Here is a 62,314-nt window from a genome sequence, read left to right as displayed (position 1 = left end):
TCTAAAATTTGGCATTTCTGCCATTTGAATTTTGCAAAGCTCAGCCAAGGTAATATTTTTTTAAAGGCAAATAGATAATTATAAGGTCTTTGGCTTGTTGTAGTCAGCAATCTCGTTTTGGCTCTCATTATAATTTGAGTTATCATCTCTATAATTGTAAAAACTGTTTTTGGAGACTGCCATTGTGCAGAGCCCAGTGGAAGGAGGGGATGATGTGTGGGACTAAAAGAGAGGTCCCATCTCTGGGTGCAGCCCTGTGTGTGTTTTCTGTGGATATCCCACTCCCTTGCTCACATCTCCACGCCAGCTGTCACCAAACTCTGCCTCTGCAGGAATCCCATCCCTGTACCTCAATGGGCATCCTGCTTCCCACAGCAACCACAGACTCTGGGAACATCCCACGGTCTCTGCATGGAATTCTGCAGAGTTTGTGCTGCCACAGGAGGCCTTGACACAGCCCCAGAGGGACAGAGACTGTGAAAGCTCAGGGGCAATCTCCAGTCTGTCCCACGCCTCTCTGCATCTCATTTTTAATTCACAGCAAGAATCTCTCCCAGTTTGACCAGGGCTGTGGCTGCAGCTGCTGGTGTTCAAATACCCATTTGCAGGCTGCAAAACAGATAAACAACCAGAGCAAGGGCACATCTCAGCTTCAAAGCCAGTAAAGACATCCAAAAAAAAGCCAAAATGCATAAAAAATAAGCCAGTATAATAACATCACATCACCCACCCACCCAAGTGCAAGAGCCTTCTTCAGCTTGCTGGTTTAATTAAAGTCATTTATTATCTTACAGTGGCAAGATGAAAATCCCTAGGATGGTAAGAATCCAAACCTGGTGGTGGGAATGAGGTGTTTGCAACCAGCAGGGCTGTGGCAGGAGTGTCCTGTGCCTGCATCCAGGGAAGAAAGATTTGCTGCCAGTGGTTTCCTGATCCAAATTGTTTTTCACAGAGCCATAAATTTGAGCTCTGAGTCCTTGCAACAGGCAGTTTCCAGGGAATGAAAGGCTCTCCAAGGAGTAACAGAGCTCCTCTCCACCATCACCATTCTGTAGTCTCTGGGTTATGGAGTTCCTGCTGTATTTGTACATCTGCAGAGCCATTATTTGCCCCCACACACCCAGGGACTCAGGAGATGAGCTGCTGAGACACAGACAGCAGGGAAATCAAGGGCACAGCTAAGCAAATCTCCCTTCTCCTCCATTCTGATGGACTCACACCCATTTTTGCATCCCTTCCCCTGAGAGGACATCTCCCGAGAATCCTTGTCCTCCCAGCAGCCACAAATAGACACAGAGCAAAATGTGGCAACAAAAACTGCCTGCCAAGGGCAAAATAATTTTTTAAAGGAGCTATGAATAGTAGGATGAGGGGTTTTTTTCCTTCATGTTCCCTTCACGTGCTTTCCTATTATATTTCCAAGTGGGAATATCCCAGGGTTTATGTGCTTGGTCATGCTCATGTGACTCTCAGTGCTGGAACACAACCCTGGAAAATAATCCACAGAAGGATGGCAGGTGTTGCTATCCATGGAGGAGCATCAGCCACTTCTCACAGAACCATTGAAGTCTGGAAAGACCTCCAAGGGCATTGAGTCCAACCATCATCCATCACTGCCAAGTCCAGCACTGAACCATATCCCCCATATCTATGCCTTTTCTGGAGCATTTTTACCATTTTTAAACTTCATTTTTTAGTTTTTTGGACCGCTGCTCAGTCTTCATTGCCACCAAAAAAGAAATTTTTGCCAGCAGGGAAGGAGAGGTGAGGGCAACAATGAGGCAGTCAGGGACCTCACCAAGCAGGTTTGTTCCATTTTCAGTCTTATGAGAAGGGTGAGACAATACAGGTGTTGTAATTCACACCATCACAATCAGAAGCCAATTATTTCTTAATTACAATACACTATAAGCGTTTCTTGGCCTATCAGCTTTAGGGTCTCCAAGGAGTAATATATTAGAGTAATATATTATTATATTAGAGCATTATATAATTATATATTAATATGTATAATTATATATTAATATGAATAATTAATGTATTAATATATAATAATACATAAATATATATAATATACTTTTATATAGAAATAATATGTATTATTTTATACTAATGTATAATAATATATAATATATTATATATTATACATAATATATAATACTTTTATCCCCCTTGAGGCTTTTATAATAAAAATATATATAATATATAACATATAACATAAAATATACAATATACAATATATAATATATAATATAAAATATATAATATAATAATATATTAGCACTCTAATTATATTGCTATTTTTACCATGCTGTAAATGCCTTAAAGCCAATCACCTAAAATTACCCTTTGTAAGTCCTACTACAATGCATCTTTCATAGCTCTATTTCTCCAAAGTATCCAGTCTTATTTACAAAACCATCATTTAAAACTTGTTTCTAGTTCCATTTCTCTCTTAACAATGTCTGTGCTATTCCCTGGCATTTCTAAATCAGCATTTTTTTATCTCAAGGTTTGCATTCAGATGCACACTATGTGAGCATTCTCTCAAGAATTTTCTACAAATCTACATTGGCTGCAGACCCCAGCACTGCCCTTGGCACCCCAGCAGCAGCAGAAAGCTTGAAAATCACCCCTCATTCTTCCTCAGCTCCCGAGGCACAAGGGCACAAATGCTTGAGTGCAGCTGGAGTGGATTGGCAGCCTTGGCATTCAGCAGCCTGCCCAGGGCAGGAGGAGCACATCACTCATCAGCTGTGAGTGCTGGCACCTCGTTCAGGCAAAGGCCTTGCAGGGGGAGCTGCAGAGGATGGCATCCAGCTGCTCCCTCCCTGCTGCCTGCCCCGGGGCTGGCAGAGCTCTGCAGGACACGGGAGAGGCGTTTGGCGTGTTTGGAATGGCTCAGTGCATCCCCTCTGCTGCTGAGCTCCCTCCAAAAACATACCCAGATAACATCTTACAGCAGGCCTTTCTTTAAAATGAGAAGTAAATCATGAATTTACACACATGCAGCTGAGCTCCCTCCAAAAACATACCCAGATAACATTTTAGAGTCTCCCTTCACAGCCTTTCTTTAAAAAGGGAAGTTAAACACGGATGTACATGCATGCAGCTCAACTGCCTCCAAAAACATATCCAGATAACATTTTATTGCCTTCCTTCATGGCCCTTCTGTAAAATGAGAAATAAATAATGAATTTACACACATGCAGCTGAGCTTCCTCAGAAAAACATATCCAGGTAACATTTTAGAGCATTCCTTAATGGCCTTTCTCTAAAAAGAGAAGTAAATCATGGATGTACACACATGTAGCTGAGCTCCCTCCAAAACCATATCCAAAAAACATTTTACAGTGTTCCTTCACAGCCTTTCTTTATAAAGAGAAAAAATCACAGATGTACACACATGCAGCCTGCTGTCACACGTGTGTATCCATGGAAAATGAAAAGCTCAGAATTCCTACACTGAAATATCTGCACATCCACCAGCCTAAACCCTTGTCCTAGTGCACTCCTGCGTCCCCATCCATGCCCTAAGAGCACCCCAAAGCTGCCTGGTCCCTCTGGAGCAGGAATCCTCTGGCTGCATGAGCCATTGAGCAGCTGCTGGGAATGCTCCAGCTCCCAGGGCATGGGGAAACAGCTTTTTTTTTTTTTCAATTTCTTTTTTCCACCAAATAAATCCACCCCTCCCCATCCTGGCTCATGGAAAGCTGGCCCAGGAGCAAGTTCACGTTCACAGCCTGGGGCAGGGCAGTGCCAGCCCCATGGTGGAGCACAAATCCCCTCAGCTGCTTCCAAATTTTCAGCCTCCTCCCTGGGAAACTTCAGCCTGGCTTTTTTTGAGTGACCACAGCTGCATGAGGGAAGCTTTGGCTCCTCTGTCTCAAATGTGGTTTTGTGGGTTGGGATTTTTTTTTTTTATCCCCCCATGAGGCTTTAAGGTTTTGTTGTATGACCACTGGGTTTTGGCAGCAGGCATAGCTGGAGGCAAGGCTGGCTTTTAGTGACTGGGTTTTCTCTTTGGGAAGCATCTCAGAGGAAACTGGGCTACAAATGGGATTGTGCAGAATCAGCTGTGAGGTCTGAGAGCTGCCGAGGCTGAGGCTCAGCTTTGGCCATACATGATGCAGCAAAAATGGACACAGCCTCACATATCCTTCTAAAAAACCTCAAAAAGGTTTTAATTCTATATTTTTATCGCTTCTTTTTTTAATTTAAATTTAAATTTAAATTTTCTTTTTTAATAATTTAATTTTAATTAAATAATTTTTTTAATTTTTATTTTTAAATAATTTATTTTTAATTTATTTTCTTATTTTCTTGGTTTTATTTTTAAATAATATAACTTTAAAACTATTTTCTTATTTTATTATTTTTATTTTTACATAATTTCTTTTTAATTAATTTTATTGACTTTTAAATGGAGAATCAGTTTTAAATTAACTTCAAGGTGTGCAAGACAAAGTATTCATATTTTTCATTCAGAGGCTGTAGTTAAAAGAAAAAGGCCACAACAACATTATTTTTTGATTCTGGCTGCTTCTAGTCTGCTTTACTGCTCTCTTTCCTGACAAGTCATTTAAATATTTCCTGGCTACTTTCCAGCTCATTTCTTCCCTTTGACATGGACAAAGATCAGACAGAGATGCAAACTGCTATAATCCTAAATCACCTGGCTTGTAAGGCCATGCTTAATTTAAAAGGAAATGAGAGGTGAGGGGAAGCTGCTACCCTCTGGATGGGTGGGGATGGAGCAGAGTCCACGTGTTTTACAGTGCCTGCTGATCCTTGGCCCCTGCATGGCTGTCACAGGGCTCAGGAGCTTCTGCTGCATTTGACTGGCAAGGAGTGGCTTGTGCTTGTGAAAAATGCATATTTTATTACTTTTTGCAAATATTCAAATTAATATTATATGTGTTGTGTTAGAAAGTGATGCTGTATTAATTCTCCTAAGTAGTGTGTTAAATATAGTTTTAGGGTATAACATAAGGTTAAAATAGAAACTGTGATATGGAAGATTTTTTTAAAGAAAGGACTTGCAGTGAGATAGCAGCCACAGGACACCTGAATCTGTCAGAGAAAGGGAATTTATTGCTCCACTATCAGAAATGAACTTCTTCCTGCCTCCTCAGCCTGAAGACAGCGTCAGGATTCAGAGGAAGAAGCTGACACTGCCCAGACAGAATCCTGTGTTTGAATGGAATTTATGCATCATGGATGAGGTGTATGAATATGCTACAGGCTGTTGCTTTTAAGGGTTAATCCTCTGTTAATGTGGGTCCTTTTTTTGGGCTTATTTTGCCCAGAAAAAGGTACCCGGACTGTCTGTAACTCTTTTTTTCTGTTGTCTCATATTGTCCTAATCCAAATTGTCCAAATTATTATTACTCTAATTATATTGCTATTTTTACAACCATTTTATTACTATTAAACTTTTAAAATTTTAAAAACAAGTGATTGGCATTTTCCACATGCTCCTAGTGACACCTTGGAACATGCACATTCTGAGTTATTCCCTGGGATTCCAGCTCCTCCTCACCAGCCCTCTCACACTCTGCTGACGCAGGCCAGTTAATTTTGGCTTCCAGAACATGCAATAAATAGAAAGAAGGCAACTGAAATAAAACCATATTTTTGCTGGGTTTTTATTCCAAGCACTTCTTCGAGCTGCACTGGGCTGCTCCTCTCCAGTCCTGGGTGCTTCCATGGAAAGCTCTTTCCATGCAAACTTCCCCTCCCCTCCCAGAGCATTTGAGGGGACTGCTCAGACCTCACTCTGCACAAGAATAAGATATCTTTTTAACCCCTCTGATACCAGAGAGTTCCCCCCTTGTCAATGGATTCAATCATCAGGTGTGTTACTGACAAAAATCAAGTATTTTTTATGTCAGTGACCCAAAAGCAGGGTTTTTTCCCAGCATCCTCTCAATTTTATGACATTTGTGTTTTTACTAATACTGAGCAGATATTGGGAACTGCAGTCCTGTAAAGGGCTCAGAAATGATGAGCAATATAAGCAGCACTGAATACCCTGGCAGTTCATATATTCAAAGCTTCACTTCTGCTTTCATGCTTTCTATGAATCACTCAGGTTTCTTTGATAAACCAAATGCCACAAAGCTTTATGCCTCAAAAGTCTTCCCCCCTCCTCTTCTGCCCCTGACACTGTCACTTTTAAAGTGACTGGAAATGCCCCCTGAGTCACCCAACACAAGCAGCTTTGCAAAGTATCCAGAATTAGAATGTAAAATTTAATTGAAAGTCCACAACCAGAAAAATAAAGACCCAGCCCAAGTTGTCAGGATATTTTGCTGTTTACATTTTATTTCATTTCATTTTATTTTATTTTATTTTGTAATGACAACGTTACGTCAGCAATGAGAACAGACCATTGTGCATCGCTCACTTCAGTTACACAGCAAAGATGGTTCCAGTTGTAAAAATAAATAATAAATAAGAAAGCAGCTGATATCTCCCTGTAAACACAGCCAGGACAACAGCCAGAGGCTCAGAGATGGGACCAGGATGGGGGTGGTGGAAGAGGACTCAAGAGTAACATCCCCAAACTGGTCTTTGGTCCCTTGCTCTGTTCAAGCAGCTGTGAAAAGCCCAAAGGATGCTGTGCTGAGACGGGGGGCAAAAGAGAGTTCCCTTGGCAAGGAGTGAGTACCAGTGGGATAACGATCTCCAGGTTTGGTCTTTGGGGATAAACAGAGCCCTGGAAAGCAGCTCTCAGCAGGGAGCAGTGCTGCTGGCACATTCCCCAGGACCCAGCACAGGCTCCACATCACCCACCATTGCTGCCAAGTGGGACCCTCACCTCTCCAGGACCCCAAAATTCTTGCTGAGAGGGACTTTCTGAAGAGCTGCCCCCAGGTCTGGGCTGGTGATGTGTCCTGCCACCCCCTGAGTCACTGAATTCACAGGATGGTTTCGCTCACTCCATGGGTTTCTGGTAAAGTGCTGTGGCTGCAGACTGGTTTCACCATCCAAGGGAACACCAAGCCCAATTATAAACCCAGGCAAAGCCCTGGTTTTTCTCTCCCATGTGTGAAAATCAAGTTTCCCATAGAGATGCTCACCAAAGTGCCTGTTTGACCTCTCTGTTCCCTGCCTGGGACAAGCTGCTGAGATGCCGTCCACACCTTTAAGGGGAGAGAGGGAACAGCATGGCCTGCAAAGCATCCTTGCACTGCCATCCAAACTCTCTAGCAGCTCTCCCTGCTGCTACTGGTGTACCTTGCTCCAAAATTGTGCTACAAATCTGTCTGGTCCTCTCAAATTATTATACAGAAAAGGTGGGAGGCATGCTAAGTGCTACAACAGCTAAAATAATTTCATTTACAAGCTCCTCAGAGCAAGGTATACACATGTGTGCTTTCAGCAGTGCTGCTCTAATAAATATAGCTATAATAATAATAACAATAATGATGAAATAAATAACAATAACAGGGATAAAATGTCACGCACATGACTTAAGATTAGGTGCAATCTGAAGGTCGTGGAGCTCAAGCGAGGGACGAAAATGTCACTGCACTGGAAGGAGGTGGAAACTTCAATGCAGAGCATGCATAGCACACAGCTGGAGGATCTTGGGGTTAGGAGAAGGCAGGCTCAGGATTCCTCCAGTGGAAATTGCCACAAAGTCTCAGGGTTTTTATCCAGGCCATTCCCTGTGAGCAGGAGTGGCAGGTCCTGTGCTGCTTGTGGTGGTCAGAGAGCAGGTGGGATCTCTTGGGTTGTGGGTGCTCAGGGGATTCCCATCTCTGAATGAGCTGAGTTTGAGCTGGGCTCGCAGCTCAAACCCCATTTCTTTCCATGTCTGCAGTGGCAAAGGTCTCCAGCTGAGCTGTGAGGGCTCCCACCCCCAGGGAGGGAGGAATGTGGCCTGGCAGCTCCTGAAGCGCTCAGGGTGCTGGGGATCTTGGGGTCAGGAGAATGCAGGCTCAGGATCGCTCCAGCTGAAATTGCCATGTAGTCTCAGGGTTTTTATCCTGGCCATTCCCTATGAGCAGGGAGTGGCAGGTCCTGTGCTGCTTTACGCCGGTCAGAGAGCAGGTGGGAGCTCTTGGGTTGTGTGGGTGCTCAGGGGAATCCCCTCTCTGAATGAGCTGAGGTGCACTCACAGCTCAAACCCCATTTCTTTCCATGTTTGCAGTGGCAAAGGTCTCCAGCTGTGAGGGCTCCCACCCCCAGGGAGGGAGGAATGCCATGTCCAGCGGCTCCTGAAGCGCTCAGGGTGCTGGGGATCCTGCTAAAACCCCACAGCTTCAGCCGGACCCCCGCCACACAGGCCTCAGCCCTCACAATCCATGTCCCACCCTGTTCCTGGCCCCCTGGCTCGTCCCCTGGCTCAGGTCAGGTGTGTGAGCGCTTGCTGGTGCCGCGGCTGGCAGCCTGCCTGCTCATGTCCTGGTAGGAGGCGGATTTCAGGAAGCGGGGGTAGGAGTCCTTCTCCATCAGCGTGCGCGTCTTGGCCTGCGCCTCGTTGAAGCAGGCCGAGGTGGCCCCCGAGAGGTTCTTGCGGGTGATCTCCCTGGTTTCGTGGTCAATGTTCACCTGCAAGGCAGCAGCGCCCACAAACATTAGCTCCTCTTATATGTGAGGACAAAACCTGGTTTTAATTGGTCTTCAGATGTAGATGAAGATGGTCACAAACCTTTCTATCCCTTCACTAATGTGGCTTCAGGGTTTTTGGGGTCTCCCCAGGCCTGGCTGCCATGGGTGTCCCAGACAGTGAAGTCCAGCTAAGCACAACCTGTCCGGGCACAAACGTTAGCTCCTCTTCTATGTGAGGACAAAACCTGGTTTTAATTGGCCTTCAGATGTAGATGAAAATGCTCACAAACCTTTATATCCCTTCACTAATGTGGCTTTAGGGTTTTTGGGGTCTTCCCAAGCCTGGCTGCCATGGGTGTCCCAGACAGTGAAGTCCAGTTAAGCTCAACCTGTCCAGGCCCCTCAGGCAGGCTCCAGGGCCACTGGCAACTTTAGCAAGCTCAGCTCTTAAGTGAGATTGTAACTGTCATATTTACTGAAAAAATCCCTCCGCTAGGATTTCTTCTCCTGGGAAGCTAAAAAGCCTCAGAAAACAATGAAAACAATAATTATCTGATTGTTTTAGAATGTGGTCTGGAGATTGTTTACCAAGAGGTGAATGTTTGATTGGTTCCATGTGAATTGCTTTTAATTAATGACCAATCTCAGCACGCCGTGTCGGAAACTCTGAGGAGTCAGTCACAAGCTTTCATTATCATTCTTATTAAGCCTTCTGATGTCTCTTTTCTCTTTCTTTAGTATAATTTTAGTATAGCATTTTTAATATGATATAATATCACAAAGTAATAAATCAGCCTCTGAGAACATGGAGTCAAATTCTCATCTCTCACTGCATCCTGGGGTGAAACACAAACATCCCAAACACCCCATGAGATCAGCTCTTTAGTGATTCTTGGCTCAATTGTGATTTTCAGCTCTTTGCTTGCTAAGTGCCTTTGGCAGATGCAGGGAGAGAGAGGAGAAGGCTGTATGAGGTTCCACAGAGATGTCTTTATTGGCAGCTTCTGCCAAGGGTCTCAGTGACACCTCTTAAACTGGGCAGAAATAGGGGTTTTTATAGGATATAGGGGTTTTGGGAATCAGTCCAATAGTAAGGGTCAAGGTGAAAGTGACCTATCATCTTGCAGAGAGATAACAAGGGTCCAAAGGTGAAAGAGGGGCTTCTTTTGGTGCAGTAATCATGACTAGGCATTTCTTATCTTAGACAACTGACTGCCAAGGAGGCCTTGCAGGCTCTGTGCCTGCTACACCTCACAGTTAGACTCAATTTCTGTTCCAACATTATGTGATGGACCACACAATGTTAGATCATGAACAAGAGCACACCTTCCCACTGACCCAACAGCACTTTCATAAAACCCACCAGGATATTTTATTCCTTTCCCACCCTATTTCATGGGACAGAAAATGATCTCACCTCTCTGGGTGCCTCATTTTGGACAAACTCCTCGAAGATTCTGTTGGCTTTGGAGGCCAGTTTGGTTTTCGAGCGGGTCTTTTTGAAGTCCTCGCATGCCAGCCAGAAGTCAAGGTTCTCCTCGCTGAATTCAGTCTTCAGGAAGGTGTGGAATGCATTTATCCCACCTATGGAGGGGAGAGAAGAACAGTTAATGGGAAAGGAGGTGGAGGGAAGGGGATCAGCAGCAGACACTGCCTGGGGAGCGTTGCCCTGGGAGCTCAAACCGTGACATCCACAGATTTCCTTTCCTTCCGGGCAAATTCCACCCTCTGAGACACTGCTAATTGGCCTCTGGACTCCAATAAAATCCTTTCCCACAGACAAGTAATCCTCTGGTTTTATTTATCTGACCTTTCTGTAATGAGGCTTCAGAGTATTTTCTTTACAGCTTCGGGAAAGAGCTAATTCTACCTAAGGAGAAGCGCGCTGACGCATTGGAACGCTGCAGGAGCCTTGGTTCTGATTTCTCAGCCCAGATCTGGGGGGAATGAGATGCTGAGGATGGGAGAGTAATTGCAGCAAGGATTTCAAAGCTGTGCTGGGAGGGTGGATTAAGTTACAAAGCTTAGAGATATTCATTAGCCATCACAGCACGTGAGGGAGATGGAAAAAATACAGTTGGCCCCACATTTTGGCTGTGGAAGGACTTTGTCTGGCTGGGGAAGATCTTTTAAGGTAGACAACTACTTTTGGATTAAAATTTGGTGCTTCTGCCATTTGAATTTTGCAAAGCTCAATCAAGGTAATCGGTTTTTAAAGGTAAATCGATAATTACAAAGTCTTGACTTGTTATAGTCAAGCAATCTCGTTTTGGCTCTCATAATTTGAGTTATCCTCTCTAACTATTGTAAAATTGTAAAAACAATTATAAAAAATTGTAAAAACTGCTTTTGGAGACTGCCATTGTGCAGAGCCCAGTGTAAGGAGGGGATGATTGTGGGAATCCATGAAATCAGAGGGTTTTGGGAAAGCTGCAAAAGGCAACTAGAAAAAAAATACAATTGGCCCCAGACTAGTGCTATGGAAGGACTTTGGCTTGGGAAGAGCTTTTAAGGTAGACAACCACTTTTTTCTACCTTAAAAGGATTAAAATTTGGCTGGGGAAGAGCTTTTAAGGTAGACAGCTACTTTTGGACTAAAATTCGGCACTTCTGCCATTTGAATTTTGCAAAGCTCAATCAAGGTAATTGGTTTTTAAAGGTAAAGAGATAATTACAAGGTCTTGGCTTGTTATAGTCAAACAATCTCGTTTTGGCTCTCATTATAATTTGAGTTATCAAATCTGTAATTGTAAAAACTGTTTTTGGAGACTGCCATTGTGCAGACCCCAGTGTAAGGAGAGGATGATGTGTGGGACTAAAAAAGAGGTCCCATCTCTGGGTCTGGAGGAGCTGCCTGCACAGGGAAGGGGAGACAGCATCTCACAGGAGCCCTGTGCATCACAGACACACAGCTAATACCAGAGTAGGAAAAGGGCAAGGTTATCTACTCAAACAGCCGAATTCCTGCTCCCTGTGGAAGAGCCATCCCCGGAGGCACAGGACAGACAGACAGAGGGCAGCAATGCAGTTGTCTGAACAAGCCTGAGGGGATGTGGCTGCACAGCTGTTTCCACCAGCCACCCAGAGCAGACACTGCCTTCTCCCCAGTGTGGGGAAAGGGGTGCTTTGGGAATACCATGACGTTCCCCCTGGTGGGCTGCTTCTCAGGGGATGCCCGTGACAGTGCTCCTGAACCAGGGCAGCAGTGAGACAACACTTCTGCCCCCCAAACACACCCAGCCAGGAGGAAAGGGTAGGCAACGAGCCCTGTGCCTCAGATCTGGGCAGGAAAGAGACCTCTTTCTAAACCCTCAAACACCTCATTTGAGGAGGAGGCAAAATTGCATCCTACATTGACTCCAGTCATACAGCTCACTGTGAGTACATTTGTCCTACACGCTCTCACCCAGAGAAGAAAACAAGATGCTACTCACTTTTGCTCTTGAGGAGCTGGTCAAAGGACTCCCTCCATTCCAGCACCTCTTGGGAGGAGTTTCTGGAAAAGACAAAAAGGATGTGAGGCTCTCTGTCCAGCGGTGAGGGACGGGAGCACTTCAGCTGGGAGACAGCAGCATTCAGCAGGAAACCAAAGCTAGGGACCAACATTCATTACCTGTGGGCTCTCTTTCCTCTCTCCTCCCTTTCTTTCACCTTCCCTGATGGCTCACCCGACCTCATCTCCATGCTGTTGGCCAGGAGGTTCTCTAGGGGCTGCTCAGAAAAGCCCTTTTCTGCTGACACGAGTCCAGCAGGTTCTTTAGGAGATGCTCAGAGGAGCCCTTTTCTGCTGGCCCAGCAGAGTCTCCTCTGCAGGAAAACCCCCTGCCCTCAGCACTGATATTCAGTGTTCTGTGTTTAATGCTGCCTGCATTCCCCGGGGATCCCAGCGCTGGTGTGAGGCACCAGGAAGGGCAGGAGCCCTGCGGGATCCCTGCGTCTCACCCGGGCCCTGCTCTCTGTGCCTAATGCCACAGCATCCGTTCCCTGCCGGGTTTTATAGCCGCTGGAGCAGGGGAGTGATCCGCCTTCCCGGCCCGCCTGGGTGGGACTACACGGAGGGGGAGCTGTGCTCTGTGCTGCAGATGGGCAGGAGCATCCCTCGGGAATGGCACAGAGCTGTGCTTGGCTTACCTGCGCCTGGAGCCCAGCTGCAGCTTGCTGGAGCTCCCACTCCTGTGTCCCAGCTCGGGTTTGTGAAGCAGGATGCCCAAGCGGCTCTTCAGATCCTTGGCTCTGGAAAGGAGGGAAGGGTGAGATGGGATCTCTGGACCATCAGTCTGCTGCCCCCACCCCTGCAGGGGTTGCACCCCTGCTTCGCCCCCGGCTTCAGCCACTTCTTGGCTCTCTGGCGTGTGAAATAAACGCTTCCCCCTTGCTTTTCCTGCTCCCTGGCAACCGCGCATTAAGCCTGGGGGAGCGTTTTCTCCTGCTCGCTTCCCAGGCAGAGACACATGGAATATAAAGCCCGGTCTTTCCTCTGGGGCAGGTAAAAGCTGCTGGAGCCCCCCCGAGCTCCCGGAGCTATCCTGGTTCCTTTCCCCACCCCACTCTGCCAGCATCACTCCGCTGCTCCTAAATCGCTGGAAAAACACAGCGATGTCCTTCCTCTCGGCACAGCGGGAGCATCCCACTGCTGCCTGCCAGCTGCTGCTCCCCTGCTCTGATTTTTGGAGTGCTCCTGGGCTCCCAGGAGCCTGTCAGCAGGCCGTGGGCAGGCCAGAGCCATCCACCTACCCCATGGCTTTGGGAGGCAGCACTGATGCTCCCGTGCCCGAGGCTGTGATGCTCCTGTGCCAGGGGCTGGGATGCTCCTGTGCCAGGGGCTGGGATGCTCCTGTGCCAGGGGCTGGGATGCTCCTGTGCCAGAGGCTGGGATGCTCCTGTGCCAGAGGCTGGGATGCTCCTGCCTGTCCCCGCGGCGAAAGCACGGAGGAGGCACCTCCCTACCGGGAGGTGTCAGCAGCAGCAGCAGGGCAGGAGAAGCGGTTCCTGTCTGTCCCCAGGGTGGCCCCGAGGTGCTGTGGCCCAGCTGCTATTTGCGTGCCCGCGGCTCACTCGGGCGTCCCCAGGCGCCCATACAAAAAAAAAAATCAGGGTTTAAATGTCAAGCCGGCAGCGTGGAGGCTTGGCAGGAGGAGCAACATGTCACTGAACAGTGCGGCGGTGTTGACAAAAATACTCCTGCTGCTGTCAGCTCGGAGCAAGTTGGCAGAGCCCTGGTGTGTTTGTACAGCTCTGGCCATCCTCCTCTCTCTCTCCCTGCGCTGGTTTCACCTCCGTGTTCCTCTCTGGGGGAGCAGAAGGGATTCAGCCGCAAGGAATCACGGCGCATCCCGGTTTCTACCCTACCATCACATCGGCGGCGGCAGAGGCTGGTCCAGGTGCGACCCCTCTGCCTCCCAAAGCGCCTTACCTTTCCAGGCAAGTGATGGGCAGCGCGGCTAAGCCCCGGCACATGCTGAGAGCTGGGCACCCAGGCATCCAGCAACTCATCGGCTCTTCCCGGGGGCTGCAGCAGGGGGATGCGGGCACCACCTGCCCCGCGGTCCCGGGCTGGCGGCTGCGGCAGCGGAGCGGAGCCGCGCTTTATATGGGCCGGGAGAGGGGAGGGGGACCCAGCATCACCGCAGCCTCCAGCCAACCAAAAGCTGCTCAGGCAGCGCCCCTGAAGAGGAGAGCTTAGGTAAGTTTGTGTGTGCTGCTAAGGGAGGTGGGAGTGGGAGGCCCAGGCTCGTCCTTGAGCATCACAGTCATCGCCGCTTCCTCGGGAACAGGAAAAAACAGGCTCGTTTTCCAGCGACGTGTGGAGCCTGCTGATGAAGCGCCGGCGGGTGGGAGAGCAGGGACAGGACAGACGCTGCAGCCCTCGCAGAGAGCCGTCAGCTCCATCCTACTGCTCCACCCCGCTGCCCCAGGGCTTCCAGAGCTGTGCCCCAGTGGTTAAAGCACGGGGTGGCAGCCCCCAGCAGGGTCAGGAGGGTTTGGGCTTCGAGGGGGATGCAGATGGAGCAGAAGGGTTTAATGTTTCCACTTCTCTTTAATGGCTCTGCCAGTTCACAGCTGGAATGTATATATATAATATATAATATATAATATATAATATATAATATATAATATATAATATATAATATAGCATATAGCATATAGCATACAGAATATCATATTATATATAATATATATTATAAATTATATAATATTAGAGATTATATAGTAGATGATATATAATATATGATATAGCATATAGCATATATAGCATATAGCATATAATATATGTAATGTGCTGGCTGAAGTTGCACTTCATCACAAATTCCCTGCTGGGTGTGTGTGGTGAGAGGAGGGAAGGGATGCACATCAAAGGAGCCAAAACCTGAGAAAGCATCTGATAATGGAGGATCCTGATGAGACCTGGAAGTTGAAAGGGGATTAAAAGCCAGGGAAAGGTTGGAAACTGGAGGGGAAGGACTGAGCCAGCAAAAGAGAAAAATGAAGATAAAAAAATGAAGATAAAGGGTTAAAGCAGTGCACAGCAGCAAAGCCCAGGGTCTGGGGCTACAAGAAGAGGTCCATGAGAACCAGCAGGCCCCGTGGTGAGGTCAGGCTCACACAGGATCCCAGAGCTGCCCTCCCTGCAATTCCCCTCACCCTGGGAGGGAGAGACCTTAAAACCCCCCTGCTCATGGCCAGCCAAGCACAAGGCCACAGCTGCCACTTCCACTCCTCATCCTCTCCCTTCCTCCCTGCTCTTCCCAGCTCAGACATTTTTCCAGAGCTCAGGTTGTCTCCTCCCATTGCTGCCTGCATTCATCACCCACAGCACATTGCCAGAGCAGCTTTCCCTTTGCCAGAGCAGCTTTCCCAGGAGAGATGAACTGTGCCAGGAGAATGGCAGCACAAAGCCATCTGGGCCCTGGGCAAGGGGGAAAGGCTCCTCTCAAGCTGCCTTTGGGAGCAGGAGCATGAGGATACCTGGATGGGAGACTTCAGGAGGAGCATGAGACCCCTCAGCCCCACTGAGCAGTAAAGGAGAGTCCTGTCTCTCTCTCATCACTTACAAGAAAGCACAGAATGGTCTTGCTCATGGACAGACAGGAAGGATGCATCACATCAGGACTAATGACTGAACAAACACTTTTAGCTCTTCATGGAAGAGCAGCCTCTCTCCTGATGGCTCTGGGGATTTTCATTCAAATAATCAAGATAATCTTGGTTAGCAGATACTCAGCTACAGATAAATGGCTGGAGCTACACCAAGCTTTTATTCATGTCTTCTCTGTGCCTTAAAACCAAGATTTGAGCTGTGATCCTTGCTGTGATTCCAGGGAAGAAATGGAAGAGTAAAGGAGAGAGGGCTGGAAGGTTGCCTTTGCCTGTACAGCTGCTGAGAATGTCTGTGCACAGCCACAGGATGTGCTTGGCAGCAGTTTTGGAAGTGTCACCCCAACCTGGAGCTCCACCCTAGTTCAGCGCTACACTGGGAGCACTGGTGTCCCAGCAGCAGAGGCACATGGGGATGGGCACAGGCTCCTGGCACCCACACTCAGCTGTGCCACAGAGCCACTTAATGCTCAGGGTTGGAAAGGAGAGCTGGAAATCATGCCAAAGCAGCTTGGCACTCATCTCCCAGCTGCAGCAGGTGTCCAGAGGGTTTAGGGTGGCAATGCCCCTTCTCCTCATCCCCCACATCTACATCTCCTCCCTGGTTTTTCCATATAAATGCTGTGGGAATGTTCACCTCTATCCCTTTCCCCTGTAGAGCTGCAGCCCATCCTCCCAGCTGCAGATCTGCAGAGTCACAGGATGCTCTGGTAGCTCTGCCTGGTGTTTGTGGCATGGTCTGAGCAGGTCACAGGATGCTCTGGTAGCTCTGCCTGGTGTTTTGGGCATGGTCTGAGCAGGCCATGCAGAGAGGAAAAGCTCCTGGAGGCTGGACACGTGTTCCAGGCACACGGGACAGATGATTTCTGGCTGCAACTCCCCAGAGCCTGGCACAGCCACTGTGCTGGCAACCACGTGCTGCTCACAGCAAATGTAACTATGGCAAACACACAGCTGGCATGGCAGCAACTGCAACTGGTGAGCAGCCTGGGGGATGTGAGCCAGAGCAGAGAAACTCTGCACATCTCTGCCTTGAGATTACAGCCTGCTGAGCCCCTCTCTTGGCTCCAGACCCTGTTTCCCTGCTGCTTTTCCCCAGAGAAATAAAGTGCATTGGACAAGCGTGTGTGTGTGAGGTTTTACCTTGTCCCCTGTGGCAGCTTTTGGAGCTCTGGGCTCAGGTGAGGCCAAGGTGACAGTGAAGCTGCTCATGGTGAGAGAGAGAGCCCTTAGGGAAGGGAAGGGGTCGGTTAAAGGTGTTTCTTTTTGGGGACCACAAGAGGCACAAAGGTGTTTGCTGCTGCAGAGCTGGCTCTGGGGCTCAGGGCTGTCGGAACTCAGTGCATCCCTCCGGGTGTCCAGAGTTGCTGAGGACCCCACCGGGGGGCTCAGAGACCCTGGCACGCTGCCCAGAGTACCTGGGGATTTGATATTCACCCTTGGAGCAAGTTACCAGCTTTGTATGAGGACCTGAAAGTCACACAGGTTTGAATGGTGTAATAACAAAATGATCACAGGGTGAAAATGTAGATTTTAGGGTTTTTGGTATGGGGGTTATGGGGACAAGATGGAGGAATCTGGGCGTGTCCAGCCTTTCTCCTTCTTCTTCTCGTTCTCCATTTTCTGCAGTGATGTTGGCACGTTGGGATTGGTTTAGAGTAGAAGTGCACTGTCTAACATAGGTGATAGGTGTTGGGAATTAAGTGTAAATATGTTATACGTAGTTTGTAGTATAAAAGGACAACACAGAGTGCCTGTGGCTGCCCTGCTGAGCAGATCTCCACTGGGCAGAAAGAAAATTTTATAGATAAGAATTAATAAACAACCTCAAGACCGAAAAGTGAAGAGTCCAGACTCATTCTTCATTGCACGGGCTGAAGCAGAGACATCCTGCACATCTCAGGGCAGCAAATATCAACAGCCAACCCAAGACTGGGCAGTGCCAGATCCACGTGAGCAGCTCTGAGCCCTGGATTGGGAGCAGGATTGGGCTGCTCCAGCAAAATCCCCCTCACCAAGGCTGGGACAGCCCCTGTGCCCACTGTGCCACAGCCACCAGCTGACCCCCGTGCTCCCTGGAGCAGTTTTTCTGCCTCTCCCGTGCCATGGGGCTGCTCCAGGATGGGCATGGGCTGCTCTAGGTGAGGTATTTCATATTGCTCAGCCCTTTCCGGGGTTATGCAACAGCCTCTGAGCCCGTGTGTGTACTCAGATGTCTTCATGCTGCTCTGTATCTAATTGAATTGCGTGCTTCCTGTCTCATTTAGCTTAGCAGCCTCCCGCGGCTCCGGCCCCGTGCCCTCCATTATCAGCCCTTGTTTTGGAATACAAGAAACTCTTCTGTGTCGCAACGCCTGGGGCCAGGCTGCCTTCCCAGAGCCCTGCCAGCATCAATCCACCTCCCAGCCATAGCGTCGGGTTTCATCTGCAGCAGGAAGGTCCAGGTTGGGCTGAGAAGGCATCCACAGGCAGCATTTTGGGGGGTACAGCCACCCCCAGCAGCAAAATACACACACCCCATCAGCCCCAGAGACTGGTGTTTCTGGGTTATTTGCAAAATGCCAGCAACTTTGGAAAATACAAAAACTAAAGGTTTCAACCCCAGAAATGGGGTGGGAAATGGCAAAACAAGGGTTTGGTGACAGGGCTGGGAGGTGGCTGGGCTAAGAAGACACCCACAGCAACCCTTTGGCAAAATCTGGGGAGTGCTGCCCCAGCAGCCCCAGGAGTGCTGCTGGTGTTTCTGGGTTATTTGCACAATGCCAGCAACTTTGGAAAATACAAAAACCAAAGGTTTCAACCCCAGAAAGGGGTGGGAAATGGCAAAACAAGGGTTTGGTGACAGGGCTGGGAAGTTGGCTGGGCTGAGAAGGCACCCACAGCCACCCTTTGGCAGAATTTTGAGGAGTACAGCCACCCCCAGGAGCAAAACACACACACCCCATCAACCTCAGGGATTGGTGTTTCTGGGTTATTTGCAAAATGCCAGCAACTTTGGAAAACAAAAAAACCAAAGGTTTCAGCTCCAGAAATGGGGTGGGGAATTGGGAAAACAAGGGTTTGGTGACAGGGCTGGGAAGTTGGCTGGGCTGAGAAGGCACCCACAGCCACCCTTTGGCAGAATTTTGGGGGTACAGCCCCAGCAGCAAAATACACACTCCATCAGCCCCAGTGATTCCTGCTGGCGTTTCTGGGTTAGTGTTTGCAAAATGCCAGCAACTTCGGAAAACACTAAACCAAAATTTTAATCCCCAAACTACAGAAATGGTGTGGGGAATTGGGAAAACAAGGGTTTGGTGACAGGGCTGGGAGGTTGGCTGGGCTGAGAAGACACTCACCGCCAGCCTTTGGCAAAATTTGAGGGGGTATAACCACTGGCTGGCTTCATCCTCAGCAGCAAAACACAAACACCCATCAACCCCAGGGATTGGTGTTTCTGGGTTATTTGCAAAATGCCAGCAATTTTGGAAAACATAAAACTAAAGTTTTCAGCCTCAGAAATGGGGTGAGGAATGGGAAAACCAGGGTTTGGTGACAGGGTGCAAAGTGCCCTGTGTATGTGCCCCAGTGCACAGCCAAGCTCTGAGGAGAGTTTCTGGCAAGGGTATTTTTGTGGTTTTGTACTGTTCAAGTGGAATAAGGGGAAGATGCAGAAAGATTTTTGGAAGGGGAAGCAGGGAGAAGGAAAAGGGAAAGAGCCAGGCTGAGCTGTGCTGTTTTGGGGTCTCACTGCAGGTAGGCTCCCCAAGGAATCTGTCTCCAGTTTCTCCTTTCTTCTTTGGCCATCTCTTCTCAGGGATGGCCAAACCTGGAGGCACTCCTGCCATGAAATCAGGGAGGTGCTGACTGCAAAGGAGCAGAAATGGGATGTTTAAAGGCCCTGCTCATGTTGCATAGCCCCTTCCTCCACCTGCAAGCTGTTGATGAGCTCTGGATGTGTTTAAGGAGGGAAGTAAGCCAAGGAGATGGGGATGGGATGGAGTTTGGTGATGGGCTTGGCTTAGACCTGATAATCTTAGAGATCTTTCCCAACCTGAGAAGTTCTCTGATGGTGCCAGGGAGGAGCAGGGAAGCTGCCAAGGCTGAGACAGCAGCCAAGAATTTTCAAGTGGCCCCTGAGTAGCCACATTGCAGCTGGGGCTGGGCCATGGGCACAGCTTGTGGGACAGGGACAGTCAGGGGTGGCTGTGAGACACCTTGTCCATGTGGCTGCAGGTGAGCCTGGCTCCACCTGGGCCTGCCCAGCCCATCCAGGATATCCCAGCTGCCCATGAAGGATCCCTCACCCTCAGCCACGGGGAGTTTGATGGATTCCCGACACTCCACATTCACATGAGGCACGGGAGGAAATAGCTGCTCTGGATATTTGTAGCAGTGCAGAAAGAGATTATTGAAATAATAATAATAATAAAAAAGAATAATTAGAATTACAAATGAGGTTTTCAAGGGGCAGCTGTTACCCACTCTGCCCACGTGCTTGCTTTGCACAGCTGCACAAGGAGAGGTAGCTGACAGCAGGTACTTTTAATCTTCTCTTTCCATTCCCAGCACCTGCTTTTTAAAGCCACTGAACAGCCAGCAAAAAAAAGCTAAAAGATGATGGCTAAATATATCCTAACTAAGAGGAGAGACAGAGCAGCACTAATGGCAGATCCCTCCTTGGATGCATTCAGATGGGTTTGGCTCGGTGACAGGCTGAGGGAAGAAGCAGCAGATGAAAAGGAAAAACAGCAGAAGAAAAGATTTAGGGGCAAAAATAAAAGGGGGATAGAAAGAAGCCAGAGGGACTGATATATTCCACTAGACCCATTTCCAGAGGAAAATTTAATGTTTGGCTTTCAATGCAACACGTGTGTGTGCAGAACACAAAGCAAACACTCACCTTTCACAGGGAGAGAGAGGGGCACCAGGCAGGGTGGGAGCCCCCGGTGTGCCCAGGAGCAGCTGAGATCCACGTCACTGCTCTTCCAGCTGCCAGACCTGCTCAGGAGGTGTTCTGCCCTTCCTCACTGAAGCCCCACATGGTTCCTGCAGTAAATCTCTGTCCTGGGTTGTAAGATATGGTTTGGGGGTGTTTGTTCTATTTCCATCTGTCAGAGGTGGGGCAGTTCTCTTCTGTTCATGGGGCAGTTTTCTTTATCTCTCCCACAACCAATCCTCCGTCCAGGAGAGCTCTTCTGTCCATGGGCCATTAATTATTAATTATCTTCTCTCCATGGCCAGTGAGTATCCCTGCATGGCTGATCCAATTCCAGCATCCCATGGGGAGATGCTCCACCCAGGGGAGGAGCCAAGCATTCCTGCCTGGATACAATCTGAGCTTTGGGACACCACAGCAGCCTTTGCCCCCTGCATTCCCAGAGGAGCAGCTTTCTGCTGCCCTGCATTGCCAGAGGGAGCCCAGGCCCATCTCCAGCAGCCCTGGAGCTGCAGAGGAAAACTCCCCCCTTGTGCAGGATCCCTGCTGCAGCAGAGCCACAGCTGGCACTGCAGGAGGGCTGAGCCCCCATGGGATGGGGCTGGGAAACCTCCCTGACACACAGGGGCAGGGACTGCTCTCACTCTGGCAGTGGTTTGTTTTCTTTTTTAAATTTTTTTTGTAATATTGCATTTGTATTTTTATTTTTCCTGATAAATAACTGTTATTCCTATTCTCATATCTTTGCTTGAGAGCCTCTTAATTTCAAATTTATAACAATTCAGAGGAGAGGGTTTACATTTTCCATTTCGGGGGAGCCTCCTGCCTTCCTTAGCAGACACCTGTCTTTTCAAACCAAGCCAATCTCTCACCATGCAATTTCCCACTAAGACCTAACCACACCTCAAGTGCCTGGCATCCTGCCCCTGCTAACGCCTCCCCTTCCCCCCCAATATCCAGGACTGCCCTCAGCTGCTGCCTGACCCTTCCCCAGGCTCCTCCAGACTCCCCAAACTGCTCCATGACTGGCTGGTGACTCTCCACCTACTCCTGCTCATCCCTCCCTGGTTTATCCCACCAGGATGGAGCAAGCTGAGGCCCAGGGGTGAGCTCCCTGCTGGAGCACAGGGTGGCTTTTTCTGGTCTGGAGAAAGCTCTTCATTTGCTGTTTGCTCTTTGTGACCTTACCAAGCTCCATCCATCCATCCATCCATCCATCCATCCATCCATCCATCCATCCATCCATCCACACTGCTCCCTTTCCCAGGAGCTTGTGTGTCCCCCACTGCTGCTCCTGGTGCAGGGAGCAGGCTCAGCACTTGTTCCCACCTCTGTCCATGCTGGTTTTGGGATTTGGGGCAGGGAGTCCATCACTGGCAGCAGCAGGGAGGTGTACTCAGAGAAGGACAGCAATGTGCTGCTGGAAGGCTCCTGGGATTTTCCTTCCTTGCAGGTCCTACTGACTCTTTTCAGACTCATTTCCCCAAACTGGACCTCTGGGGAGCCTGGTTCTAAATTGCTTCTACTGAGGCATCCACAGCTTGGAGCCAACCCATCCTCACTCTGCTGCCCCATCCAGCATGTCTGCACCAGCTTCTTCCCTCCTCTTCCTCCTCAGCAATTTGGCTGGGATTCACCCCTCCATCCCCAGGATTGCAGCTTTTCAGACACTCAGGCAGAGAGCAAATAGTCTCAGGCTGTTTATTACATCCTCAGGGTGTCTATACAGCAGGGGTGTAACACTGCGCAGCGTGGTGACACGGCTCGGTGGGGATTTGTGGCATGGCTGAGGAGCTTCTTCAGCCTCCCAGGGAGCAAGGGGAGCCTAGCAAACAAGCAGCTAATGCACGAGGACCCGGGGATCTGAGCCCATGCCTCTCCTTGAGCAGGAAGGGGTCAGACTGAACAGCCTGCCTGGCCTGCCCCAACACCAGCAGGACTGCAGGGGTGGCAGCTGCAGCAGCAGGATCTCCTGAAAATAAAAGCATTGCCCAGGGAAGCACTTCTGAGCTGTTCTTTCTGCCTGGTGGCTCACTTCTGAGTTCACTGAGTGCAGCAGAGCCATCCTCAGTCTCTTCTGAGCCACCCACGAGCTGATTTGCAGAGGAACCAGGTATCTTTTTTATTTTAAGCAGCCTTGCTGGGCGTGGAGTTTGTAGTCAGGTCCTCAAAGGGACACTGCTTTCCCACCAAGGTGGAGGTGCCAAGGAGCTTAAGGACAAATCTGAGCTCTGATTTGGGCAACTCACAGAGGAGTTGGGGGAGAGGTTATGAGGAGATGACATCTTCAGTGGTGGCTCTTAAGGAAGGGGGATCTACCCCAGGGTGTGCTCATACCCTGCTCTCTTCATTGCCAGGAGTTCCTACAGAGGTCTGCAGGAGTAAACACAGCAGAAGGTGCCTCCTTCCCCTCCCTGCTTTTCAGCTGGTGGCTGCAGGCACTGATAGAGCAACATGAAGACATTTCTCTCAGGATAAAGCTGTTACCCACACTGGAAATGCAAAGCTGAGCAGCTCCTCATCCATCATGCTTTAGATCCAGCCTGGGGCATGCAGTACGTGAGGCAAACCGGGAGCTGTGGGGCTGCTTGAGACAAACAATTCACAGCACAGCTGGTCCCCAGAGCTCCCTGGTGCCTCCAGAAGCAGGCACTGCCTTTTCTCCTGTGCCTTTTTGCCAGGAGTGTTGGATGTTTTTGGTAACAATCTCGTCCCCCTGTGCCACCTCCCTCCCACAGCCTCGGCTCGCTGAACTCGCGCTGAGTTCACCGCAGCCTCAGATTAGACACACATCCTCCTGCAGGAGGCACAGAGCACAGTGACTGAGTTTGCTGAGCAAATACAACCCACACACCTTTATTGAGACTACTTTTATAAACCAGAGAGCCACGGGGGTGCCCAGCTGTGATTGACCCCAGCACGGACACCCTCCACCCCAGCCAGCCCCTGCCACAAGCACTGCACGTGCAGCCTGCATGGAAGGAGGAGAAAAAGAAGGAAGACAAAAGACTTGGGGACAAGATGAGTCTCTGCAAAGCCCAAGGGGTGCGTGGTAGACAGAAGCATTCTGGTCTAGCAGCAAAATGAACTTTAATTCCAGTTCTGGGGTATAATGCTACGATGCCAGAGAGAGCACAGCACCAAGGAAGGAGACAACTGCAGCAGCCCCAGGGATGGAAGATAATGCAGAAAATGATGTGAAACGTTTTGTTCTTATATAATGGGCAGGGAAGAGCTCCTAGGAGCTTTACAGTGGCAGTAGGAGGCATGTAGGAGGGAGATGGCATGACCAGAGATGAGTGCCTGGGGAAGGGAAAGGCAAAGAAGAGAGGAGGGAGGGATGGGCATGGAGGAGAGGCAAGCAGGGGGAGGTTAGGGTAGTCCCAGGCTCAGACAGATGAGGACAAACAGTGCTGGTGGACAGGAAGGTTTGGAGTGCTTGGAGGAGGAGGAAGAGGGAAGACAACCAGGACAGGAGAGAGAAGGAGAGAGGAGTTTGGAGGGAGAAGAAGCCAGAGGCCCCCAGGGAGGGGAGAGCTTGCACTGACAGGTGAGAGGCACTCCAGGACTGGCATGAGGTATGCTTTGCTATTGCTCTGAATGCTGTAAACATTTTGGTTTTGTGTCTATCATCAGTGAACATTCAGTTCAGTTTGATACATGTGCTCTTAGGGGTAACTGGGAACCTAGCAGAGTTTTACATCTCCTACTACTACTTGGACTTACACACGAGGCAAACACAACACTGGCTAAAGGTCTCAGTTTATGTCATTTGTGCCTAATTCTCCTATTTTAACATGCACATCTATGTCTCAGAAAAGCTTCTGTAGTAGAGGACACTAAATAAGATACAGATGAAGTCACATGCACTCTCATCCACCCACATCCCCAGACACACACAGCAATTTCCCCGTCCCCTTTGCCCTTCACACCCTCCCAGCATGGACTAAAGATGCATTAATGAGTCCACTAAAAGTGGTGGAAATCATCCCAAGCCTGGCTGATGGACCAAAGCAGGAGAAACTTCAGACAGATTCAAGTTCTGCATCTGACCCTGCAGTTAACACCACCTGAAGCGCATAGAAAATGAAATTTGTAAACTCTTTTTCCCTTCTGCCATCAATCTACCTGGGAGCTGACTGGGTATGGGCCAGCAAACAGAATAAAAAGAACTGAGTGAACCAATTTTTTCCCCCTCTCTTCACGCGATGGCACATTTTAACATTGCTCCAAACAGGAGGAACATTTTGGAGGTGTGTGCTTGTGGAGAGGGGAAATGGGTTTGTAGGTTGTGAGTACCCCTTTCACAGCAGGAAGAGATGAATCAAGGATAGGATATTTGCCCTTGGTGGGAATTAGTCACCACTCAGCTCTTTCCAAAGCTTTGGCTCAGTCATGATTTCCTTGATCAGCCCCTGGTTTAAGGGGTAGAGCTACAAGCTGCTTATTTTGATTCAATTCAGAACAGCATTTGTCATAAAAGAAGCAGCTGGTGCCATTTTCTTGTTTAAGAAAAATAGAATTTTACTTTAAATAACTAGTCTGCTTTCCCTCCAGAGAGACAAACTGCAAGAGCAGCAACGAAAATAACAAGTGGCAGACCCAAGTGCCTCAGACAATACTTTTGCTCCACTCTGTGTTCTAGGATGCTGTTCCCAGTGGAGGGAACAATTTACTGGGAAAAACACTTCTCCTACATCAGCCAGCCTGATTCCAGCTCCTGACACCACTGCAGCAACGACATCTCCAGGTGTGCCCTGCTCCAAGCAATTCCCCAGGTGGATGGAGCAGAGAAGGGAGCTTGGATTTACAGGGTGTGGGCCACTTCGAAATTTTTTTTGAGTTCTGATGTAAAATGAAAGGAATTCCAGCACCAACACTGCTGGAGGGTCTTGTGGAGAGATGGAGTCACACTGAACAGGACCAGGGTAGCCTGGGGATTGTCCCACTCACATTCCTGGACACAAGCCTCTGGCTCCTGCTGTGTCCCCTAGCCTGGCTGTCTCTGTGACCCTCCCCAAGGTGCTGACCTCAGCTGGCCCTAGAGGTCAGCAGCACCCAAGCTCACTCAGAAGGTCTGTCTGGAGAGCTATCATGGCTTTGTGCCTTCTCTTTAAAAGCAGTGACTGCTTCAGCCTCCTTCTGCTGGCTCTCACATACTGGGCAGCTCTGGGATGCTTTTTTTGCATGTACAAGTAAGAGCAGGGTGGAAAGGAGGAAGACAGGGCCAGAAAAGGTGGCCTCCCTTCACCACTTGAAACATTTGTTTGATGCCACAGTGCTGGGAGGCTGAGCCGCTCTTTGGCAGCAGGGAGTAAAACTGGGACCACAGGCTGATGCCTTATAAGATTTTAATTTTTGTGTTTGTGTGTACACTAGACTGTATTAGTGCATAGCTCTAAACTCTATGGAAAGTGTAGTTAACTCTCTCCACATTTTGGTCAGACAAAGCAATCCCTCTGGACCTGTGATCCAAAGACACCCTACAGCCTCAGGCCCCAAAAAGGATAAAGAAAAGTGAATTGGTGGGGGGAGGGGGGGAAACTGGGGGTAAATAACTTCATTACCTGAAGCTGTAATTGAGGATTAACTCCTGATATGTAAAAGAACAAACTTATAATTGTCTGAAAAACTCATGACCATTGTCTATCCTAGGTGTAACCCCCTGGGGAGGTTTTGACTGCCCAAGGTGTGCCTATTGAAGGCCTTCAATAAATACCCATATTATTCTCTTAACCTCTAGCCTCTGTTCTAGGCAGCCACTCCAACGCATCAGTTTTTGGTGGCCCAGATGGGAGAGGAAACTGCAAAAGCAGCCTTTGCCCCTGGGGATCCCAGTCTGTGCTGTGTCACACAGGGATGGCAGGCAGCGTTTCTGGGAAAGGGGAGCTCCCCCAGCCTCTGCTCACAGCCAGAGAGGGAAGATTTCCATCCCCCTTGCAGGTCAAGCCCCGAGTGTGTCACTGCAGGAGGGTTGGGTTTGTCCTTCTTGTCCTACCCCAGGGGCTGTGGGGGTGACAGGACTCCTTTCTGAGGTTAGAAAATGTGGCTGGGGGTGTGTGTTCAATTCCCATCTGTCAGAGGTGGGGCAGTTCTCTTCTGTTCATGGGGCAGTTTTCTTTATCTCTCCCACAACCAATCCTCCGTCCAGGAGAGCTCTTCTGTCCATGGGCCATTAATTATTAATTATCTTCTCTCCATGGCCAGTGAGTATCCCTGCATGGCTGATCCAATTCCAGCATCCCATGGGGAGATGCTCCACCCAGGGGAGGAGCCAAGCATTCCTGCCTGGATACAATCTGAGCTTTGGGACACCACAGCAGCCTTTTCCCCCTGCATTCCCAGAGGAGCAGCTTTCTGCTGCCCTGCATTGCCAGAGGGAGCCCAGGCCCATCTCCAGCAGCCCTGGAGCTGCAGAGGAAAACGTCCCCCCTTGTGCAGGATCCCTGCTGCAGCAGAACCACAGCTGGCACTGCAGGAGGGCTGAGCCCCCATGGGATGGTGCTGGGACACCACCCTGACACACAGGGGGCAGGACCTGTTTTCACTCTGGCAGTGGTTTGTTCTCTTTTTTTGTACCTATTACATTTGTATTTTTAATTTTCCTATTAAAGAATTGTTATTCCTATTCCCATATCTTTGCCTGAGAGCCCCTTAATTTAAAAATTACAATAATTCATAGGGAGGGCGTTTACATTTTCCATTTCAAGGGAGGCTCCTGCTTTCCTTAGCAGACACCTGGCTTTTCAAACCAAGACACCTTCCTACAGCCCAGGCAGCACCAGGGACAGGCACTGATGTGTGGCTCTGTGTCCTTTGCTTCCACCTCTGATTCCTTCCATGCATTGCTCAGGTTCATCAGACCTGTCTCACTCTGCCTTGCTTGCCATAAAGCTTTGGAACACTGAGCTCCTGCAGGATCTGGCTCCCTTGGAGAAATCATGGCAAATCTGGAGAATTTTCCAGATGTCCCTCACTGCTCCCGCTTTCGTGCAAGCAGCAAAAAGTTTGTGTCAAACTGTGCCACATCCAGACCCTGAGCTTTGTGTCACATGAGGGGCCTCAACAGCCCCAGGAGCTGTGTCACTGAGCCTGGTGTGGATGCAGAGTGTCACCTCTGTCACCACAGTCCAGCCCCAGCTCCTCAGGTGTCCCTGCAGGGACAGGGGACAGCCAGGAATGCTGGGTCACTGCTGCTCTTTCTGGAAATTCCTCACAGAAATTTAACTGGAGATGGGATTTGCCTTCCAAAAACCTGGAGGATTCTCCTGCTGGCCAACAAGACACTGAAAAGCAGCTTTCCCTACTGAACATAAAGTTGTAATGTGTGTCTTGGAGACCACAGGAATGCACCTCCAAAATAAATCCAGCATGGTTACCACCTCTGTCTTGATCCTGTTTGTCCTACTGTCCTGCACATCATCCTTGCAAAAAGCCTCAAAAAGCTGTTTCCTACTTAATTGATGGACAGTAATTTTTAATATCCAGACAGATATTTATCTTCTTCCAAAAACATTTTGCTTGGCTTTAAAATTCATTGTACCTCATTTACACCACATTACACAAAGTCTATATCAGCAGCTTTCTGATGTATCAAAGCCACCCACCACCCTTGGCTGGAGCAGAGGTTTACAGCCTCTGGTCTGGGGATGTCTGAGAGAAGAAAAAGATCCATGGGGTCACTTTCCAGGCCTTCATTAAATTAAGAAAAGAGACCTCTGGTCTGCCGGCTCAAATCCACAGACAGGCTGTCTGCTTCTCCCCTCAAAAATATTGCAGGAATCTGCCAAGCTGGAGAAGCAGTGCCATGGAAATGGGGCCATCAGATGGGAGGAATTATTGCCCAGCCCAGAGGAGGTGCATGGGCACAGAGAATTCTCTTGCAGGGGCCATCCAGGCTATGGGAACAGGGCCAAAGAGCCCCTCACACCCCCCCTGCACACCTCAACACCCATCCTGCTCACTCCATGCTTTGTGTCCCACTGGGGGCAAGCACCCTGCATCAGGGTCTGTGTGCTGGGGAGCTCTTTGCAGGACACTGAACGCACTCAGAGAGTGGGAACAGTCAGTAAAAGGGAAATAACAAAAATAGAAATGGGATTTTTCACACTGCCACTGGCCAGGTACCCCATGAAAAATGCCATCTGCTGTGGCAGACGGGCTTTGTGCTTTTCCTACACCCCAGCAAGGGCCAGAGGGTTCCAACAGGTCCTTCCTGAGGAGTCACCAAGCCTGTGGCAGCCAGGAGCCCCTTTGTGCTGGGCTTTGGTCCCGTGCCCAGCACAACAGAGCCTGAATGATGGCTGAGACTGAGCTACCACACAAATAAATAACAGCCACAAAAAACAATCATTCACATTAGAAGACTTGCCTGCCCAGGCCTAGTGAGAGCTTTTGGGATTACCTTCCTCATGAGGAAAACTCAGCTCCTTGGGAATACTCTGAGCCTCCATCCCTGAAGGAAAAGGGGCAGTGACAGAGTGGCAGCCAAGCCATAAGGTGTGCAAAATAAATGGGGAGGTGAGCTGAGTTTGCTGATGGTTCCCACTTCAAAAAAGGGATTGAATCCTGTTTCTTTGTCTCCTGTCTCCCTCCCCTCAGTCCCAGACCTCAGCAGGGTGAGAGCTGAGTTTGCTCATGGTTCCCACTTCAAAAAAGGAATTGAATCCTGTTTCTTTGTCTCTTGTCTCCCTCCCCTCGGTCCCAGAGCCTAGCAGGGTGAGAGGTGGGCTGGCTGTGGCTTCACAAGTGTCAGCACTGCCCTTGGGGCCCTCCTGAGCACAAGGGAGAGGTGAGAGACAGGGAGAGATGTGTGGAAGGATGGAAAGGTGTTATTTACACACAAACCAACCCAGCCATTTCAAAGGGAACCTGCCTTGCCCACAGGTGACCCTGAGAGGGTTGTGGGTTTGTGCTAGACAGAGGGAACAACTGCAAGGTGCTACTGCTAACCAAAAAAAAGCACAGATAGTCAAAGAGTCACTCTCTGGAAGCTTCCTCTGCCCCTTGTCCCTCTTTTCTCACTCCCACTGCTTTGAACACCAAGAAAGTTTCACATTTAGAGATGGGTTTTGGCTGTTGAGGGAAGCACGTGGTTTCTGAGGGCCCCGTGGCTGTCCTAGCTGAGCCTCCTCTGGGTCTGAGACAGCAGGTCTGTGTAAATTTTGGATCTCAGGAACCTGGGGTACGAGTCTTTCTCCATCAGGCTGTGCACCTTCCCCTGGGCTTGGTCAAAGCAAGACAGGGAGGGCTCCTGCACATTTCTTCTGGTCAGCTCCCGCGTCTGGAAGTCTATGTTCACCTGGGGAAAGCAGCAGAAGAGAGTTTGGCACTGAGTGTCCAGATGGCCTCCTTCAAATGGTTCATTCCCTCTCTGCCACGGCAGCAGAACCAAGGTCCTACCCCTGCCCATGCCTGAACAGCCCCCACAGTGATTCAGGGCTGTGAGTTCTTCCCCAAGCCTGGAAAAGTTGGGTTTATAGTGATCTGAGCACTTCTGAAATAATTTTACTTTTACTAAAATCACTTTTGAAATTACTTTCTTTCAAACTCTTAGGCAGCACATCACCTAAAGCTCCTGACTCAGCCTAACCTCTCTCCTCTTCCCTCTCTTCTTCACCACATGCCTAATAAATGGGTGAATAAACTTTCAACTGTGTTTAAACCACTGGTACATTCTTATTAAATGTCTCCAAACTCGGCTGATCTAAAATAAACTGTTTGATTTTTCCCATAGCAGCTTCATGTTACAATATCTGGAGGAAAGGCTTAGAAAAATAAATGTTATGACTGCCATTTGTTTGCAAAGGCAGCCAGTGGAGTTTTCCTGCTCTCCTTCCCTAGCAGGATAATCAGCATTTTTTAGGGTTATTGTCTGGAAGGAAAAAAAATGGCTGAAAAAATGTTATTTGTTGTTATTAATTCAGTGTCCAAACTGGAAGGAGCCTGGAAAATAAAGCTGTCTGCCTCAATGTGGATGTCAGCAGTATGGATTAGCTCTATAATTTCATATTCTAAACATGCCAAAATTATGTAACAGTGCTCCTTAGCACATCACCACAGGACCAAATTGTAGGAAGGACGCCCATCCTACCCGCATTCCCATTTCTAATCAAAAATCAGCCTTCCAGTCCTTAAAATCTAATTTGGCTTCCTGAATAACTGCTGGAAAATGCTCAAGGAGAGCATTGAGACCCCCACACACCTCAGTGCGAATCTGGGTCCTTCCCAGTGGCCTTGCAATGGCCTTCCCAGCTGGGAGAGGGAGGAAAATGAGGAAAATTAGCCCTTTTTGGGTCCCTGACAGGCACCCATGCATGAGTGGGAGAGGCTGGGTGCAGTGAGAGCACCCCTGGCTGTGCTGTGATTGCAGTGACACAACCCAGCATGGTCACCAGGCAGGACCTGGCAGTGCCATCAGCCTGTGGAGTGCTTGAAAGGGGATTTAACAATCCCAGGCTCCGGGGTGTGACTGCATTTTCTGTTCAGCTCAGAGTTATTGTTTGTATCTCTCAGGAGGTCTGGGTGAGGGGGGAGTTAGTCAGAAGCTCTCCCCCCTTGGGAGTCAACAAGTTACAGAATCACAGAATCACAGGATTAGAAGAGACCTCCAAGATCATCGAGTCCAACCCAACCCGGCACCCAGTGCCACATCCAGGCTTTGTTAAACACACCCAGGGATGGGGACTCCACCACCTCCCTGGGCAGCCATTCCAGAACTTTATCACTCTTTCTGTAAAAAACTTTATCCTAATATCCAACCTGTATTTCCCTTGGTGCAGCTTGAAGCTGTGTGCTCTGGTTCTGTCAGTGCTGCCTGGAGAAAGAGCCCAGCCCCAGCAGAGCACAGCCACTTTTCAGGGGGTTGTAGAGTGATAAGGTCACCCCTGAGTCTCCTTTTCCCCAGGATAAACACCCCCAGCTCCCTCTGGGCTTTGTTCCACTCATGGGTGGGATGGTCCTGGGCAAAGTGTCCTGCCAGAGAAGAGCCCAACAGCCTGCTGAAGGCTGATAGAAATGACAGGAGCACTGTGAAATGCTCCTGGGGAGCTCAGTGAGGTTAGGAAATGTAGGCTGAGGTTGCCAGTGAACTCCCTGGCTGTGACTAATTCAGTGTCATCAAAGCATTGCCCTCATCAGGGATGAGTCAGGACGAGCAGAGGCAGCTGGAGCAGCCAGGATAGCATGGCCACCATCCTTAGCCACTCTCTGAGACGGAAGGGACAGAGGGAGAGCACCCAGCTGGGGGTGACAGCCCTGCTGTGTGGCAGTGAGATGTAATAGCCTGTCCCAGTATCCCGGTTCCCTCCCCAGGTGTGCCAATCACCTCTCCCTTCCCCTCCTTTGGCCCTACTGAGTGCTGTCCTTCAATCTTGGCATTCCAGAAGGGCCTCAAGTGATTGGCAGAGTTCACTCGAGGCCCTTCTGGAATGCCAAGAATTGGCAAAGTTCAAAAGATGCCTTACACCCCTTGAGGGACATTGAGCCATCCAGGTGTCATTTGTCCCCTGAGACTTCTCCCCATACCTGGTTGGTGGCTCCCTACCCCTTCCCTGCCCCTCTCCCCGGAGTTAAAAGACTCAGCAACCACACTGTGGTTGTGTTGGAGCTGTTGCTGCATTCAGAGGCCTGTGGGCCAGGAATAAAACTCTGGATTAAAACCCTCCATCAGAACCTGATTCCTTTCCTTCACCTCACCTTGAAGCTACTCCACCAGAGGTAAACCTGATCTCCTGCATGCCTGGACTTGTCCCAAGTGCCCCTCTGCAGCATCCAGCCAGCCAAAGGTGTCTCTGAGGGGAAAACACCACACATCCAGCCAGCCAAAGGTGTCTCTCAGGTGAAAACACCACACATCCAGCCAGCCAAGGGTGTCTCTGAGGTGAAAACACCACACATCCACCCAGCCAAAGGTGTCTCTCAGGTGAAAACACCACACATCCGTCCAGCCAAAGGTGTCTCTGAGGTGAAACCACCACAGTTGCCGCCTTTGTTCAAGCAGCAAGGGCCAGACGAGCCCAGACACGTTCCATCTGGCTATATTGGTATAAAATTCCAATCCTGCTGGGTGCTCTGGCGTGCTGTGGCACCCCTTACCCACCTCCCGAGGGGCCTGCACGTCGATGAACTCCTCGAAGATGCGCTGGGCCTTGGAGGCCAGCTTGGCCGCCGAGCGCGTCTTCTTGAAGTCCTCGCAGGCCAGCCAGAACTCCAGGTTCTCCTCGCTGAACTCGGTCTTCAGGAAAGCACGGAAAGCTGCCAGCCCATCTGCCAGAGACACACAGGCAGGAGAGGGTTGTGGGAATCCATAAAACCAGCGGGTTTTGGGAAAGCTGCAAAAGGCAGGCCTCAGAGACAGCTGCAAAAGGCAGGCCTCAGAGACAGCAGAACTGTGATTAGAGCTATGCAGCAGTCATGAGATTGGTCAGCAGAAAAATTATGTAGGAAGTAGAAAAGTGAGGACAAAATAGAACAATGGTCTGTATGTTAATGCTTGATTAAGCTGCAGAAAAGTTTATCTAGCAAGATATTAGGAAGTTCTAACCTTAATAATGAAGCTCTGTGCATTGCGTTTTACCTGCTTGTAAGCAGGTATTGCATTCAAAATAAGCAAGCATTGTTTAACCAAAGGTACCTGTGCTTATTACAGTGGTTGGATGGAACTACTGTCAATATGCTTTTGCTTCGTGTGATTGGTCAAAAAACTTTGAAAGGAAGTTGTAACGTTGTTCTCAGTCTGCTGCCTGGGATGTGAGCTGATGGCATCTTCCCATTGTCATAACCATGGAATGAGAGTGATGGTGGAAAATCAAACAGCTCAAGGCACTCCCCTCCTGTTTGTGATTTGTACAGACCCCCTGGCTGGTGATAAAAGTGATGCCTTAAGGAGCTGGAGCAGAGGCTGGGGAGAGTTAAGAGAAATAAAATGGATTTTTATTGAAGAGCCTTCAAAGGCCACAATTTGGCAGTATTGGAGCCATGGCTCTGTCTGGATGGCTCCAAGATGGAAGCAAAAGAGGGCTTGGTCATGAGATTTTTATAAGTTCTGGTCCATTTGCATATTGTAGTTAATTGTTTAATTACAGCTCCAGCCCATGAAATCCTATCCTTCTTGTTTTTCTCTCTTCAGCCCACATTGTCTGTGCTTTTGGGCCTGAGATTTGGATCATTTGTCCTTGGTGCCCAGCTGGAGCAGGAATTGTTTTGTCTCCCTGCTCTGTGCACAGAGCTCACCATCTCCTCATAGGAAGCCCAGACCCACACACTAAAGCAGCACAGAATCTGAAAAACACAAAAGCTAAAACCTGAGGCATCAAGAGAAGGCAGGGAGCTGTTCCATTCTCAGACATCCTTCCACCTACCCCAGCCTACTAAAGACAATTTGATATTTCTCCCAAGCTCTGCCATTCCAGGATGCATCCATAGCTTACACCACTGATGAGCCAGGCTCCTGTGAGCTGCCACAAAGCCAAACATGACTTGATGTAACTCTGAAAAAATGTTTTCCTTTGCTAAGGTGGCAAAAAGCTTTCCTTGGGACTGGATCACCCACCCTTTGGAAAATTACTCATGGAATTATCAAGGTTCAGGTCATCTTAATGCCACACTTTATAAGGCCTTATCTGCCACTAAGAAAGCCTTCAATAAAACATGGCTGATGTGGACTTGTTCCCTATGTTTTCTGTCATTTTGCTTTATTGCCTTGTGCCATTTTTAGTTCTTATTTAAACAGAAGAAAGCTCTCAGAGAGTCTGTTACAGCTCCAGTAAAGGGGAGAGGGAAAGGACTTGGCCTAATTACAGCTTGTCTAGTCAGTGGTAAAAGTGTGCTTATCACTTGCTAATGCTCAGCAATTGTGACATTTCAGTAATGCAATCTGAGTCAGCCAGGGCAGATTAGAAATATGGAAAGATTTATTAGGCAATCTGTGTTAAACCCCTGCCTGGGCCTATTTATGGACACAGCCATTGTTTTTTATTTCCTTTCCTTGAACAGCACCAGGGGAGTTGGTGCAGCTAAAGGCTTCACACATCCCCTTTCTTCTCAGGATAAACTTAGATTCTCCTTTTTTTTTTTTTTTTCTAGTAATGTACTTCTAACTCTTTCTAGTCTTTTGCAATAGCATCCAGGTTTTTGTAGTTCATGACTGGAAAGCTCTTGGCTACTTCCAAGCAACTGTCTAAAAATATTGATGGAACTGGGGATGAGTCTGGTGAGGTCAGACTCCTTGGAAGGATGAAGGGAGCAAGGACAAGGCATGTCCAGCCTCTCCTCCACCACCATCCTCAAGTTCTTCTGGGCAGGGCTGCTCTTGATCTGTTCAGCCTCCATCCTGGATTGATTTTGGGGATAATCCAAGTGCAGCACCTTGCACTTGGTCTTGTTAAACCTCGTGAGTTTTCCATGGGCTCGTTTCTCAAGCTTGTCCAGATCCCTGTGGAAAATTCTAACATTTTCCCAAACAGGCTATTACACAGTTCCTTCTATATGCTGTATATGCTAACTATATGCTAGATACAATATATACTCTATTTATATGCTCTCTATATGCTATATATATATATATATATATATATTATATGTGTGCTACAGATCTATAGCAATGTAACACTACCCAGCATCTCCCTTGCATGTCCTAAACTTCTTCCTGCTCCCCTTGTTTCTGCTAATAACTTAGATATGGACTGATTTGGGGGTTAATCCAGGTGCAGCACCCTGCACTTGGTCTTGTTAAGTCTCATGAGATTTCCATGAGCTCATTTCTCAAGCTTGTCCAGATCCCTGTGGAAAATCCTGACATTTTCTCAAACAGGCTGTTCAGAGAGTTCCTTCTATATGCTCTATATGCTAACAATGTGCTCTATATAAGAGATATATTATATGCTAACAATGTGCTCTATATAAGAGATATATTATATGCTATATTATATATAATATATATTATATATAATACACATATAAAATATAAAGTATAAATACACATATGAATATATTATATATAATACACATATTATATATAATATTTCTATATTATTTATATTATATATTAATTTATATTCTATATTATATGCTATTTATATGCTCTCTATATGCTGTATATATCTATTTGCTATATGTGCTACAGATCTATAGCAATGTAACACTGCCCAGCATCTCCCTTGCATGTCCTAAACTTCTTCCTGCTCCCCTTGTTTCTGCTAATAACTTAGATATTTTCCAGCTCCCTCTGAAACCTCAAGCCCTAAGAAGTGGGCCTGGGTATTGAACAGCACCAAACAATCCTATTTCTGTCTGTGTGTCAGTCAGAGGAGATGTCTGACTGCCCAGATCCTCAGAGGGAAAAGGAAAGGCCAGACAAGCCCAAAGTACAGCCTAAACCTCTCTTCTCTGCCTTCCTCAAAGCTCTTCCATTTGGGTTTTTTTTTTTATCAGCAGCCTGCTATCAGCATAAAAATGGATCCATCCCATCTCAGCCATGCTCCCTCCTGCTGTCAGCCCCAGAAATAGCTGCATTATTCCAGCTCCTCCTGACACTTCTCCCTTCAAGCAATTTTAGGGGGAGATTTGCACTGCTAGGGTAGACAAAGAAAAGGCCTCTCATCCAAGTGACACTACACATTGTGGGTCCAAGCCTGGGGCAATGTTGTGACATCAGCCCCAGAGCAGAATGCCAAAGGAGCAGGGCACCTGTCCTGCTGTTATCTACCTGCTATTATCCACCCTGGACAGGTAAATATGGTGATAGGCAAATATGGTGAAGGTAGAGCAGCTCCCCTTCCTGAAATCTGGGACACAGCAATATTTCCCAAAAGCTGTGTCCCCCTTGGTGCCTGTAAAATTCAGAGGGCCTGCATGAGAGCAAGGGAAGGACTGGAGAGCAGAGCAAAGAGTCTTTGCATGCTGATATATTTCAGAAAGAAGGAAATAAAACAGAAAGTTCCAGTTCCTTGAAGTCTATGTCATTTTATCAATCATCAGCTCCTAGCATGCCTGACATTAAATATTCCATCATACAAGCACACTGCTGTGTCTCTGCAGTCTCTGCTGAGGTCTTGCTCCCCTGTCTCTGCCTTGGTCTTTATTTTTTCCCCCTTTTCCTCTACAACAGCCCCAGAGCTGCAGCACTGACAGAGGAGCACTTGCAGGAATAGCAATGTTGCATGGAAGTACCACATCTGCAAGAGGATACTGATGCAGAATAGAATACCTGAAAAATAGGATACCTGAGCCACAAAATACCTGAAAAATATCGTATCTGAAAAATACAATACCTCAGAAATAAAATATCTGAGAAATAAAATACCTGGAAAATATAATATCTGAAAAATATAATACCTGAGAAACAAAATACTTGAAAAATATAATATCTGAGAAATAAAATACCTGAAAAATATAATATCTGAGAAATAAAATACCTGAAAAATATAATATCTGAAAAATATAATACCTGAGAAATAAAATACCTGAAAAAATATCATATATGAAAAAATCTAATACCTGAAAAAAAAACAACTGAAAAATAGCATATCTTAAAAATAAATACCTGAAATATAAAATACCTGTAAAATATCATATCTGAAAAATATAATACCGAACAAATATAATACCTGAAAAATAAAATACCTGGACAATAAAATACCTGAAAAATATAATACCTGAAAAATATAATACCTAAAAAATAAAATACCTGAAAAATAAAATACCTGAAAAATGTAATAACTGCTAAAAGATGGGAATGTCATGAGTGACAAGGAGAGAAAGGCATTTGCTACCGCCCTGCCCCAGAGAGCAGCTGCAGCAGGTTCCCCTGGGACCAGGAGGTTTCCATGAGCTCTGCCTCCTGCTCTCTTGTCAATCAGCTCCTTTTGATGCTGAAATAAGTTTAGACAGTGAATGGATAAATAATAGTGTCTGGCTGTTCTCTGCTTTTTTTATCCACTCCTGTCATGCAGTCCCCAGAGCCTTGGAGGAGCTGCAGATGGTGAGGCTGAACCTTCGAGGGCCTTGCTGGGACATTTTGGGTGCAGGAGAGCTCAGCCCTGACTGCCTGGTTTGCCATGGTTTTCATCTTTAACCCTTAACTGCCTGCCAGCCTTCCCAGCTGTGCCTGAGCCAGGTTTGGGCAATCACTGCCTGAAGTTTGTCATGGAGCAATGACAAGTGTGACTGGAAGGGCAGGAGGACAATTGGGCGTGGGAGCTGCCACCACCTAAGCTGGGATTTGACCTGGATGTTGACTTCAACCTGCTCCTCTCCTTCAAGGCTTTCAAGGAATGAGCGCTCACGAATGATCAGCATTTCAAAGCTCATCCCACCTAACTGGACATCTTTTCTTTCCAGGACAGCCACCACTGGAGTGCAATGTGATACAAGCAAGAGAGAGATTTCACCTCCTGAAAAATCCCAGTGTGCAATTCCAGAGAAAGCAGAGAAATTAACTGGACAACTTTTAACTTTTCAATTGACTGGACAACTGGACATCTTTTTTCCAGAGCAACCACCACTGGAGTTCAGTGTGACACAAGTAGGAGAGAGATTTCACCTCCTGAAAAATCTCAATGTGCAATTCCAGAGGGATGCTTTAGAAAGCACAGAAATTAACTGGACAACTTTTAACTTTTTAATATACTGGACATCATTTTTTCCCAGGACAACCACCACTGAAGTGCAGTGTGATACAAGCAAGAGAGAGATTTCACCTCCTGAAATATCCCAGTGTGCAGTTCCAGAGGGATACTTTACAGAGAAAGCACAGAAATTTTAACATTTCTATTAACTGGACAACTGGACATCTTTTTTTCCAGAGCAATCACCACTGGAGTGCAGTGTGATACCAGCAGGAGAGAGATTTCACCTCCTGAAATATACCAGTGTGCAATTCCAGGGAGATGCTTTACAGATAAAGCAGAGAAATTAACTGGACAACTTTTAACTTTTTCATTAACTGGACATCTTTTTGCCAGGACAACGACCACAGGAGTGCATTGTACTATGAGCAGGAGAGAGATTTCACCTCCTGAAAAATCCCGATTTCCAGTTCCAGGGGGATGCTTTAGAAAGCACAGAAATTAAAAGCAAGATCAGAATTCTGCAGAGGCAGCAGCACAAAATAATCCCCAACGTGAGCCCCAAAGGCATGGCCACTCAGGAGGACAGGATGTGCTGCTGTGGCTGCACAGCCCTTCAGGACAACTATTGGACAATTATTCAGGAATTTGCCCCAAGAGTCCTTTGCTTGAAGCCAAAAGAGGAAATTGATGCTGGTGGAGCAGACAAATTGAAGGCAAAGAAGCAGAGCTCTTTACTGGATGTTGAGAGTCTGAGGGAGAATACAGCAGACATTTGATATTTTACTTTTGCAGTATAAATCTAAGCTTCAAAATGCCCTGCTCTCCTTTCAGACTGACTGAGGAACATGCAGAGGGTATTGTGCAAGTGCTCAGACATTGCTCAGGATCCTGCACTGCTGGAATCTGAAATGCAGGGAATTCTCAGAGCCTGCAAGCCAAAGCTTAGAATTAAACACAGGATTTGATCTGAGACCTTGGGAAAGGCTTCTAAACTTAGGTGCCAGAAGTGAGAATATGGATTTTAAAGCAGAGACACATTAAATTAGGAAGAGGGAAGTTTAGAGCTTTAGAGTTTAAGATATAGAAAAAACAAAGGTAAACAAGGAGTTTAGGAGGTAGTGCTGTAGGTTTGTGTGTCATAACATGACTGGCTTTGAAAGCTTACACTGTAGCATGAGTCCATAAGATAAAATATTGAAGGATTGGATCAAAACCATAAATATCCTTATTGGCAGTGATTTATTGGTCAATAAATCTTTAAAAGGGCTTGTAACTAGGGGTCGTGTGACCTTCTGAACCATGCTGTGAAGATGTGAGCTGAACTCACCCTTCCTGTCTGTGTAGAAGATAAGAAAAATAAATGGCATCATCTAAAAACCTCTGAGATCTAACTCAAAACTCCTTCAACAACCCCCATACTGCAGAGTTAGGCAGTGACAGGAATTTCTGGTTTATGAATGGGCAGTGCCAGGCAGGTCAATGACCATGTGAGGACAGGGAACCTGAAATCCCATTCAGGAGATGGAAAGTGGATCCTTTCAGCAAGAAGGGACTGGGGTGGGGAGCAGAAAACACAAGACAGGGCTTAGCTAAGCTTCATCAGCATGAGGAAAAGCCCAGATTAGTGGCCTCAATCATTCAGGCAGTTTAATAACCAAGCACCTGCCACTGTCAGAGCAAGAAAGCAATCTCCAGTAATTTATTTAATGCATGTGTTTCACTCCTTGAGCAAGCAGGGAGGAAAGGTAGGGTCCCAGTGGCTGGTGGATGGATGGATTGGCTCCCTGGAAGGTGTTGGGTGCAGGGCTGGAGGGACAAGGTCACAATTGCTCTGCACAGCACACAAATGTGCTCCCACTGCTGCTGAGCAGAGCTTCCCTTCATCTCAGCTGCCTGTCAGCACCACAATGCTAATGCTCTTCTGGCTCAGAAGGAGCTGGGAGTAGGTTGGGATATTCCTGTGCTGTGTAGGAAGTGAAGGAATGTGTAGACAACAGGAGGAGGAGAACAACAATAAAGTTTGAGAGGAAGAGCACAGAGATCACAAAAAAAAAGAAAAATCCAGAGAAAAATCAGCTTTTCCTTCAGATTTCAAAAAAATCCGGAGAAAAATCACCCATGAGATAAAAGTGACAATTCAGGATGAATGTTTTTGGTGTGGAGTGAGAAGTTTACCAAGGGTTGAGGACAAACTGTCCTGCTGGATGCTGGAGGAACAAAAATCTGTGTGTCCAGCCCTGTGGGGGATGCAGAATGACACATGCTGTGGCTTGTATTTCCCTCCAGCAGGCTGTCAGGATAAATCCTCATCTGGCCAGCCTCCTGGGCACGGGCACAGGGAGGGGATTACTCCTCACTTACTCACAGGCATGCACTCACACATGGGGACCACGCTGAGCTCACTTCCCTGGCACAAAATGGGGAAAGTTGCCAAAATCCAGCGTGTTAAAACCACTGTTTTTCCTCCCTGGGCACCCAGGGAAATGCTGCACATGGTTTGCCTCTTACTCTGCCTCTGTCTCTTACTCTGGGGTTTATTTTCCCTGGCAAGAACAGCATCAGGTTCCCCTCTCCTGTTGCTTGCTCAGAAGCCCTGACCCAAGGGAACATGTCAGTGAGCTCAGACAGTGTAAAATAGATGTAGAATAGGGATTGTCTGCTTGACCCCAGGGTTTCTGAGTTTATTTGTTCTGCCCATTAACAATTAGGATTTTATTGCACTGACCTATGGATGTGGAGCTGCTGCATCCTGCTGCTCAGCACTGCTCACTCCAGGAGGGATGAAGGAATTCAGTCCCAGGGCCAGCACAAAAGGGAGGTGGGGAGAGCCCTCCTGCATTTCCTACTCACAATCTCTTGTTAACTCAACTTGTCAGCTCAAATTATCTTTTGAATGGCTCGGGGAAGAAATCCAAATCAGACCAGTCTGTGCAGAGACAAGGGCATCACCCAGCCTGGAATCACCCAGGAGAAAACAACTGCTTCAAATCCCAAGGGATTTCAGTCCTCTTCTCACAACAGGATCAAACATTACCTGCACATCATTGCCTGTCTGGCAAAGGTGCTCATTGAATCACAGAATGGTTTGGGCTGGAATGGACCTTAAAAATCATCTCGTTGCAACCCCTCTGCCATGGGAGAAAACAACTGCTTCAGATCCCAAGGGATTTCAATCCTCTTCTCACAACAGGATCAAACATTACCTGCAGTCAGTCATTCATTCTTCAGGAGGGTGAGGGGAGATCAAGGGGGTTCCCCAGGACTGTCACACTTCAAGGGACGTCTGGCAAAGGTGATGATGGAATCACACAATGGTTTGGGCTGAGAAGGACCTTAAAAATCATCTCATTCCAGCCCCTCTGCCATGGGCAGGGGCACCTCCCACTAGACCAGGTGGCTCAAATCCCCACAGACTCTCCATGGAATCTGTGAAATGCATGACACTGCTCAGGTCACTTCTGTTAGAAACTGTGGGAAATGGATTTGTAAAGAATTCTCAAAGTCTGACAGAAAGCTCACATAGTGTGCATCTGAATGCAAACCTTGAGATAAGAAATGCTGATTTAGAAATGCCATAGAATAAGACAGATATTGTTGAGAGAGAAATGGAACTAGGAACAAGTTTCAAAGGATGGTTTTGTAAATAAGACTGGATACTTTGGAGAAATAGAACTATGAAAGATGCATTGTAGTAGGACCCACAAGGGGTAATTTTAGATGATTGGCTTTAAGGCATTTACAGCATGGTGTGGCAAAAGTTGATAGGACAAGAAATGCTTATAGTATATTGTAGTTAATGATTGTGATGGCATGAATTATAACACCTGCATTGTCTCACCCTTCACGAGACTGAAAATGGAATAAAAGTTTTTAAAATGCCTCTAAGTCACCCCATCTCTAAATCAGTATAATCCAACAAGAAAGCTTTTGGAGACTCATGGAAATAGGAAGGGAATGGGAAGTGTTTTTCCCATCTCCCAGAGTACTGCAGATCTCTGAACCTGCTCTGTGTACGAGGGAACCTGCTCAGCTGGGCACTTTGGAGCCCTCCTGGGGAGCTCTGATCCATGTTTTTGCTCCTTGGAGTAATTTTGCCACTAGTCCAATATAGGAATGTGCCTCTTGTTGATGGAGAAAGGAAATAAGGCCCTTTAGAAAGGAAATAAACTCAGAAGTTTCTCTCCTCAATTAGGTGAAAAAGCATCTCATAGCCTAGGGAACTTCACCTCAATATTAAGGATAGCCAATTGGACAGGAGCCAAAAGTCCCACCTGAACAATTTACTAGAAAAAGAAGAGAACAAAGAAACTAATTGCTTTTGTGGGGTGTTCTACCAGGAGCAAGAACCTCTGACACCTAATCATTTTTTCTCTATAAAGAGTTTATTATTTTGCCTTTTATTAAACCTTTTTGTTTCCAACACTACCACAGAAGCCATCCTGCTGATTTTATGCTTTCTAAGGTAGCTGAGCTATCTTGGGTGTGAAACAGATCTCCAAGAGCTCATGAGACCTGGCTCAAGGAGAGCCCTATTTCAGTCCCACCCCTGGCAGTATTTCCCACAAGATCTACCCCGTTTTCAGCTGCCCCATCAGCTCCTGAGCCCTGCTCCAGCACTTTGGGGTTTATTTTCCCTGGAGAACAGTTTGCCTGGAAGGCACTGAATCCATCTGACTGCAGCAGCAAGCACCACACAATCAACCCCCTGAAATCACAATCCCCTTCCCAAAATAAATGAGCTGTCCATCTAGTGAAGACACTTTTGACAGATGTGTCAAGCACAAGTGCTCTACCTGCTGATGCTGTGAGCACCAGGGGGAATTCTCCCCGAGCCCAGCTGGTGCTGAGCCCATACCCCCGAGCATGAATTCCAATTTTCCCTGGCTAATGCTGGGAAAATTAGACTGGAGCAGTTCTGTCCTCCTCTTGGCACTCAAAGCAGAATTTTTGCTGGCAGCTTCCCTCACAGACAGATGCCAGCAGGCCAGGCACAGCTTTATTTAATCCCAGATTTTGGCCAGTTAAGGCACAAGGCTCCCTTACCTGTGTAACATCAGCACATCCTAACAGCAAAAATGCAACTTGTACAATATAATTAATTCCATGAGTATGTGCTGTTCTCTCCTTTAAAACCAATGTAACTAAAATAACACTTCTGTTTCAACAGAACTTTTTGTATTTGCATCATTATAACCCTCGACTGCCAGGCTGGCAATTCCAGAAACTTCAGGTGCAGAGCAGTTATAAAATATTCCTTTAGAAAGTAGTTTATTAAACAACAAATTTTTTTGTCACCTACCAATCACCAGGCAATGTCACCGTGACTGCTGATAAAAATAAATTAATTTAAATTTTAAAGATCACCTTCTGTTGCCATTAGGAACTGAATATTTTTCATTAGAAACTGAATATTTTTCATTAGTGCCAGAGAGTTATCAGAATTACTTTCCATGCCAAGAGATGGGAAAGGTCTTGATAATTCATTTATCACTCTCTGAGGCTAATTTATTAATAAAACCAGACAGCCTCATGGAGGCTGCTGGACAAAATCATTGAACTGAGGTTTGATTTTGCATTTTTTTGCAGTAGTCAGCTGAAGAGGGAAGAATCTGTGTAACATCAGGACACAGGTGGGTAAATTCACTGGGGTTTGCAATGCAAGCCCTTCTTCTGCAGTCTAATAAAGAAAATTTCTACTTTTACACCAGTGAAGAAGAAATGGGTTTGAGTTCAGGATGATAACAGGGTCTGACAATCCTGCCCTCCCCTTTCTCCATCCCCCAGGTACCCTGTAATCTCCTTGGTGTATTTTCCCCTTCTTGTTCTGAATTTCCACAAAAGAAACGTTCCTTTTTAGCCATACCCAGCTACACCATATATTTTTTTCCCCTATTGGCTGCAAGAGCAATGATCTCAACTAGATACTGCTGCTAAAATTACATCCTGCTTTTTTCCTGCCTTGGTCAGCCTGCCTGTTTAAAGTTGTCACTTAATTCCCTGCCAAAACTGTTGTCATCTCAGTAGAAACCTGGCAAAATTACCTTCAAATTAGCTTAATAACATAATTTACACTTACATTTTACAATGTAAGGAAAACCTGAGTCTCTAAGCAAGCCAGACAGCTCCTTATTGCCATGAAAGAGTTCAGCACCCACGGTGGCTTTTCCCCAACCTCAACTCATTTGAGTTTTTTGCTTCAATAGAAGTCCATGAATGAACCCATACTGGGAACTTTGCTTTGTTTATAATTTCTCAGTGTGAAAATGCTGCTGAAGCAGAGCAATATTTGCAGAACAGACCTCACAGGACTGAACAGAGCAGGGGTTGCTGATTATAGGTTGGCATGAGGGCTCTGGATGTGAAATTTTTGGGTTTGCTGTGGTAACTGCAGCTCAGGGGGACCAAGAGGGATTCCTCTGTGCCAGGGCAAGCTGGTCAAAGGTGCTGAGCTGGAAAAAGCAGCACCTTGGGCTGATGGCTTTAGCAAGTGCGGTTTTCCTTGTTGTCAGGAGCAAAGATGTGAAGGGAACACACAAAATTCTCTTTTTTCCTACCTAAAGGATGGTGGCTCGGAGGGACCGTGCCCCTGGACAGGGGTTAAGGGAAATGGAGGGAAAAAAAAGATAGAATTTGATCTCTACTCACATTTATGGGACAAAAGGACATCAAAAGAGTCTGCCCATCTTGTAGCTTCTTCTGTTGACAGTCTTCTGTAAGGAAAGGAAGGAGCAAGTTACAGACAAACCACAGCTGCCCATCCCCTCTGGAGCTGTTTGCTGAGGACACCGAGGAAGGCTGGGATTCCTCTCACCTGATTTTGGAGATCTAGGGTGTAGAACTGAGCCAAGTGACCCTGGGCTTGCTTTAGAATCAGAGAGGAGATCCCAAGGGACCTGCAGGGTCTCTGCTCAGCTCACATCCCCAGGCAGGCAGGTAAAATAGGCCAGATGAATCATGCCCAAAAAGGCACCAATTTTTCCTCATTGACTCTGAGCAGAGGCCCAGGAAACGAGCACAGATGCAGACATTTACATTGTAAAAGCCAAAAGTCAGGCGAAATGGAACTCAGCCCTGCAGAAGTGTTTATTTCTCTTGCTTGCCTTTCAGGGGAAGGACAGATCTTATCTCAGGTGGAAGCAGGGACTTGTGGTCAGATGAGTCCCATCCCACACTTCTCAAATCAGGACTCTGGAGGGGTTGAAGCATCTCCCTCCAGCATTTTGCAAACCATCACCCGAATTTTTGCAGAGTCAAATACAAGGCTGAGCTGAAGATGACCTGAAATTTCGGGTCACCTCTTACACCAAGCCAACTGCTCAGGCTTTGATTTGTGATGGCAGAGGTGTAAATTACATCCCAAAAGAGGTGCAGACATGTCCCACACCCAGCGGTGGGGACTGGGAGCACGTCCTCTATCACAGAACCAAAGATTCAGGAATTTCCCCAGCTGTTCCTGCTGGATCAGTTTGTTTTCCTGCTGGAAGCACTCACAACTCGTACAAAACACAACAAAAGGAAGACAATACTGCAGGTGGGAGGTGGTGGGTGGGGAGGGGAAGGGCAGGAGTGGGGTTGGGTGGGATGCTGCAGCTATACTCACTTCAAAGCCCGGTTGGGCTTGTCCGGAAGAATAGCTGTGAAATCATTATATGAGTCTGATTTGTGAGACAGGCAGCCCAGGCGAGTCCTCATCCCTCTGCTCCTGTGGTCGAGGTGGGGAAGCAGGGGTGTTAGCAAGGGGAAAACCAAAGAACAAGGATGATTATAAGTCTAGCCAGCTTGGCAAAAGAAAAAGAGCAAACCCAAAAAAAGAAAAACCTCTGTGCCAGATCTGTGTCCTTGGTTCCCTCGTGTGTGAGAGGGAGCCTGAGACATCTCCAGGCTGATGTTATGGGTGAACACAGCACCAGAGCAGCTGAAGGCTCCCTCACACCAGGCTGGCAGAAAGGCTTTGAAGGGCTGCATTTTGGGATGGTTTCTTGTAAAGTCCTGCTCTGGTCGGGTGTGGGAGGAGGGCAATGGGCAGCAGTACAAGAAATCGGTCACCACGTTCCAGCAGCACCAAAACCAGCACAGATCCCTGAGGTGGAGGGGGCTGGAGGAAGGAGAGGGGTAGGAAGGCACCTGCAAGGTGAGCCTGTGTTGCAGCCCCCTGAGCTCCCAGCCAGGATCGATCCTGAGCGGTTCTTTAGACTCAGGATTACATAAGCAGGATCAAACTGCTGTTTCCTGACATGCTTACCCAGGCAGAAAATGGCTTTATAGCTTTTTTCCTCTACATTTCAGCCCAGCCCCAGAGCCTTCAGCCCTGTGCCAGCCCCTGGTGTCCTTGCCCAGCCCCTTCCCAGGACAGCAGCCGCAGCATCCTTCGTTACATAACCCGGGATGGGCAGGACAGAGGGACAGGGAGAGGGAACACATGCATTGCACAGGACTGGCACCACCCTCTCCCCAAAAACATGTGGGGGATGCTTCTTGGGGTTGCATGGGCTCTGTGATCTGCCTCTCCAGCCCGAGGGTGTCTCCTCTTGGAGATTCCCTGGATATCAAACTGGGCCATTCTCTCCTCGGGACCATGGGAGGAACATTCAGTGACCCCATCTCCCCTTCCTAGCTGCTGGACCTCCTTTGGAGCTGCTGAAAGCTCTGCTCCCAAACAGATGCCCAACACTCTCTGTGGCTGCACAAGTAGAGCATTTTTCCCCTTCCATCTGGAATTCTTGCAGAACACTTCAGCACCAGTGCCTGAGCCAATCTGTGGCGCGCCTGTTTCCCTCTTCTCCTCCCGCCCTTTGGAGAGCTTCTATTATTGCACATTTTAATGTAATCTTCAAGCAAATTAAATGTTAATTAAATGCACCGAGTGTCTCCCTGGCGCAGCACAGGCAGCTCACAGCATTTAACAAGCACAAAACCCAGGAACTCCTCAGCCACAGGAATTGTTGCACAGCCTCCAACTCCGGCCCCACGGCCGTGGGCATTGCACAAACTCCAGAGGAGAGCACAGGGAGTGCCACCTTCCCAGCTGGACACCAAACCCACTGCAGGATCCTTCTCCAGAAGCCTCCTACCCCCACCTTTCTGTGCCCTGCTCTGTTTGCTCACGAATTTCCCAGCAAGAGGTGTGACAGGCGTCAGCACAGCAGCGCTGCTCCCGTTCCCCTGGGATGCCTGAGATCAAGGGACTGCAGCAGGGAATCAGAGCAGGGAGCTGGTTCCTCGTGGAAAACACTTCTCTCAGCCAGGACTTCCAAGCCAGGACACAGGGGAGAGAAAATGGGAGAGAAATTGGGTGTGCAGGAGGTGGAGAGGCAAGGGAAGGGCAGCAGGGACACTGCAGTGGGCAGAGGGGCTTGCTGGACGAGGTGGACAGGGACAGGGTGGGGATGCACTGTGGTTGTTCCAGTTACCTCCGTGGGATCAGTAAGGCAGCCATGCAGGCATCCAGCTATGGTTAACCCTTTAACTGGCTGGCTTGGACCTCAGTCAGGGCTGCTTGCAGGAGGCAGGAGGGCAGGAAGAAGGGATTTACTGTTTCATGTCCTGGCACTTTAAAAAGCACCAAAGAATCCTCTTTGCCAAAGCCAAGAAGGGCCAGTTGTCCTCAACCCATTTGATCCTTCCCTCCTAGAGTGGAAAGTCAACTGTTCAATGGAAGACGTTGAGAGCTGAGGGGTGGCCACAGAGCAGAGACAGCATTTCTTTCTAAGACCAGGCCAAGTCCAGCTTCAGGTGTGAAGCAGTGTGAGTTTGGTGTCCCAGCTCACCAGGGAGCAGCAGGAGTTGGCTGGATTATCCCACTCATCCTCTGAAGGTCTCTCCTCAAGGGGCAGAGCTCCAGGCTGGCCTTGCTAGGAAGGGTCACAAACTACATCTTGTGCCTGTCCCTGCAGGTCATGGCTGGAGCCAGTGGCCAGGCATCACGGGAGAGCTGGCACTGCAAACAAAACAACAGCAGGACTTCACACATCTGCAGGGGCTGCTCCTGTGCCACCAGGGCTCAGGCACTCACACAGAAACCACTCAGAGCAAGCAGGGCCTCGTTGGGGTGGTGGGAGACACCAGGGAGGTGCAGAGGCTGCAAAAGGAGAGGGAGGGAGGGAGGGAGGGAGGGAGGGAGGGAGGGAAGGAAGGAAGGAAGGAAGGAAGGAAGGAAGGAAGGAAGGAAGGAAGGAAGGAAGGAAGGAAGGAAGGAAGGAAGGAAGGAAGGAAGGAAGGAAGGAAGGAAGGAAGGAAGGAAGGAAGGAAGGAAGGAAGGAAGGAAGGAAGGAAGGAAGGAAGGAAGGAAGGAAGGAAGGAAGGAAGGAAGGAAGGAAGGAAGGAAGGAAGGAAGGAAGGAAGGAAGGAAGGAAGGAAGGAAGGAAGGAAGGAAGGAAGGAAGGAAGGAAGGAAGGAAGGAAGGAAGGAAGGAAGGAAGGAAGGAAGGAAGGAAGGAAGGAAGGAAGGAAGGAAGGAAGGAAGGAAGGAAGGAAGGAAGGAAGGAAGGAAGGAAGGAAGGAAGGAAGGAAGGAAGGAAGGAAGGAAGGAAGGAAGGAAGGAAGGAAGGAAGGAAGGAAGGAAGGAAGGAAGGAAGGAAGGAAGGAAGGAAGGAAGGAAGGAAGGAAGGAAGGAAGGAAGGAAGGAAGGAAGGAAGGAAGGAAGGAAGGAAGGAAGGAAGGAAGGAAGGAAGGAAGGAAGGAAGGAAGGAAGGAAGGAAGGAAGGAAGGAAGGAAGGAAGGAAGGAAGGAAGGAAGGAAGGAAGGAAGGAAGGAAGGAAGGAAGGAAGGAAGGAAGGGATTCTAAAAGAGCAGAGGCAAATGTTCCTGGTTTGCCAGGCTCCAGGTGCCCTCCATGAGAACTGAGAGGGGGTGCAAGGAGCCAGGAGCCTGCTCTGCTGGAGGACACCCTGGAGCTTGGGCTGCCCACTGCACCATCCCTCTTAAACCCTGATTACATTAAAAAGGCACAAAGCCTCTTCCCCACTAAATTAATGGAGCTGGGATTGTGCTGCACTGCCCGTGAGTGCATTCCCTTAATCCTCGCCTCGGCCGGCTGCTTCTCTGACTGAAATCAATCCTTGTAATTCCTTAAGCCCCTCTAAATTTCCTCATTAACAGCCTCACCCCCATGTAGGGCCACAGCACATGACTTCCTAGAGTCCAGCAGCTCCTGCTTCCCTTTCCTACTGCTGCTCCAGCGGAGCCATCTGCCCTCTCTCTCCCTTGCAGCATGAATTTTGGGGTTCTGTTATGAAAGAGCCTCCTGCTGGCCCCCACTGCCCCCCACTCACCCCCACAGCAAGCACCCAGCTTCCCTGGGACCCCAAAGTCTGTCTGACTTGAGAGGTGCAGGGACCTGCATTCCCCATGGAGGCAATGCTCAGCTGGCATCCCTGTGGATGCTGCCTCTGTTTGCAAATAAATCCAGTCAGTTTTGGCTTTAAAATGTAATCTGTGGTGTCTGGCAAATTGCAATGAAGGTCTTGGTGAGGGGTTTTGCCTCCCCCCGCTCCATCCTTCATCCTGCCTCCCTCTCCTATGGAAGGAATCCAGTCAAGGAGAGCCACCAGCCTCATCATGGATGAGTTTTGGGGGTTTCTCCTTGACAGACAGCAAGGGAGGGCTGTGATTAGGACGTTCAGGTTATCAAACCACCTGGGCACAGATAAAGAAGCCATCCCAATACAAAAAAAAAACCAAACCAGCAGCACAAAGGTTAAAAAACCAACCAAGCAAATAAACAGATCAGCAAACCGTGAGATCTCTCGGGGGCTTCGGGAGATTAAGACCATCCATTCACATGCACAGAAAGCCAGGGGGGAAAACCGAGCACGGAGGCACTGCAGACAGACAGACAGACACCGAGATAAAGATACTCACTGCCTCTGAGCCGTCCTCCCTGCCGGTGGGTCCGTGCCGACAGCGTGCTCAGAGCGGCTCTGGGGAGACAGCAGAGCTTCCTCAGGGCCAGCCCCCTGCTCGGGGTGACGGGCACACCTCGGCACCCTCCCCTCCCCTTCCCCTCCCCTCCCCTCCCTCCCCTGGCAGCGGCAGCAGCGCAGCCACAGCCGCTCTCTCATCAGCCCCAGCCCGGCTGCGCAGCCGGCTCTGCTCAGGATTCCAGCGCATCCCAGAGCATCCCAGAGCATCCCAGAGCATCCCCGCGGATCCCAGCGCTTCCCACCTCATCCCAGCACTTCCCAGTACACCCCAGTTCATCCCAGCGAATCCCAGCTCATCCTAGCCCATCCCAGCACATCCCAGCTCACCCCAGTTCATCCCGGCACATCCCAGAGCATCCCCGCGAATCCCAGCACATTCCAGCTCGTCCTATCCCATCCCAGCACATCTCAGTGCTTCCCAGCGCATCCCAGCACATCCCAGCTCATCCCAGCGCTTCCCCGCGGATCCTCGTGGGTCCAAGCTCATTCCAGAGCATCCCATCTCAGCCCAGTGCATCCCAGCACATCGCAGCTCATCCCAGAGCATCCCAGCGCACCTCAACACATCCCAGCACATCCCAGTACACCCCTGTTCATCCCAGTGCATCCCAGCGCATCCCCAAACATCCCCACGCATCCCAGCTCACCCCAGCTCATCCCAGTCCATCCCAGTGCCTCCCTCGGGCTTTGGGGCTCCCAGATCGTTCATTTCCAGGAGCTGCCACAGACAGGAGGGATGGGAGAGCTCCACTGAAGGTGTCAGCAGGGCCAAGGGAGGAGGTTTGGGCACAAAGCAAAGGAGGGTTTATTGCTGGGCACAGCAGGACAGAAGGGAAAATGCAGCCAGTGCTGTGGCAGGGAGCCTGCACCCACCTGGGCTGGGCATCCTCGGTGCCCTGATCCCAAAGGATGGGCTGCAATCCCCCTTTTCCTCCTGCACCCACCTGGACTGGGCATCCTCGGTGCCCTGATCCCAAAGGATGGGCTGCAATCCCCCTTTTCCTCCTGCACCCAGCTGGGCTGGGCATCCTCGGTGCCCTGATCCCAAAGGATGGGCTGCAATCCCCCTTTTCCTCCTGCACCCAGCTGGGCTGGGCATCCTCGGTGCCCTGAGCCCAGAGGATGGGCTGCAATCCTCCTTTTCCTCCTGAACCCACCACAGAACAGGTTTGGGATGTCCAGGGTACCACAGGGGCTGTAACAAACCCTGAACAACCTCACCCCTGGCACCAACATCCCCCAGGGGTGGGCTCAGCACAGCCCCGTGTCACACAGCACTGATAGGGGCACATCCTCACTGAGAGCTCAGCCAGTGGGATCTCCATTGATTTTCTTTTAGATTGACTAAAACAAGCAAAAAACACAGAAAGAATGAGAATTACCATAATAAAAAAGTCCCCTGCAGTTTAACAAGTCATTACCTGTCACATTCACATTTTCTGAAAAATTCCTTCACCCAGGATTTTTGTCCTGGAAAGATGAGAAGCCTCAGAGAAAAATGAAAACAACAATTATCTCATTTGCTTCTCCTCCGTTTTGCTCATGTAAAATGTGTTTAAAATTTATTTATCCAACAAGTGATTGTTTCATTAGTTTCTGCTGTATTTTCACTCATTAACCAATCAGTGCCAAGCTATATTGAGACTGTAGAAAGAGTCACGAGTTTTTCATTATTATCTTTTTAGCATTCTGTAAATACCTTTCTGTATTCTTTAATATAGTTTAGTATAATATAATATAATGTAATGTAATATAATATAATATAATATAATATAATATAATATAATTCAATATAATAGATTTCAATATAATAGATTTCAATATAATAGATTTCAATATTATATTTCAATATTATATTTCAATATAATGTAATAAAATAATAAATTAACCTTCTGAAAACATAAAATAAAATTCTTCCTACCACAAAAATCCCTGCAAGTACAATAACTGCCTTTTCCCTGGATACTTGTAGTCACCTTTCTGTCTGCTCAAGCACTGCTGGCCCTGGCACCCTGGTGCTGTGAGCAGGAAACATGCCTTGAGATAGCACATTATCAGCATCCCCCATCCCTGGGGAGAGGCAGAGTCCTGCAAAACCTCCTGGAAAAACACAGGGATTAGCAGCAGGGCAGCAGAGATCCCGGCTCCCCATCAGCCTGGGTCCCTCCTGCCCTGCCTGGGGCTGTGTGGAGATGTTTGCCTTGTGCTCATCCTCCCCTGGCAGAGCCCAGCTCGTCCTGGCTGGGATTATTCACATCTCCACTTATCAGAAGACAAGCACTGCAAAAATGCCCTGGCCAGCAAAATCTCCTCTGAGCACAGTCAAAGGTTGAGGTCCATCCTCTGCCTCTGTTGCCACAGGCTGCTTTGGCCGAGTTAAATAACAGTCAGCTGCAGCCCTTGCCCCAAAACCCAGGCCAAATTTAACTTCTAACCTGTCATTTTTGGTTTAATACAGCATTTCCATGCCCCCAGGTGCCCTCTGGGCACTGCAGGGGTCACGAGTGACAAGGTTTTCATAACAGTGCCAGGACATCCCTGAGCTCTCACTCACACACACATGGTGGGCTGGAGGAGGTCACTCAAGTGTTCAACCCACACTGCTCAGGGTGATTCTGCTCCAGGATTCAGATTTTCTAAGATATTTTTTTTTGCAGTCCCAAACAGATCAAACTCTGGTCCACCAACACTGAGTGGGAGAAATTCCTGGATCATGAGAGTGCTCCCATTTCTCCCTCTGCTTTTATATATTTTTATATATTTGTATATATTTTATATATATTTATATTCTATATATTTCTATCTTTTTATAAGTTATATATTTTATATATACCTATTTAATATATTTATATTTAATATTTTTGTGTATTTATAGATCTAAAATATATAAAAATATATAATATATAATATATAATTATTTATCTATTTATATATATAAATATTTATATATAATTTTATATCTAATTCTAATATATGTCTATATTTCTATACTTATATACTTATATTTTTATATAATATATTTTCTAATTTATGCAACATAAAATATATATTGTGCATATTTATCTATTTTATGTATTTTACGTGTATATGACTATAACTATAAATATGAATATATAAATACATCTTTTATGTCTTTATCTAAATATCTGTTTTATATATAAATATATCTTTTATATATTTCTATAAATATATATTTAGATATTGCCATCTCACAGTCATCACCACGATGAGAACCCCAATTCCTACTTCTCCAGCACCTCCTTAGACCCTTTTTGTGAGCTCAATGAGATCCTGAAAAACACACAAATGACTCATAATGCCAACAATTTTTCCTTCTGGTTTCCTGGGGCAGGTGTGAGTTAATAGAGAACAAGAGTAAGTGAACTGTTCTGACACAGGCACTACAGGAAATGTAATTAAATTGCAGATAAAGAGAATTACGGGGTTTTTACAGGGTAATATTTTAGAAAGCTTCTGTGTAGCAGGTTTATAGCAAATTCCTTCTAAAACAGCCCCCCTGCTCCTGACCACTCTTTAGTTTCTATTTAAATGCTTTTAATAAAATAACTCATTTTGATATTAGGCTTGAATCCCATCCAGAAATTTAAATCTCTCCAAAAATTACTCCAAAGCAATTTCCTCCTAACCTGGCAGCAGCAAACACCAGCAGTGCTTGTGTTTTCCCAGCCTCTTCCTTACATGTTAATCTCCCTCTCCAGGATCTTTTTTATTTTCAGTGCGTCCCTGCCTATTCCAGGTGTTTTGAGCATTGATCACAGCTCAAATGGGTTTTATCCAAAAAATCTCATCCAGACCAAACAGCTCCACCAGCTTCAGCTGCTTTTACTTTGTGATTTTTCTTCTCTGGCAGCATCTCTCCTGGCTGTTCTCATATTCTGTAAAAATCCTTTCTGTATTCTTTAATATAGCTTAGTATAATATTAGTATAATATTATACAAAAATATGGGTTCCATGGCCGTGCTCCAAGGGCCTTGCTCAAGTTTCACAACCTCTTGGTCCAAGAGGATTTTCCCCCCTGCCAAGAAAAGCACATTTCCCTTTGCTGGGGTGCTGGGCAGCTCCATCCCTGCAGGTGAAGTCACTCCCTGGTGTGTTTCCATGAGATCCTTCCAGAGGATGCTCAGCACCCACAGCAAGGTGCCCCTGCCCATGGCAGGAGGCTGGAACTCGATGAGCTTTAAGGTTCCTTGCAATCCAAAACCTTCTGGGATTCTGTGTCGGCTCTGAGGCTGCACAATGCCAGTCACAGGGGCTGGCTGCCTCCCACAGCAATCCTGGCTCTGGGAATTCAGGTGAGCTGCAAAACCTGCCTTAGGCTCAGCCACAAACCTGCAGCTGGAACCCAGGAGGGATTTGGGCTCTTGCTGCATTACTGAAAAGATAAAATGTCATTTGCTCTCCTTCATAGTCATTCCAAATTTATCCAGAGTGGCACTGATAAGGGCCCAACCCCAAGGGAATTCAGATTAGTAATTAATTAATCACTGTCCAGAGAATGCTCTTCTCCACCACTGTTTGCAATTAAACCTGGAAGGAAAAATTACTTGGAACTTGCATCCAGCTCTGCTCACTGTGCCAGGCTGCCTTGTCTGAAAGCACACTTGGTCCAGCACAAGGTGACTGCCTGGCAAGGAAGGAATTATGATTGGTGTAGATCACAAAACAAACCCCACACTTGTCTTAATTGCAAACAGAGCCCCCTTCTAAATAATACCAAAAATCTCAGGTAATGTGTGGACAGCAGGAAACGTCCACAGATGAAGCTCGGAATGCTTCACCTACGGATGAAGCTCAGAATGTTTTTAAGGAGTTGTTTTATCTGCTCCTCTTAAATCTCAAATCATTCTCCATGTCAGGCCTGGCAGGAGGAAATCCCAAAAGGCGAAAGAAGGAGAGCCAGAGTTTCATGGACAGGTGAGGAGAGCGAGCATCTCACACGTGCTCTGTGAGACAGGGCAGGAGATGGGAGACACCCACCGAGCCAAACTCCCCTAGAAAATGAAAGCACACGTTCAAAAATAGAAATAAAAACGAGTTACATAAAGAGAGATCCGCAGATGTGTCTGTGGCTCAGCTATTTGAATTGTCCCCTGTGTCAATGACAAAAGTGTCTCCTGGCCCTGCTTGTGGCTCCTGGGCTCGGTGGCACAGCAGATGCTTCCCCTGCTCCCTCCCAGCCCCTCCAGGCAGGCAGGACACAAAACCAACAGCAAAGCAGGGCAGGGAGCTCCAGGCTGAGAAGGGCAGGCAGGAACCAAAGGGAAGAATTTCCCCTTTAAAGCACTTTTATTACAATTTCATAATTGTTCTCCGAGGAAATGCTGCCGTGGCCAGAGGCAGCTCCGCGGAAAGCAGCGCTGGGGAGGATGCTGAGAGTGAGGAGCAGGGAGGCAGAAGGGATTGGGGCTGACACAGAGATGCTCTGTGCAGCCCTGGAGCCCTCCCAGCTCCGAGCATCGCTGCTCTGCTGTCAATATGGCAGCGGCTGTGCACGGCTGGGGAGCTGGGACAGAGCCACCCCGCCAGACAGACAGACAGACAGAGCTCCACAGCGATGCCCTGCCATGGACTGCCCCGTGCCTCGCAGGGTTTGATGGAGAGCTGATGCTCAGCACGGGGCAGGGAGCCAGCCATGCCGACAGACAAGGTTAATTTTCTGCTGGGGGATCATCCGAGGTGCTCGCAAGCAGCCTGCGTTCTGTGAGCTGACTATTGCAAACGAGCTGTTTATTGAGTGTTAAAAATCAGCCCCAGAGCTCGGGGTTGCAGCCCCAAAGCCATTTATGATGGACAAGGTCTGCTTCTGCTCTGTTCTTATCTGCTGGTATTCCACAGACTGGGGCCTGCAGGGCATCCAGGTCCCAGAGCAAGGATTTCCTGGGGCCATTCCCTGCTCCAGGGATACACAGCTGAGCCAAGGGGAGGTCATTCCCACCACAGCAAAACACCTGAGCACGTGTTTAGTTTTAAACACCTCACCCAGGATGAAATACAAACACAGCTAGCCACCAGGGTGAGCTGGGATTTCTTTCATCCATCTCTGGAGGCTGCTGCTGTAGCCTGAGCTGAAATATAAATGAGGCGAGCAAGATGAGCTCGTCCTCTTCCTCCAGCAGATTTTTCTTTCATAAAAATGTCTGATGCATCCAGCAGCAGCTTCTCCTCGGCAGAGTGGCTGCCAGCAGTGCCCGTGCCCTGCCAGGCTGCAGGGAGATGCCAAAACCCAGATGGGCAATGTCCCCAGAGCCGCATGGCAGGGGCACAGAGTGGCAGGGGGACAGGGCAGGATTGTCACAGCGCTGCTCTGGGGGCTGCAGGGATGAGAGAAGGGCAGCCCAGCAGGGCAGAGGAAGCTCAGCCCGCTCATTATGCAACCTGTGGGCTCCCCAGCGGGAGGAATTCCACAGCATTCCGCTGGGATGGGGCACAGCAGCCCGAGAGAATGCCAGCACCACGGGCCCCTTGGATTTGCCAAATAACCCAGTTTGTTTCCCAGCTGTGCCAAATACCGGTTTGTTTCCCCCACCCTTGGGAGAGCAAGGAGCTGACCCTCACTGCTGTGGGGGTGTTACAGCAGCAAATTTACAGGAGCAAAATAAACCCCCCAGTCCTGCTGGTTGTCCCCAGAGGGTGCACGTGCCTCTGCTGTCTGCAGATTTATCTCCAGCCTCGGCTCAGCACAGCTCTCTCCTCTCCAACACGGAATCTTTTCGCTCCAGTTGGTCTCGTTTTTAACCAGCTCAGCCCCAGCGCTCAGTCACAATGTCACAGAGACCCAAATACTCAAAGGAGACACAATCCACCATTTTAAAACCACAACAGCAGCGAAGCAGGGCGGGGGGAGATGCCGGGGTGCTGAAGATCTCCGAGGTGCAGGCACAAGCACAGGCTCAGGCTGGTGTTTTCTGCCAGCATCAAAGGCCCAGCGTTAATCCCATTGCAACAGAGATCACCTAGCGCCGGTCCCGCTCCTCCCCAGGCAGGGCTGGGCTCAGCCTAAGCAAAGCTGAGCTTTCCCCGCCTGCTTATTAATTCCCAGCCGTGCCCGTGTCCCTTGGACCATTCACAAGATGCCACGGGACGATTAAAAAGGGGGGAGCAGCACCGCGGTGCCATTGACGGGGTGACATCCCAGCATCACCCTTCCCCTCCCGCTTGGCAGAGTCGCCCTTCCCCGCAGGAAACCGGGCAAGGAACAAGTCAAAAATCCCTCCTCCCGCAGGGATGCAGACAAGGGAAGGCCTTTCATCACACTCCTGCCTCTTACCTGTGTGCAGCTACCTGGCTTTTGGTGCTGGCTGGGGCCCTGAGGAGCTGCGGGGTCTTGGAGCATGGGGGGCGGGTGTGGGACCTGTCCCAGCCCCGTTATCCCCTCCAGGGCAGCAGCACCGTGCCCCTTCCACCGTGCCCAGCCCCGTTATCCTTCCCAGAACAGCACCGTGCCCCTTCCACCGTGCCCAGCCCCGTTATCCTTCCCAGAACAGCACCGTGCCCCTTCCACCGTGCCCAGCCCCGTTATCCCATCAGGAGCAGCACCGTGCCCCTTCCCGGGCTGCCCAGCGGGGAAAGGGACGGGAAAGGGATGGGAAAGGACAGGAAAGAGTCAGGGAAGGGACAGGAAAGGGATGGGAAAGATACAGGAAAGGGAGAGGGAAGAGATAGGAAAGAGACAAGAAAGGAACGGGAAAAGGACTGGAAAGGGACAGGAAAGCACAGGAAAGGGATGGAAAAGGGACAGGAAAGGGACAGGGAAGAGATGGAGACATAAAAGGGACAGGAAAGGGGCAGAAAAAAGACAGGAAGGGGACAGGAAAGGGATGGGAAAGGACAGGAAAGGGACAGGAAAGAGATGGGAAAGAGATAGGAAAGGGATGAGATAGGGACAGGAAAGGGATGGGAAAGATTCAGGAAAGGGACAGGAAAGGGACATAAAAGGGACCGGAAGGAGAAAGGAAAAGGATAGGAAAGGGACAAGAAAGGACAGGAAAAGGACAAGAAAAGACAGGAAAGGGATCAGGGCCTCACACAACATCAGAGCGAGGAAAGGACTCCTTTATTTTCAAAAACTCTCACTCCTCCACATTCCTACTCCTATATTATCGACAAACAAAACAAAACAAAACAAAACTCTCCTTTACTTTTAATTAATTTTAACTAACTAAAACAAAAAAATTCCCTAAACCATAGGGTTTTTTTCCTTTTCTGAAAACCTACTCTAAACACCCAAAAACCTCACACCTATAACTCACCAAAACCTAAACTACAACATACTGAAAAAGTAATAAAAAACTAAATAAACCAAACTACAACCCGCAAAAAAACCTTTCTAAATTTATAATCTCTTTTAAAACAGTGAAAAAATTTATTATTTAATATTATTCTTTTTTATATTAATAAATACTTTACCTATTAAATAAACATTTTTTCCACTTTTCTCCAAAAAATCATTTTTCCCAAACCAATTTAAAAACAAACCTTAAAATTTACTTTTCTAAAAAAAAACCTTTAAAAATTTTCTCCCAAAATTACCCTAAACTAAAACAAATACAACTTTTGGGCTCCATGGTCTTTGTTTGCTGTCACCTGAATGTGGGAAATAGATTTGTGGAGAGATCTTAAAGTTTGATAGAAGGATTATAAAGTATATATTTGTATGTAATTTTTGAGATAAATGTTGGTTTGGAAATGTTATGGAATAGGATAGATACAGTTGAGAGAGAAATGAAATTAGAAATAAGTTTTAAAAGATGGTTTTGTAAATAAGACTAGATATTTTAGAGAAATAGAACTATGAAAGATGTATTGTAGTAGAACTTAAAAGGGGTAATTTTAGGTAATTGGTTTTACGGTATTTATAGTGTAGTGTAGTAAAAATTGGTAGGTTAAGAAACACTTATAATGCACTGTAATTAGGAAATAGTTGACTTTTGACTGTGATGGTGTGAATTATAACACCTGTATTGTCTCACTCTTCACATGAGACTGAAAATAAAATAAAAGTTTTAAAAACTCTTCTTAGCTGTTCTATCTTTGGCTAGAAAAGAGTTTAATCTGACAAAATTGGTGTTTTGTGCGAGGAATAAAATACTGGTTAGTTCTGTGTTGTGAATTTGTGTGAAGACATGAAAGCCTTCTTTATACATTATATATTATATATTATATATTATATATTATATATTATATATTATATATTATATATTATATATTATATATTATATATTATATATTATATATTATGTGTTATGTGTTATGTGTTATGTGTTATATATTATTATATATTTTATATTATGTATTATATATTATATAATACATAATACATGTTGTATTACATATGGTATATGTTATATGCTGTATGCATATACACATATACATTATATTATATGTTATATGTCTTATATATGTTATATGTTGCATAGGTAACATGTTATATATGTAATGGTATATGGTATATGTTATATGTTATATTACATATGTTACACATTATATACATTTTATATATAAACCTTTAAAATAGTAATAATAGTAATGATAATGATGATGATAATGATGATGATTATGATAATAATAATAATAATAATAATGATGATGATGATGATGATGATGATGATGATGATGATGATGATGATAATAATACACAACTTTAAAATTTCTCTACAAATTTATTTCCCTGGAAGGAAGAGGATTGCAGTGATAGTTCAGCTTTTTGTGGGTAACTCCATTTTTCCTTTGAAGATAACAAGTCCCCAAGCCTGGTGCTCCCCAGGGACACTGAGGGATGCCTTGGGGGTGGCCTGAGCCAGGGCTGCACATCCCAGAGCAGCATCTCAGCCTTCCCCTCTCACCCCCCATCATCTGGGTCATCCTGAAGCAGGTCCAAAGGGCTGGCAGGGCTGTTTGGGGGCTGTAAGACACTCCAGCTCCCCTTTGGATGCTGTCAGGGAGCTGCTGGCAGAGCCCCTGCAGTCCCTGACACACCCAAAATGGGGGGAGCCAGAGATCCAGACAGAATCCTGCCCAAAGGGCACCAATTCCTCACCCCACTGATTTTATTTCTCTAAAACATTGAGTGTTTAGAAGTGTGATCCTCTGCGAGGAAGGGAGAGCTTTGCACCTCATGCCTTTTTCAGCTTTCCCTTCCCCTCCTCTGCTCCAATGTTCTGCCTCTCAGATCTCACCTGGGGGAGCTCAGTTTGGTCAGAAGGGTTAAAATAAAGTCGAGTCAGATGTTTGAGGTATTGTACCCTCCCCAAAAGCCCCACTCACCCGTTTTACTCCAAGGCTTCCCACTGGTGTTTGCAGACACATGGATCTCTAGCCACAGGGCTGCTGTTAATAGAAATCAATGGGTGATGCATGGAATTACAAGTGCAGAATTTCCAAGTCAATACCCTGCCCAGCAGTTAACCGGGGAGCACACCAGCCCCATCCCCACCTCTGGGTGCCTGTGTTCAGTCACACACCTTCAAGGCTCACCTAAAACGATGAACATTCCCACAGCAGAGGACAGGATCAGTCCTACCGAGCAAAATCCAGTACCCTGCCTGCTCCACTGGCCTCAGGATGCTGGCACCCAGCTCCAGGAAAGCCCCTCCTCACAGATCACCCTGCCAGGAGCTGTCAGAACAGATTTCAAGTCTCAGCATTCCATCAGCCCTGCAAGAGAAAAGGTCTCACTGTGGGTCTGTGGCTCTGGAGGGATTCTCTGCCTGGAGCAGCACATCCAGGGCCCAATGGATGATCACTTCAGGGCCTTTAACCAGGTATTGATGCCTCAGGTTTGAGTTTTTACATTTTAAAAATTCTGTGCTGCTTTAGTGTGTGGGTCTGGGCTTCATATGAGGGTATGGTGAGCTCTGTGCACAGAGCAGGGAGACAAAACAATTCCTGCTCTAGCTGGGCACCAAGGACAAATGATCCAAATCTCAGCCCCAAGAGCACAAACAATGTGGGCTGGAGAGAGAAAAACAAGCAGGATGGGACTGCATGGGCTAAAGCTGGAACTGGACAATTAACTCTAATATGGAAATAGAGCAGAACTTATAAATGTGAGGGACTCTGTGACTGGGGATCCATTTTTTGTGACCATTTTGGTTCATCTTGGGCGTAGCCCTGGCTGGGCTCTTGTGCTGCCCAAGGTGGATCCATTGAGGCCTTTTAATAAATCCCTACTTTATTCTTTAACTCCATCTAGTCTGTTCTAGGTCAGCTCTGACAAGACATCATATCCCATCCTCATTCCCACCACAAGAGCAGCGAGGAGCTGAGGTTTGGTGCCATGACAAAATCATTGTTTCTCATCCCAGAGAGATCCCAATGGTGCTGGGGAGCTGGATCCCTTTAGGATGCTGAAATTGGGAGCACATCACTGCAAAGGGGGGTGTGGGGCTCTCTCTTGCAGCACTCTGTATTACTGACACCACTAACAAAGCTGCCAGGAGTCTCTGAGGATGCACAGCTTTCCTACAGCCCAGGGCTGGGAGATTTCCAAGTGACATCCATCCTCTGTAGGGCTGTTTTTAATGCAGATACACTGCAGAGCTATCGGGGAAGGTGGGCAAAAACCATCTTTGGGGAAAATAATCCCCATATCTGTGTCTTGTGGGGAGTGAGGAGCTGCCTGCTCTGTGCCCCAAGCCAGACTCCAAGTCTCTAGGAGGACAGACGCTCTGGCAGCCTTATAGGCTGGGATCTGACTCTCCCAGAGGGGGAAAAAAAGGGCAACTTGATGATTTGTGGTGTCCAGGACTTGCAAGGGGACACTGTCAGTGCCACTCTCTGTCACCACCATGAAGGTGCCCCCCAGCTTCCAGCTTCTCCCTGGCTGACCCAGGATTTCCAGCTGCATGTGGAAAAGCAGGTTTGTTTTGTATTGCATGCAAGATCCTAAACTTAGCGAGCAAGATGTTAATTTGGGAGGGGAAAATAGGCCATATTTATGTAACTGTGAAAAGCTGCAGCAAAAGGCTACGGATCCAATGGGAGAGGAGCGTCTGCTCCCAGCTCAGGGCTTTTGTGAGAGCTCCAGCAACTGCATATTCATCTCCCCACACCCCAAAGAACCAGCTTTGAGGCTTTCCAGGCTAAGAATAGAGGTCTTGTTGTGTTTGCTGCTCCACAGGCTGGGTTTTTGTCCGGGATTAGAGGCACCAGGGTGTGGAGCTGCAAACGGCAGCATCTCCTCCTGCCTGTCAGCCCAGCAGGGATGGGGAGCGCAGAATAAAGGGGGA

The 62,314-nt window shown here is 47.8% G+C and overlaps 2 protein-coding genes across 4 annotated transcripts; both read right to left on the bottom strand.

Annotated features, from left to right (window-relative positions):
- Positions 1-6,321: 6,321 nt before the first annotated feature.
- Positions 6,322-14,095, bottom strand: LOC132077203 (regulator of G-protein signaling 16-like). 2 transcript variants are annotated; one of them, XM_059478722.1, is made up of 5 exons: positions 13,976-14,095; positions 12,694-12,795; positions 11,997-12,058; positions 9,980-10,146; positions 6,322-8,562 (listed from the first exon to the last, which is right to left on the bottom strand). In XM_059478722.1, exons 1-5 carry the CDS (start codon positions 14,053-14,055, stop codon positions 8,362-8,364), a joined length of 612 nt encoding a protein of 203 aa, XP_059334705.1. In that variant the 5' UTR covers positions 14,056-14,095; the 3' UTR covers positions 6,322-8,361. The 2 variants fall into 2 exon arrangements, with proteins under 2 accessions (XP_059334705.1, XP_059334706.1); XM_059478723.1 differs by lacking the exons at positions 12,694-12,795; positions 13,976-14,095 and adding an exon at positions 12,176-12,400.
- Positions 14,096-22,358: 8,263 nt separating this feature from the next.
- RGS8 (regulator of G protein signaling 8) lies at positions 22,359-50,047 on the bottom strand. 2 transcript variants are annotated; one of them, XM_059478642.1, is made up of 6 exons: positions 50,004-50,047; positions 47,913-48,082; positions 45,746-45,847; positions 44,791-44,855; positions 32,676-32,842; positions 22,359-29,876 (listed from the first exon to the last, which is right to left on the bottom strand). In XM_059478642.1, the coding sequence occupies exons 2-6, from the start codon at positions 47,948-47,950 to the stop codon at positions 29,694-29,696; spliced, it is 555 nt and encodes a 184-aa protein (XP_059334625.1). In that variant the 5' UTR covers positions 47,951-48,082; positions 50,004-50,047; the 3' UTR covers positions 22,359-29,693. The 2 variants fall into 2 exon arrangements, with proteins under 2 accessions (XP_059334625.1, XP_059334627.1); XM_059478644.1 differs by lacking the exons at positions 47,913-48,082; positions 50,004-50,047 and adding an exon at positions 47,556-47,674.
- Between the last annotated feature and the right edge of the window lie 12,267 nt (positions 50,048-62,314).

This window comes from Ammospiza nelsoni, chromosome 9 (assembly GCF_027579445.1).
Source record: "Ammospiza nelsoni isolate bAmmNel1 chromosome 9, bAmmNel1.pri, whole genome shotgun sequence".
Lineage (NCBI taxonomy): Eukaryota > Metazoa > Chordata > Aves > Passeriformes > Passerellidae > Ammospiza > Ammospiza nelsoni.
The sequence above is the reverse complement of the archived record's forward strand: the minus strand, read 5'-3'. Positions and strand labels throughout refer to the sequence as shown.

Bases quoted from the DNA above. Each gene is read 5' to 3' on its own strand.
- LOC132077203 (XM_059478722.1), bottom strand. From the start codon at position 14,055: ATGAGTTGCTGGATGCCTGGGTGCCCAGCTCTCAGCATGTGCCGGGGC. The intron at 10,147-11,996 runs GTGAGTAGCATC...TCCCCTCCATAG, and splicing joins CCAGCTCCTCAAGAGCAAAA to GTGGGATAAATGCATTCCAC. The intron at 8,563-9,979 runs GTGAGATCATTT...GCTGCCTTGCAG, and splicing joins AAAATGAGGCACCCAGAGAG to GTGAACATTGACCACGAAAC.
- RGS8 (XM_059478642.1), bottom strand. From the start codon at position 47,950: ATGAGTGGGATAATCCAGCCAACTCCTGCTGCTCCCTG. The intron at 32,843-44,790 runs GTGAGTAGAGAT...TGTCTCTGGCAG, and splicing joins TGTCCTTTTGTCCCATAAAT to ATGGGCTGGCAGCTTTCCGT. The intron at 29,877-32,675 runs GTGGGTAAGGGG...TGCTTTCCCCAG, and splicing joins ACGTGCAGGCCCCTCGGGAG to GTGAACATAGACTTCCAGAC.